Here is a 52,523-nt window from a genome sequence, read left to right as displayed (position 1 = left end):
CGGAAGGTTTCCGTCGGAACCCGCGCCCGTCCAGCCGGCCGCGGTGCGCGGACCCTGTGCTTATCCGCCAAGTGCAGCCTCCAGCGTGGTTCTGCCAGTGGTTTGGAAAGACAGACTTGGATCTAGGGAAGAAAAAAATAAGAGGATTCACTTGGAATTTTTCCCCCCAAAAAAGCTCAAGTCAGCGTAAAGAGATCCCTGCTATCTCCTGCCCGAGCTCTGCCACCAGGCTCAGGAACCAGCACAACAAACGCAGCCGTCGGTGAACGGCAAGGTCCCGGTTAGCGCACGGGTTACAGCAAGTCCATCACAGTCTGCGTGGTTCTGGACATGGTGGTGATGGTGGAGGTCAGGACGGCTGCCTACTACATCTCTGCTCAAAACACATTTGCAAAAACAGAATTTTCATTTCACTTCCTCGAGCGCTAAACGCCCTCGAGAGGGTCGGATGCTCCACACGGGCCAAGGCCACAAACAAGCTTCCCACCCATAGACTGGTCTGTGCTGGAAACCAGAGCCGGCCACAGCCACGTTCAAAGGCAGCTACCATCAAAGAGAATTGCCTGGAATCCATCTGGAGCAGGATGACAGTGACATTTCATGTTGAAACCTGCTCAGTGTTGGTGCTTGCTGAGGACAGCAGCAGTGGAAGAGCTGAGTGCCCACCCACAGAGGAACCACATTCCCCATCACTAACGACTTCGAGTTTTCAAAAACAACTGCATAACTTCATTTTGCATGGACACAGTCTTTGCTCAGACGTTTAAAAGCAACTGCCTGTCCTTTCCATGCTTACAAAATCCAATTTGACAGAGGATTCAATTACCACTAATCACACTTCACAGGTAAAAGCCTGAAGAGAAGTGAAAAGCATCTTAACCCAGTGTCCAAGGTATATAATTCTATTTTGTCTGCACTGCAGCATTTCCTTCTGTGTCAAATGCCTACATCCTTGTTGTGGAAGCTACTCATAATTACTGCCATCATTTAAAAGAAAATGGAAATCAAAAGTCATTTGTTTTTAAAAAAATAGTAATGGTTTTGATAAACAGAGTTAAGGGAAAAAACACCCAACTGTTCCTTTAGGGTGTAATGTGTAGTTTGGAAATAAATGCACAAACACTATGGCAATACCTCCTGCTTCTCCTTTGGGAAAGCAAATATAAGTGATTTAAGTAGTGGAATATGAACATGGTCGGTATCATCTTTAAAGGCGCAGAAATCCAGGTAAATACGCAATGTACCAATTCAGCAAAATTATTTCAGTAAGTGACAGTTTTCACCTCTCCTTTCATAGAGAAAGAAATACACCTCTGTAATTAATAGATGTGGGGGTTTTTCCTGAAGAGCTAGCCAAGCAAATTAGTTAACAAACAAATAAAATCCGTATACTTCTACCTATGCATTGTTAGGGATGAAATACCTCTGCACAGATGCCAGAAATCCACAGTCATTGTTTGTGCAACTATAAAGACTCTTCTGAAAACACACGTATCCAGAAATAGCTTAACAGTAGTCTTGGATGACCCAAGAGATTTTTTTTTAAAGACCTTCCCTCCCCTACATGACCTCAGCAATTCGTAGGTTTCAAGCTGCACCCGAGGAATCCCATCTTTCCAGCCTAACGACCTACACAGATCCTCACATCCTGCCAGCCACAACTCTCTTCAAATTCCTACTATTAATTAGTTCTTGAGCTTCGTGTCACGTTTTGCTTACCTCATTAGTGCCTTTATGAATTTCATAAAATTCAGTAAGTATAGCCGCTTTTCTCCCGCTGCCTTTGAACAGACTCATAGTGCACAATACACCTGGCTACATGGAAGCTGAAAGGTTCATCTTTTTGGCAAGACTCTTCTCCCTCTGAATGAGGGACACTTGCATTGGTTATACGCACAGACGCAACAATTCCGATCTGTTCTGTATGGCGCAGCCCAAGTGCCACTTAAGGACAAGGCTTCCAGGCTACGGCCGTTCTGGAACACAGCTCCTAAAAATTCCTCTGCGCTTCCTATCTCAGACCACACATCTCGCGTAGGTGTCAAGAAAATGACATTGTAAAAACCAGTCCTAATAAAAGTGTGTCAGCCATCGGATAAAGCGAGGCCCGCACTTGAATCTCACACCCTTCAGCATCAAAAGCAGCAGCGCAGGCCGGTGTTAATTGCCTTTGATGAAGGGTATGGCTTTCACAGGCTGCTCTTCACTCTGCCTGCTGTTAAATCAAGTCATTCACTGATGCTTTAAAACCAGTTCATTTTCCTGTAGACTTCTGAGGCTGCATCTTCTACACAAAATGAATCACGATGAGTTTTAGGAGTTTTTTGGCACTTAAAGTCAGTTGGGACTGTTGGAAAACATCCTGTGGAGCCTGCAGGTTTAACCACACAAATCAGCAAGCGTTACTCTCCAGTTTCACCTGTTGCCTCTGTCCCTTTTGCTATAGAAACAGATTGCACTGCTGAAAATGGAAGGGTGATAATCATCTTAAAGAAAAAAAAGAAAAACAAAGAAAAAAAAAGCTGGGAATGCAGTTAGGATCATTTTAAAAGCACCCTCTGAGCATTTTGGTATTATATCCCTTTATATAAGAGAGGTACCCAGGAGGTATCAACAGAAGAGGAAACAATCCTTCACATTTCAGGAGAAACCAGCTTCAAACAGCATTTGCCCTTACTTATCCTTTGGAGTTTTGCAGTATCTATATGGGGAGAACAAACTACAACGCAACAGTTTCTGATCACTGGAAGTAGTGAAGTCCCGTTTTCCAGCCCGAAGTTTCATGGCCGAGTGCCCTTGTGACTGAACTGCACTCAGAGTTTCTCTCGTCTTTGCCTACAGTCACTTTCTGGGCTTCTGCGTTTCATTTGCAACAGGACCAGCAGGTAGTGGGAAAGATCCAGTGGATGCCCGAGCCACAGCCTGTCCTATCCCATCCCATATTTTCACATTGTTTGGCACTGGCCAACTGCTAGAAATGTTATTTCCACAGGTGCTTGATGCCGCCACAGTCCGGGCTGCACGGGGCTCCAGGACAGCGAGGGGGACAACTGCCAGCCACCAACGGCAAAGAGGCACCCACCGACCGCTTCGAGTGTTTTGTGACATGACATCCCCTCTCTCGTTCAGGTTGGCTTTAAAAGCTCTTCCGTGGCGAACGTGGCATTCACAAGGGTCAGGTTGTCTTCACTTAACTTTTCCTTTCTGTCAAATAGCCCTCTCTTTCATCTTAGTTGTTTTAAAAAAATGTAGTAAAAAGGGCACACCTCCACATTCAAACCTTTGGCGTGCTTATTGAAGCTGTTCCATCTGTTTCGGAAAAAAACCCAAATGTATGTCTATTTTTAAGCAGAGAACTGTGGCTGTGCTGCTTCATTTGCGAAAGCAGGGGAGCTGTTGGTGAAGAGAATGGCAGGTGGAGATCCTCTGGCACCTTTTCTGAAAGGACAGCTGTACTATGAAGAGGTTGTGGTTTCCTTTAAGTAAATATTATAAAGCTGACAATTTTCAATACCATTTCAGAGGAAAAAGAGACACCTTAAAAAAACTACAAGAGATGCCTGTGCCTGTTTTTTCCCATGAAAATCACCAGTGTTCCCCTTAAATACCTTTTTTCTACACTTTCCCCAAGCCTCTAGTGGCATCTCCAGGTCCCTCCCCAGCATCCAAAGCACCAGGTAAGTAAGCAGCAGCCCATCCCTACAGCTAATTTCCAAGCCGAGTTGTTTTTTGGCCAGCTGACTGGCCAAACACAACACACTGTTCTCAGTTATGCGGTACTGCTCCCCGCCCCAAGGCACAGCTTTCGATCTTTGTTCACTTCTCAACCACCAGTTTTGATGAAGTTGTTGTAACATGTTATGTTTGAGACTTCTGTCCCTGCCCACTTCGGTCACCCATGCATTTGAAAGTAAATGCTCGGGGAACAGCGTAGGACTGTCTGGCAGGTGGACTTAAAACCTGAATTTCTTTTGAAAATTAAGAGTAACTCAGTTCAGGAAGATGGAGAAGAATGTAGCGTAAGTACTGATTCAGATATTTTCAAATGTGACATCCATGGACTCAGTACTCTCTATAACGCAGCTAGAGGCACAGTGTAAATCAGTCTCAGGGTCTGCAGCAGGAGCAGAATTACCTCACTCAAGGTTTCTGCTTTCTGGGCCCTGTCCTTCTGAATGTTTTTGTTAATGAATTACCTGATTTTGGCATGATCAAGACTGAATCCATGAAGCAGAAGACCTGTCTGTTTCTTGATGAGCTGGGTTGGATGTCCATGTTATATATTGCTTTCCATCCCTAAATTTATTCTTTGAGCAGGTTTTAATGTCCAGATTTTTTGACATATGTCTGCATTGCCTAACAATGCATGTTCTCATAGTACTACAATTTCAGATGTTAGAAAAAATCACTGCCTGACCAGTGCCCCGACTCCTTCTTACAGCACTAAATCCACAGGAAAGGTGAGTACAGGTGCCTCCTGTACTTCTTTTTCCGATACTCATGTCAGCTGGTTGTAAAAAAGCACTGTTTTTTTCCCAGAGTTCTTTAAAGAAACAAAGTCCACACAGTCATAATGGCTGAGCTCCTGAGACAATTAGTAGTTTAGACAATTAATAGTTTAGATAGCATTAACAAGGGCCAGTTTGTCATTGTGAGGATGTTTGGCTGTCAAACCACACGTCAGTTCTAAGCTTTCGCAGTCGGGTATTGTTTTACCGAAACATACAGAAAATGTGAAGGAAAAGTAAACAGAAGAACATTTTAATCTCAATATTGCTTTTACTTCCTATGCTTGTATGCACGCACAAAAATATTTTAGTAAGGACACCAGGCTCAGTTAACTGTTACATTACAGCTGTTTAACTGTGCATTTTCAAATATAGTTTCTTCTTTGACTTAATGCAGAAGCAAATACTCTCCAAAATTCTTTCTCAGAAGTGAAAGTATTTCTGCTGCTGCAGGTGATGTCTTCATAAGAGATGTGGAGCAAACAGCTGAGTTTAGTCTTTGTGAAACCAACTCTTACCTGAGATGTAAAAGCAGACTCTTAAACCCTCGAGGTATAAAAACAGCTCACCTAAGTTAAGGGTTGTCAGATAGACAGGACAGAGCCTCTGAATTAGACTCCTATCTCCTTAAATTAAAAATATGGCATTTTGAGGGAGGGGAAGAAAGGCTCTCAGAACATCTTTTGGCTTCAGAGATGATGTTTGTATAGCACCACTTTATATATAGGGGGTTTTTATATATACAAAAACAATGAAAACTTGTTTGAAAGTCCCAAGTGCTTCCATCCCGTCCAGTCTTCTTGTGGTTGTTGACTTTATTTCTGTTTTCTGCCACTTCTATGGCTACTATTTTTTGTTCTTTCTTCGTGAGGGAAATGCTCCAGGTTGAAAAACTGTAAGAGAGTATATACTAGAGAATTAGGCTGCCGCACACACTCTTTGTTCTGTGTACTTGATTGATTATTCTGTCTTTCCCAGGGGTTGTATGAAGAAGCATTAATACAATTTGAAAAAATCAAGGATACAGATTTTCAAGCAACGTATCAGCTTGGTGTAATGCGTTATGATGGACTGGGCACCCTCTGAGTGATCTAGCTGTATGCTTTTTACTTTTAATATTAGCTGGTAATTACAAAGAACTTCTTAGTAAGCTTGATTATTTAGTTGAAAATAAACAGGTCTTTGATTTAGAATTAGTTTCACAAAGTACAGATATTTACAAAGCATCATTAAAGAGAGGGTTCTCAGCTGAAGTTGTTCTCAAAAATAGCTATAGGAAAATAGGTTTATCTGAAAAATACAGTAATTTGGATTTAAAAATATAACTTCTAAGGGTTTGGTTGTGCTTTGTGCAGAAGCTATGTTTAAAAATTGCTATTAATTTGTTACTTTCTAATAAGTGTATATAAATGAAAATAAAATGGGTAAAGATGGAAATCAAACAACTATATTTTAAAGTGCAAAACATTTGTTGCACAAAGATTTTTTTAAGGTACTTTCTATTCTCTTAACGGATGGATGCTAAAGAAGTGTGCTTCTGCTAGTGGTTGGCAGTAATATTTTTAAATTAGACAAATGAAGAATTACATTTGCTAGAATTTGAATTGAAGCATTACATTACAAAAAAGAAGATAAAGGAATGAACTGCTACAATAGGAAGAGATTTACTTTATTGGAGAACATGATCATAAAGAGTGGTATGAGGAAACAATACAAATAGGAGTCTAGTACAATGCTTAGAGGATTGTCAGCAGAGCAGAAAATATTGTGCTGTTTTTTAGAGACTGTTTGTTTGTTCTGTATGCTGCATGCCTATAGAATTACCACATTGGTTTACTTGCAAAAACCCTCCATTTTAGTAAAGTTTCTTTCTTTTTTGTGTATCAAAATGAGGTTAATAGAAGAGGATCTTTTATAAAGGATTATTTTTAGTGTATTTAAACGTGGTGTCCATGCTAAATCCTAACAGTGCAAATCTTGTTTCCAAAATACTTCTGAGGTCCTTTGATGACACACCATACAGCTGCTCATACGCAGTGTTCTCCATTTGCTTATTTAACAGTATCATTTGTTGGTCTATTATGAATGTAAGGTATTTTTAATGGAAGGACTTCAGAGTGTACTATTGTATCACTTTGCCTTCTGTTAAGGTTGGTTTATGATTTCAGATACATTATGCAATATGAAAATGTTTACAGAAGTCTAAAATTGAAAATGTAGCAAGTTTAGGATGTGACATTTTTGAGAAATTTTTTATCAGTGAAGAAGAGTAATATAATATCAGATGAACATTTATAAGGAAAATGTTTCACATTAAAAATATGTTGGAGTCAAAAATCTAGGGGCTGTCTAGTAACCAAAGTTCAGTTCTGCTTTGACAGGACACTGTTGTCCAGACTGTCCTACCAGTATGCCTCAGTCTTTCTTTGAAGTGGAAAAATGACCTGCCTTGCAGAAGTTAGTGGATTCTCAGGTTCTTTATTTTATCGTCCTTCTAGTCTGAATGTAATAATTAAAATCCCTCCATTTTAGGAAAAGGGAGTGGAATACATTATGAAAATATTCTACTTTGATTCCCCAAAGCAAGAGACTTTAAATTTGCAGCTGCATATAATCTTGGCAGAGGTATGAGGAATGTAGGTATGAAGGACACAGTGCTAAGCAGTCACCTACAGAGGCTGAAAGGTAATGGCAGTCGGTAATTTTCCTGACAAATGTAAGACATTGTGTTACTTCCAACTTTCTTTGTCCCCATTTTCTTAGATTGTGGCTTACTGCTGCGTATCATGGAAATCCAAAAGCAAGCATAAAGGCTCAGAGTACTTTAGGAATGCTTTATTCTGTGCCAGTTCTCAAAGACCTGAAGAAGTAAAGCCCACTTGCACCTTTTGAGTTTCAAGAGCCCTAATTAATTCCGAATTTCACAGAATGATTGCAGTGACACATTTGACTCTGAAAGCTGTATTTTAAGTACTGCTAGGCATTACCATCCCTTTAAGCCCATACAAACAGATGGCCAGAATCCCTCATTTTGACTCACTTGACACTGGTACCAAAGATTTTTTTTATTATTTATTTATTTATTTATTTTTTTAGTGGGAGTATCAGGGAGAACAATAGAATGGATTTAAGTTTTGTAAGCTTTGGTAACCTTCAGAAATCAAGCAGGTGTCACTTATTGACAGCTCTGACAGAAAATCAAACAGGTTTAAAAGCTTTACAATGATTCTGCTTTTTTTTTTATGTCTAAGCACTTCTTAACAGGATGGTTGATGTAAAAGCTTTTCTGGAAACAGTATGCAAGAAAAGCAGCCAAAGTGAATATAAACTCCAACTTTGTGCCTCATTTCAGCCTTTTTCTGGCATTCAGAAGCACATGGCAATGGAAATCTGGAGTCACCAGGTGCGCTTGGTGTTATGTATCTCTATGGACAAGGTATATGTCAAAACACTAAAGCTGCTTTGGAGTGTTTGAGAGAAGCAGCAGAACATGGAAACATCTATACTCAAGGCCATCTTGTGGAATATTATTACAATATAAAATTTTACTGAACAGCTGCTGCAGAAGCCAAAAGCTGAAGTTAATTTTACTTTATTTTTATTATGGCTTTTTATGTAAGACCATGTAACTCAGATGAAGATGACTGAAAGTTTATGCTCTCATCTCTCAAACTCAAGTGGTGTTTGAGGTAATGAATTGCAAGATCTCATCTTTAAAGAGGGAATAGCAAACCACAGACAAAATTAGTACTATAAGATTCTCAATTACTTGACACAGTTCAACTTTTCTTCCTGATCCTGTGAAGCAAAGCAGCCTGGAACTAGAATCTCAAGTAGACCAAGTAAAAGCCCACACTCAACTCTGCCTTCCTGTCTCCTCAGTCCACAGTCTGCTCTAGGCTCCTGCCTTCACCATTCCCTTTTAAACCCCAACAAGTATTCTTCCGCTCTCCACATCCCCCATCTTAATGTCATTTCTACCTACTGTCTTCCATTCCATCATTTCCTTGCTCTGCAGCTCAACATGCTTTGGTCCGGTTCCTGTGTCATTTACAGGAAACACAAGCACTGATACTGGTGGGACCCTGCAGTAAGCACTCTGAGCAGCACAGCCCTACCTAGAAGTAGCTGCTGCACACAGTGTCAAGTTATTGCCCTTCAGCTTTTCATCAGTTGCTGCTTACAGGGATGCATACTGCATAGGCATTTTTAAGCCTGGACCACATAATAGGCACCAGTGGTTTCTGGTGATGATCTGCTTGGGTAGAGGTACTGGTCTGAACCACAGTTAGATGAGACTTGCTGCTCTACCTACACACTCTAGAGTGGTTTGTGTATTGCAGAATTAGCAACTTCTGATATAGGCTGCAATATTTAAATCTGTAACAAATTTCTGTATCTTGAACTCTAGTCATGGAGAGGAAAAGCAATGTCAGTGCCAATTCTATAGCTGATAAACAGCACATTTCTGTGACAAACTTCCAGAGCTGGCCAGTATATGTTAGAAGTTCAATCAGACAATCAGATTATTAATTTGCTGGAAATAGGATACAGATAGACTGACTACTTAATAAACATGTCACAACTTACCACCCTACAGAAGCTGCTCCCTGTTTATGCCACTGCATAGCAGCAGCTCTGGTAATTCAGCAGTTCAGCAATGAATGCTGTTTGCTATTCTCGTTGCTGAAAAGGATCTCTCTGAACTGCTGCTTTTCTTTCTCTTGCCCTGTAGGCAGACTGATAGCTACTCAGTCTAGTCTAGCACATCTCACATGATATGCATTCCCTCCAGGCAATGCAGCATGGTAGATTATTCACACAAGTAAACAGTGCACTTCAGCTGCAATTGTGATTGCAGAAAACAGCAATGTAATCCCATACTCCCAGCTCTGAAGAGAAGGACTTGGGAGTGGTGGTGAATGAGAAGCTGAACACAGCTGGCAATGTGGGCTTGCAGCCCAGAAGGCCAATAACCATATCCTGGGCTGCATCAAGAGAAGCGTGGCCAGCAGGTCGAGGGAGGTGATTCTCCCCCTCTACTCCACTCTTGTAAGGCCCCACCTGGAGTGCTGTGTCCAGTTCTGGAGCCCCCAACACAAGAGAGACCTAGAGCAGCTAGAACAAGTCCAGAGGAGGGCTATGAGGATGATCCGAGGGCTGGAGCACCTCTCCTATGAAGACAGGCTGAAAGAGTTGGGGCTGTTCAGCCTGAAAAAGAGAAGGCTCCGGGGAGATCTTATAGCAGGCTTCCAATACCTGAAGGGGCCAACGAGAAAGCTGGGGAGGGACTTTTTACAAGGGCAGGTAGTGATAGAACAAGGGGTAATGGCTTTAAGCTGAAAGAAGGCAGGTTTAGATTAGATATTAGGAAGAAGTTTTTCAATGTGAGGGTGGTCAGACACTGGAACAGGTTGCCCAAGGAAGCTGTACATTCCCCCTCCCTGGAAGTGTTCAAGACCAGGCTGGATGAGGCTTTGAGCAACCTGATCTAGTGGAAGGTGTCCCTGCTGACGGCAGGGGGGTTGGAACTGGATGATCTTTAAGGTCCCTTCCAATCCAAACCATTCTATGATTCTATACTGCAGCCAGAAATTACAATTTCTGAACCAAAAGATACTGTCACCATAATTGAAACAGTTCCACTCAACTGGGATTGCAGTTGGCTTTGAGGCAAAAAAAAAATCTCATAGTGGATCAACCAGTTTTACCAATACCTTTTCTGCTAAAATTTTTCTTTATGTTCACACCAACTATGCAGTTTGTTACATTGTGTACAAACATACAAACCTTGTGTGATTATGTACAGTATAACCTTGTCTAATATTTGGAGTCTAGATTAGTCTGATGCTTCACTTCAAATAACAAGTTTGCTATCCTATACAATTCTACTTACCCATTGCTACAGCATGTTCTTAAGTCAACTGTGCTGAACTAGAATTTTTGCCTGGCTTGACTGGGTATCGTTATTTGCATCAGCATCCTGTTGTGTTATCTTTTGGAAAGGAAGGCAAAAATGCTGTATCAGGAAAGACAAAAGATGCACTGTTGTTATATTTGAGTGTTCTTGGTAACAAGTCTTTGGGATTTTTTCTGTTGTGTTATGTATTTGTTAATGGGATCAAATTAGGTGGGAGAACACTGCTCTCAACACATTCAAGTGATTTAGCAGGCACTGACTTGCAGAGGGTTACTTCAGAACAATCTTTCATAACCACTGATTTATAGGGAGTAGCTATAAACTGAAATGACTTGCACTTTTCTTTCTTTTTTCTGTCAAGTCGGCAACTATTTGACACAAAAAAACCTAAAATGATGTGTGAAGAAGGATATATAATTACTCTTTGGTATCTGGAAAGGATATGGGGCTTGAGGGTTTCTGTCTTAAGGTAACGGTTAGGAAAAAATAAATTCCCACTTAGAAAATGTTGTACCTAATATTATAGTGACAGTACTAGGTAATTACAGCCTGATAGTTAAAAAAATGTTCACTTTGTCCCTCTGATTCTTAAAATGGTTCTTAGTAAAAACATGCTGAAAATAAGGTGACAGCAAGCAGACAGAGGCAGGCAGAAGACAGACAATAATTGTGCTGGAACTGTTGTAAGTGGTCATAAGTGGGTCTTACAACCTGAGGCTCTCAAGTATGTCCAAGATCTTCAGATTACTATGGTTTGCCAATACCCTAGTGAGACCCTGGAACTTTAGAACCACAGAATCATGGAATGGTTTGGGTTGGCCCTTTCAAGATCACCTACTTCCAACCCCCCTGCTGTGGGCAAGGACATCTTCCGCTAGATGAGATTGCTCAATTACATGAAATAAGAGCTTTGACTTTCTTCCACATATATATTAATTTCTATGAAATGTTTTAATATGAACCATTAGCATAAAATATGCTGCCTTTCCTAACTAGTGTAAATATAGTGAAAGTGACTGCAAAAGTTACATATTTGTTTGCTTTTTAATATCACAATATTCGAGTAAGACCAACTTCAAATCAAATACCGTACAGAAGAATCCTTATCAGGCTGTTGAATACATGTAAATTTCAGCTCATTTGGATAATTATGTAAATGGAAAGAAGGCATTGTCAAGTCATATATGGTCACCTTAAATTATTGCTTGCAATATCATTATTTAACTTAATGCTGTAAATTCCATAACAGGATTACAGAAAACGTCGACACTGATATGCTAGAAAAGATAACATTGTCTTTCCACGTATGTAGCCAAGGGGGTTGCTATGGCTGCCTTCTACTTTGGCCAGGTGCCTCCCGCTTGGCCTACCTGTGTACAGCAAGATCAAGCTGCTGCTAAAATATATTATCCTCAGGAAAGCTGGGAACGTCTTACAGACTAGTTTATATTTCATTAAATTGAGAGATGCCTTGGATTTGAGTCTTTAAACTTGCTGTTTGGTTAAAGACACCAACATTATTTGTTTAAAAAGAAGTATCGGCAATAAAATGAACAGTGACGAAAGCATACTGAACACTACTAAAAATAATCTTGAAAGGATACTATCTACCCACTTGCTGAAGCAAACAACACATTCTGTCAAACAACAATAAAGGAAAAAATCTGTGATAATCACCACAGCAAAGAGCTTGGTAATCTGTGAAACAAATTAGCTAAATGATTTGAATAATTTTATCCTCAACTGATTTGCTGTCTGTCATTCTCTTAAACTGAAAAAAAAAAAAACCCCAACTTTTCCTCTACTTTAGACTCTCTAACAATTACAGCCTTCATTAACGATACTTATTTCAGCCATAACTGCTTGTCATGCTTATTTTTATGTTTACATTTTAGCGATAACTAAGGATCTACTATCAGCAATACATGGGGGAAAAAAACAGGTCACATTGTTTGAATATTCTAAAGCTGAAGTAAGATTTATTGCTTAAGGAAAAAAATCAATAATGGCTTCTAGAAGATGAATCTGCTAAATAATATCAGTGAAGCCTAAAGGTATAGTCAAGGCAAAATGATTACGCCAACTGAAAGGAGTGTAGCAAGACTGGATCTGTGCTTCAGAGAGATGATGATTTCTGTGCACGTAGAGACCATTTGTTTCTGCAAGCACAATACTCTGATGTTCAGCTTGGTGCGATCCAAATAAATGAAAAGTTATGTAAGTGACAAATTATCAAATAACAATTTTTGCACCTCCTTACTTGGGGAAGCCACTGATACAAGAGGCCTAGCAGAGCAGGTGATACTCTGGATGAATACATACATTTTAAACATTCTGTTGTCCTGCTGTGCAGACTCTTATGGTGGATAGGATGAGAAGATCAGGAAAGGAATGTAAGCTGGGGTGTTACAAACACTGTAGCCAGTAGTCCTAGAGAAATGTTAAGGCACGAAGAGGCCTGATGGGATTGCATTGCTGCATGGCTTTGTGTGAGTATAGCCCTTCCCACTGTCTTCCATCAGGTCTAGTGTAACCACTGAACCACTGAAATAAAATTACACCTTTCACTCATCATTCACTAGCTGTACATCTGAGACTGATCTAGGCATGTCACTAGCTTCTTAGTATAAAAAGAGATGATTTCTATTGACTGGTGCCATGGATCTCTACATCAACAGGAAAAGAGGAGTGACAGAAAATAAACAAGGAAACAATCAGAACACAGCAACTTCAGAATAAGTAAAAGACAAGAGCTGTGAGTGCGTTCGCTTTCTTTTGTACCTGGAAAATAATTCCGCTGTTAACTGTACAGCTATAGCCACTTAAAATTAAAATCATGCTTGCATTTTTAATCAACTGTTCAGCTGTGGTTTTGCCCTACCCTTCTTAGACCCAGTCAGTATTGAAAGAGGCAAGGAAGAGAAGATGGGTGTCCCAGAAGGAACTGAAATAGATTATGGAAGTGAATGAAACCAATCCAATCCGTAAGGAGATTTCTGTTTCTGTCTGTTGATACCAGCACATGTCATACCAACAAACAGAATAAAAAAATAAAACCAAGCCTAACACTATAGTCAAGTATGCTTATTTTGAATATTGAATTTTTCTTGCATGACATCAGAAACAGGGATATAAAGCTGAATATATTAACTCTTTAATATTTTAACAAGACTATTATCTCAGATAACATCAACAAAACTTAAAGACCTTATTAATGTTATATTGACAACATACAATTTTATTTTAGCTATAAGCTAGAATGCCCTATTCTTTGTTTTCAAAGGCATGCCTTCTGAATCCTGATGTTGCTTCTGACCTTGAACTGGCCACTAATCTTGGGAGAATTTAGTGTTTCCTTTAGCTGTGACTGGTATAGAAATGTATTTCCTACAATAAACCAACTTTAATCTCCAGCAATTACAGACTGCTCATCACTTACTGCTTGCTTTTCAACTTTCTATAAATTATTAAAGTGATTTACTGATTCTTTTTTATATAAAAAAACAGAAAGCAAAAAGCTCACTCTGTGAGATGAGGCAAAGGCAGACTTTAAAATGGTATTGAAGACTTATGGTTTATAAAGGACATTTTACTGGGACAGATGTCCTGTGTTTTCTTAATGTTCATGTGCTATAGCACATGAATCAAACCAAACTGCAAATAAAAATGGCTGTTTCGTTTTCTGCATTTTTAGTATTTAAACTTTAACATTCTGAAAAGCTTGAACTCAAACTTGTCTAGTTTTCACATACAACCCAATCACAGGTCACGACCATTCTTAAATCTTACCTTTGCTAGTGGTGTGGGTACTTTCTTTCACAGGCTTCTCTAATGCATCTAGATCTACTTACGTGTCTTAACACATTTTACTCTTAGACAGCAGAGATTCAAAGCTGGAAACTGGCCTGTATGAAATTGAGCTTTACAGTTCAAACCATGTCGACTTCTAAAACTAGAAAATACTACCTACAGAGTATGGAAACATTCAATACACATGTGAGCCCCGTTCGTTTATATTTGCTCCTCCCCTTACCACAGGAGGGTGGGGCGGGCAGCCACCCTTCCTGGTTAAACCACGTCACATATCTTCTGCATGAGGTCTGTTCTCCTCAATCCTTCTTCATGTTGCGTTTACAGCACCTGTTTGTATTAGAAACAGTTGAAAACCTTTTGGCTAGGAGTGTGTATGCCTCAGTAACGTTATGCTGAATGTTTTACCAAAAGATCCTTTGATTAACCACTAGGAAATTTTACTGATTGCTATGGTGAGCTTGCACATTTCGAAATACAGATTTACTTACAAAGCTTCAAATGTGCAGAATTTGGCTTGCTTCGTAGGACTGTGCCGTGACTTGAAAACTTTTTTGAAACTGTTGGAGCAGGCATCTAGATGTTACTAAAAACACTGATTTAAATATAGCATACAGGTTTTGTGTACCTTAAGCTACAGCCAGTCTTAACTGCAAGCAGTTTTTCTAAGAGCACAATTGTACTGAATTTAAAATAATGAGTGTCACCTAGGGATTTTTGATGATGTTTAATTATTTAGATGTGCATTAAGACCATATTTACATATTTTTACATAAATTAAAAAAACACTGAAGACATCATTTTCTTTCCATGTATAAAATAAGGGAAAGATCTGAAGGTTGTTTGAAATTGGGGTATTTGAATAAAACAGCCCTGAGTAATATCAGGGAAGTTATTAGTGTGGTTTAATTAAATGTCTATTTAATCATTCATAGAAGCAATTCATAAGCACTAAACTCTGAACTAACACTTAACACGGGCATTCTGTTAGGACATACCAGTTTACAATACATATTTTCGACACAGACTTCAAAGTAACGTAAATATTCCTTACGAAACCAGTGCTGTCAAACTCATTCATTCGTTGCCAGTACAGCCACATTATCAAGTACTGCAATCCAGTTGTGTTATTTATTGCTTACAAATGCTTCAAACTACGGGAAATCTTTGGTAAAAACAAAATTGATAAAATTTTCACAATAGCTTTACGTGTAGTATTGCACGACAAGGCTTTTTCAATACACAAGAAAAAAGGAATGCTCAAATCCTCAGTGAGGAAATTAGAACTGTACAACATTCATTAGTTTACCACTATAAGCAAAATTTCTTTTCATAAATGTTTAAAATATTTTCTGGTTTCTTTCAGCTTATATGAACATTTATTTTTCAATCTATATTTGAAACAGAAGAGTAGTCAAATAGAACCATTTAAATAAAAATTGGCAACTATACAGCATTGTTTTGTCTACCCTACTACAGCATCAGATCTTTTCAAGTCTGTTTACTTCACAAAAAACTCAAGAGGAAAGAAAAACGCTAAAAATAATCATAGTCCTCAGCCCTCTATGGAAAAGAGGAAAATAAGTTTCATGTCTATTACTGGACATAGACATTTCTCTAGTGGTCCAATTGTGCAGATTCAAACCTAAGTGGCATTAAGCTGCTCTAAATGAGCTCTTAGCTCAGGACACAGTTCAGTTAGCAGCAGTTCCAGCAAAACCTGAAAAAGAGAAAAGAGTTACGATGAGCTCAGGCGCCAAATGAGAGTTTCTTCTTCCTTTCTGACATATTCAGAGCATCACAGATAACAGAAGCAAGCAGGGTCATTCTACTCATCATTCATATAACTACTTTTCTTTCACCCTACAGATAGCATGCACCCTACAGACAATATGGGAAATATCTTAAGGCTGAAAGAAGGCAAGGGCCACAGGCAGCTGCTTTCAGGTGGGCATTTCCCACCTGGTATAACCTGATGCTGTTCTGTCAAAGCCAGAGTATCTACATCAGCAAGCACCAGGGCACGGACCCCCTGAGCAGGCCGTGTCCGCTTCTCTGCTGAGGCTGTGTTACGCGACTGCTGAAGGAAATGAGCCAGAGGAGACCGACAGTGAAGGTATTATACTTGAATCCAGCTGTACACTCCAATCAGTCCCAACCAACAGTAGGGGAGTGGGACTTCTGGAGAGCTGTAATGTCCTTACTGTGAGCCAGTCCTGGAGCTCTCCTTCTCTAGGATTCTCCAAGGTATGTTTATTTTTCTCAGCTACATGAAGAAATTAGTTTGCAACTTATGAAGTCGGGCAAGTTGGATGTCACAGAGGACCTCTTTTAGACAAAAGCAATACTGTTTTCAAACTTAAAACAGCTTTTTGTTATTCAAAATTAGTCAAATGATGGAACCAAGTACATTTTTGCTGACACTTTAATAACAAAAAAGTTCCTTGCACACAGAAAAACAGTCCAACATAAATCTCTGCAAAAACAAACATCCCGGGCTTTACTACTGAGTGACTCTAGCTCAGCAGTTAATGGGATTACAAAGTTAAAAGGGTATTCTTCTGGTTACTCACATAGAGTAGATGCTTGTTAGCCTTTCTTTCTTGCAACGCATTGAACACCTTCACTACGCCATGACGAGCATTTTGTTGTCCAACAAGACTCTGCAGCGTATCTGCAACAAACATTACCTCAGCTCATACTGTTTCACTCATGCTAGGCAAAGCCTCCAGCTAACCTACTACCCCATAAAGGAGGGGAAAAAAAACCACTGCACTTCATGGCCCTCAGTTACAAGATCCATGGTCCCCATTCACCAGCCTTTCAAAAACACACAGGCAACTTGGGTCACAGGTTGATACCCTTATTCTCAAGTTACCCAAGTTAAATAATAGTGTATGCATCTCAGTGACAACATTTTAAGTGTTTTAAGATGATATACAGTATGCCTTTTACGTAGTTCACCTTGCAGAAACAAGTCCAATCTCATACATTATTAAACCATTTACTTAAATGCATCTTCAGACACAAAGATAGAATTCCTGCAACAGTTAAAACAGATTTAACACGTCAATTGCCTCTCAATCTTCACAGAAATCACTTCCCACAAGTAAGCAGGTAGGAGAATTCTAAGTCAATTATTTACATTTTGGATTAAATTTGAGAATAAATAATGATTCAACACTTCATCATTAATTTAAAATGCATTCAGCTATGTCCTGACATATCTCTCCAAACTCAAAAGCAAACAAAACCACAAACCAACTAAGGAAGGGTATTCTAGGTAAGTAGGTGAGTATATAACATAGAGAGTAAGTGGAGGATTGTTTACACATCAAGTAATGAGTATTTTGTATGCATACTTCCTGCTATTTTTGCAGTAAAAGTTGATTAAACAAACAACCTAATGCAAGGGGGTATATGAGATAACTCAGTGAAGCCACAAAAGAGCTCATTAAAGTACATTCTGTTCCGATGGAGGGGAGAGAAAAAGCGTTCGAGCTATGTTTAAATGCATTTCCAATAACTGAAGGGAATTAATGTATTTTGTTTCTTCCCAGTTAGGTGCCTTTGGGTTTACATGATCTTTGAAGAGTCAGAACTATGTAACTGGACTCCCTGTCCTGTGAAGGGGACAGGATGGAGCATCTCAGAACAGTGCCCTAGAAGCATGCATACTGAAGAGGAAGCTGCCTGGGCCTGGGAGGCAAGGTTAGGCAAAGGAAACCACTGGAAACTCCACTCAATCTAGGATGTATTCTACCCAGGCTGCAGGTCCCTCTAATATTCAGTGCCCTGAAACCTCCTACAAGAAGCAGACAGCAACACGCAACATTGACAGCGTGGGTAGACCTCCCTCTTCAATTTTGAAATATAAGAGGAAGAAGTAATTGGGGTAGTGTCATTCTCCCTATTTGTCAAATAGTTCCAGGTAGTAGAACTACCTGGTATTTGCTCAGAGAGAACCAGCAGAGTCTTGAGTTTGAGGAAATGAAGGTTACCAGGAGTGTAACCTGGATTCACCAGGCAGAAATCATGCTTGACCAATCTTATAGCCTGCTATGATGGCATGACTGGCTGGGTAGATGGGGGGAGAGCAGTAGATGTTGTCTACTTGACTTCAGCAAGGCTTTAGACAGTGTCTCCCATAATATCCTCATAGATAAGATTAGGAAGTGTGGGTTAGATGAGGTGACAGTGAGGTGGATTGAGAACTGGCTCAATGGCAGAGCTCAGAGGGTTGTCATCAGCAACACAGTCTAGCTGTAAGCCCGTAGCTAGCGGTGTCACCCAGGGGTCAGTACTGGGTTCAACACATCCATCAGTGAATTCATCAATGAACACATTATTGTTCAACATATTCATTGATGACCTGGATGACAGGACAGAGTGTACCCTCAGCAGGTTTGCCAGCTATACAAAACTGGGAGGAGTGGCTGATGCACTGGAAGGTTGTGTTGCCATTCAGTGACATCTGGATAGGCTGGAGAGCTGGGCAGAAAGGAACCTAGTGTAGAGTCCCACACGTACGAAGGAGTAACCCCAGGCACCAGTATAGATTGGGGGTTGACCTGCTGGAAAGCAGCTCTGTTGAGAAGGACCTGGGAGTCCTAGTGGACAGCAAGTTGACCATGAGCCAGCAATGCATCTTTGTGGCCAAGAAGGCATGGTATCCTGGGGTGCATTAAGAATAGTGTGGTCAGTAGGTCAAGAGAGCTTATCCTCCCTCTCTACTGTGCCCTAGGGAGGCCACATCTGGAGTGCTGTGTCCAGTTCTGGGCTCCCCAGTTCAAGAAAGACAAGGAGCTACTGGAGTGAGTCCAGTGGAGGGCTACAAAGATGTGTAGGGGACTAGAGCATCTCTCTTATGAGGAAAGATTGAGAGAGCTGGATCAGTTTAGCCTGGAGAAGAGAAGACTGAGAGGGGATCTTACCAATGCTTATAAATACCTAAAGGGCAGGTGTCGAGAGGATGGGGCCAGACTCTTTCCAGTGGTGCTCAGTGATGGTACATGGGGCAGTGGGCACAAATTGGAATATAGGAAGTTCCATCTGAAGATGAGGGAAACACTTCTTTACTGTGAGGGTGACAAAGCACTGGAACAGGCTGCACAGAGAGGTTGTAGAGTCCCTTTCTCTGGAGATGTTCAAACCCCACCTGGATGCAGTCCTGTGCAACCTGCTCTAGATGTACCTGCTTTGGCAGTGGGGTTGGACTAGATGATCTCCAGAAGTCCCTTCCAACCCCTACCATTCTGTGATTCTGTGACTTAACTTAGGTTCCTTGATGAACATTACATATAGACAAGAAGTACAATATTATTGATGGGCGCAAACTTCAGTACTCGAATCCATGCTCCTTACCAGACAGACAGGAGAGGCAAAGAATAAGGCCAAAATTATCCTTATTTATGCAAATAACCATAACTTATATCTCTACAGGAAAAATCTAAAATCCAGTAGAACAGTATTTGATTAACCAGTTTCCTTACTAGTTATTACATCCACGATTAAGCAGAATGAAAGTGATCTCACCTGGAATGTTTTCAAGTAGTTTTTGCTGTGCTCTCTGTTTTGTCTCTTGCTTTTGTTCATCGCTCTTGGCTCTCGGCGGTGGTGCTAACTTTCCATTTGGCCAAAAAGCATCTCGAAACACACCAATGTAGTAAACAAGCATTGGTTCACTGAACATCCAGTGTATAGTGTCACGGATTTGCCTGTAAAGAAGTGTAGGAGGGAGCACATCAGAGCTGGTCTTTCACATTTTATGCAGATTTATTCTTTTTACTCCTGAAAATAGTGGAAGCAATGCTCATTTTCACATAATTATCCCAATTAATATGAGCTGATTTCATCAGCATCACAGCAAGTCGTATTCAGCTCTGGGTGCTCTAGGATCTAGATCACTCCAGATACCTGACTGAGATGTGGAGAAGGCTACATTTCAATGTAATCCACAAACATTACGAATGTATTATGAATTACAAGTACTACACTGAAATGTGTATATATATTTCAAGGATGGGCAGAACAAAGCCTCCACTGGGTAAAGACATAAAAATAGCTCACTAATTGCAGGGCACTCCAAACTAGTTGCATGCACAGCCGTGCCTGGTGCAATTAAAACAGCAAGTTCCCTCACAGATACCAACAGCACATTAGCGAAGGGATTACAGATGGAGAGAGCAGCCTCCTCCTGTGGCTGCAGGCACTCAGTGTAGCCTTCAGCACAAAGAGTCTGAGGTAGACAGCAGGCTCCAGGCAACACTGCTTCACTGTGCCACAGTACAGCCAAAAACCTTAAGATCAAGAAATGTAAAAATTCAACAAACAGGTAAAAAGCTCTGTAGCAACTTTGCGTGTATGCTGTGCTCACGCACAGACTCTCTTTGTCGTGCCCCTGGTGTCTTTCACGCTAGTTATCAGTAGTGTGTGAACAAATGAACTGATTGATTTAAAACGCAGCAAACAGATACTGTCAGAGACCATCAGTTCACCAGGAGTCAACTGCGTGACTTCCCATCGCTTCTCGTCCAATTTACTGCTACAGAACATACGTGGGAGGTTTGAAAAGCCACGCTGGCAGGTGCAAATTTAGTCACTGACTGGACTAAGGAACAGCCTGTTCTGCTGGTACCTTTCTGGGCTGTGACACCTACCTGGGTAATAGTCCCACTGCTACACCAACGCAAAACAATGCATTTCATCAGATTCCTGGTGGCCCTTTGCCTATGTGAATGTGCTACAGAAATCACAGATTCATAGCCTCCCATCAGCAAAACTTCATCATGCTTGAGAGCATCAGTACTGATCGAAGAGTCATGAGAAATGTGTTTGTATCAATCATCTGCTCTATTGAATCAAGTTTTACTGTAAGTCTTTGTATCTGACAAGAAACGGAACACTTCTCTAAAATTTTTCTGAGCAATGATGCAGCTTTCCACATGAAAGGTGTGTACAGACACACACTTACTTCACAGCCTTATCCAGGCCTCACTTGGCAGGTGTGTCTTCAAATGATACAGAAAAACACCTTTATAAAAACACATCACTGTTACACAGGTACAGGTTTCACATTACAAGTTAATGATTCTCATCGTGTATAAACATTTCAGTTACTTCAGAGAAATATGTATTCGATTTGAAAGAAATTACTTAAAACAGAAACTCAGTTTCAGATCTGGCAAAAATTTTCATGGGGCTCTAAGACAAAGCACAAGCTAATAAAAGCCATTCAGAGCCAGGCTGTTCAGAAAAACAGCATAGCAAGTAATATTTTATGTATGTACATAAATAAATCTATACAAGTATTAAAAAGAATATCCCATTAAATACTGTGTTCTTCCAAAAGCAAAGTCCTGTGTAGGGGAAAAAATAAGGAAAAAGGTAATTCGCATATCTGTGCCTTCTCCAATCAACATAACATATTTCTAAATTGAGCTGTAGGAATCAAATGCATATTATCATATACAACAGAATGTCCAGATTTTTTTTTTAACAGTTCTGCTCTCAGCCTTTTTTTCAACAGAACAATGATGCAGGTTCAGTTAAAGTAACAGATACTTACTTGTTGATAGTTCTTCCAAAAGTGACCTGTACTAGTGCAATTAATGTTTTCCTGACCCACTTGAACACTGGAAAATGACAGAAAATAAAGATCAGGAGGCTAATAGCATTAGGGAACCCATGGTCACGTCCAAAACCTTCCCCCCTGCCCCCCTCCCATAAAAGCAGCCCACCCCTACAGTAAACACATCACTTATAATGCTTTGTAAGATTCCACTAACTGTACATGGATCTTATTTTTCTTGACTGCCTTCCCTGGACTGTTTGCTATACTGTTTTCAAGTCCTGCAGATTACATAAACATATCTGTAATATGCACTTGTAGTTTAAACTGTAAACTTTTACGTTGAAGAATATTTCAAGTTTATTGAGCCATACAACTACCTAAAACCCTTTATCTACTAGAAAAAAAGAAAGCCCCTCAATATTCACACCCTTTTCATACCTACTAGTATAATGGTATACACACAGCAGCATCACTAAAATTCTGAAAACATTTTCACTCAAATAAACTAAGCAGTTAGCTTTTTATTACAAATAAGGGAAACAAATGTGAGTGCTTCCTAGTAATTACTGGTTAATCTTTCTTTCATGCTGTTCACCATCAGCACAAGAAAGTCTGTATCTGGAAGATACATCTGCCATTTTTGGAAGGTGCTGCATTTTGTAATAGTTCCCCTGTAAATAATTTTATAGGGCATCAAGTGTGGCTGCACATTCAAATAGAAACAAAAGTAGTTTCTTTATTACCTTCATTCAGTTACATAAAGGAGGAAAAAAAAATCTGGTACTGAAAGATGTCACAATTCTAGCATCTTTTCCACTATACAAACTGTAGAAGTGGTAGGCATACATAATACACTTAAAATGGACATTAAAATTATGTTGCTTTGTCAGTGACATGTTCTGTAATAAAGACATTTTCCTTCCTCATGATTCATACATTGTAACATGCAGCCTATTTACAGAAAACTTACATTTGCACTTTTCTGGTTTTTCCAGGTTTGGTTTTTTTTAATGAAAAACTTAAGGATATTGAATGCAAATGCTCTCCCTGCCAGTTACATTTTCATTGCCATGGTATATCAGAATTTCACTTTTGAATGAAAGCACCGAAGTTATGAACTAGTAAAGAACAGCTCTGTTCCAAACAAACCAGCTATATAGATTGCAAAAAGAGCTCCACTTATTGAAACGGCAGAAAAATCTGAATTACAAAGTGCCCCAGATTTCTTGGCCAATAGATTCCACTAGCAAATAAGCAGGTTTACAGCTTACTTCCTCGCAGCTCAAAAATCTCTCCAATCAGCATGAAACATGGTTCAGCAAGAGAGTCCCTTTTCCCATCCACCTCCTCTCCATAGTCTGACAGGTCGCTATCATCTTCTGTTTCTTCCTAGGAAGAGAGACACAACATGGGTATGCACTGCAGTTCTCCATCCTTCCAGAACAGATTTAGTCACTGCCATGCTCTGCGGAAGGAGCACAGGCAGCCCTCTCAGGAAAGGGCATTAGAACCATCAACTCTGCTGCTGACAGTATCTGGTAAACAGGAACCTCACCAAGGAGTCTGAAAAGGGATTGCACTTCCATCAGACAAGAGTGATGAGGACACTCTGCACTGCTGTAGTCATCATCACTGCTAGATCTTCTGGTAGCCAAGTACTGCTAGGAAACAGTACTGTGAAAACTATAAGGAGATGGTACTCAAAGGTGTTTGTGATTGCAAAGCCTCCTCTGACACAACAACCCATGAAGGATATCCAGGACGGGGAGCGAGGCAGCTGGAGCTGTTTGCAACGCAAGCAGCTAGGAAGAAGGTGGGGGAATCTGGTTATTGCATAGGGTGAAGCAGGTAGCTGGTTCCCCCAGAAAGCAGACAGGGCCTTGCACAGCTGAAGCCACTCAGCAGAATCAGGTACCAGCAAGTTGTCCTTGCAATAAGCCAGGAACCAAACCCATCCACAGAAGAGGAACTGGACACTGCAAAGATGAGCACCATTAATAAGTACTAGTCCCAAGCAGAAGCATAATATGATGACACTTAGTGACCTGAGCCTGAGGATATGAGCTCAGGGTACCAAAGGGAGTAGAGTTATTCAGAATAGACTCACAGGAGAAGAATGGATTGAAACACCTCAGTTTTGGCAGTACCATTGGCGGTTGTTGCTCAGTATTGTGGAGATGTGCTTCAGCATCAGGACTACACCACGTGCCATTACTTGTGGCAGCCAGCACATCTCTCTGCTTTCCTGGATCTTCCCCTGCCCGCCTATGCTTAGAGCAAAGCCGTAGTGAGGTAGACCTGACCCCACTGAGGCTGGTGCAATGCCACAGCCCCTGGTTCAGGAATGGTCAGAATGGCACGCAGAGGCAAATTTTCTTTCTACAGCCCTGGTTTTCAAAGAAATCTATCATCTCTTCCTTTGTTTTCTGTTCTTCCCTACCATTCCATCATCTAATACTGCTTTTTCTCCCCGCCTCCCCTCATAAGCTGGTCTGGAAAACCTGCTTCATGGCTCTATTTCCCCTGCATTATTTTGGTGTCTTTCTTAGCCCTATTCTTATGGTCACAATCTTTCAGTCATCCCTTGTCTGTCTTTTGAACTCTGATATACATAGAGCATCCCACAGTGCCTCAGCTGTACATCAGCTTCTCTTACTCCTTTCTCACACCCTCCCAAATGTACCCACCATTGACTTCGGGTCCATTTCCAGTCCCTGAATCTTCTCCAGGCATGGCACTGCACAGTAGGCTATAAATAAGTAACTCCACAGTGTTGCACATTCCAACAATTACATATCCTGTACCCTTCACTCCCTGTGTCACATCTGGCATTTTCTCTAGCGCTGCTCAAGATGCTGCTTCTCTCCTCATAACCAGAAAAAGAAAAGAAAAAACCCCACAGCACTGAAGTGCCCTGTGAATGTCCACGTAGACTCCCCTGTTTACTGAATTTCATAGCTTGCTGAGTCCCCAGCTTTTAAAGCTTTCTGCTAATATTAGGCTAAGCTGTGGCTAAGGGCAGGGAACAAAAAGCCACAATATACTGACAAGAAATACCACATAAGGAAACCACAAATCATTATGCATCTTACCACACAAGCACACAAATTCACTGATGATGAACAACAGAGATTTCTCCAGGGACACAGTCTAAAGCAAACTCCAGTCCTGCTCACTATCTCCCTCTGGTCAACAGGCTTCTTGGCCCTTCATTATTTTAATTATTCAATACATTTTGTTTTATTTAATTTTTCTTAGTAGACATGATTCCATATTTTCATTAAGTACTTGGGCAACAGAACAGAAAATAAGTTTACTGAATCTGTAGTTGAGCCCACAGGGTGCAGTTTGGTAAAGACAGATGCAAAGCAGCAACAACTCATTGTGCAAATGCAGGAAACAAAACAATTACTGATAAGACTGCAGAGAAAGATCCCAGGGCCATACTGCTGTGGAAAAGCCAAGTGTAATACCAAGATGTTTAAGCATGAACATTGTTTGTATGACATACATACACATATAGATAGAAAAATGTGGGAATAGGAAAACCTAATGGGACCATTGTGTTTCAAATTTTAGTCACTACATTTCTGAGGAAAATACAGATAATTGTCCCAAGTAAAACCGTAAGAACTAAATAAAGCATAACCTAACAAAAACTAGGAGAAACTGGGGCTGCTCAGTCTAAGAAATAAAAGACAAAAGGAAAGTAGTAAACCCTGATAACCTAGATGATCCTAACCCAAACCATTCTGTTTGCTGCACGTAAGACGAGCTAGCTAAAGAAAGGAAACTTAAGTTAGACAGTAAGAAGAGGTTTCTGACCATGAAGATAGCTGAGAACTGGGATATGGTGCCTTGCTTGGCTAGGGAACACCAGTTAGAGGTTTGAAAACATGCTGGATGAACACTGACAAGAATTCTGCTGATACAGTTGAGTCTGCTTGGAGCAGGAGGGTAAACCCTGTGACCTCTCCAAGCTCCTTGCTCTATTTTTCAGGTGCTCAGTGAATCCCCTATCATTCAGAAAACACAATGAGAAGTGTAAACACATTTTCTATCCATCAACACTTCATAAACCTAAAAGCCCTTCCTCTAGATGATATCAACTGCATTTTCTCTCTGATTTGGTTTTGGTCTTGTGAGCTAAGAAATATGCTCTAAAGCCATCCCTGTCCAAGGAGCTGTATATATAAGAGACCTGAAATTGCTGCAGTATCTAATCCCGAAAACAGCACTTAAGAGGTAATATTGTTGCTCTAATGCATATTTGAAAAACGTAAGATGAGATGTAAAAGGCAAAGGGAGAGCTGTATGAAAGCATTCTCTTCTACAAAGTCCAAAATACAAACTAAACCACAAATTCTTAGTTACAAAGAGAACACAACTATAACAGGTTTGTAATGTGTGGTTTAACACAACTAACTTAATGAATAAACTCATACCAAATTATTTAACCCTAATTTAACTGCTTTAGTAACTACTGTCATCGGGCAAGACTGAGCTGATCTAAAGCTCACATTGAAAGACAAGGGTGTCCAAGAAAAATTAGAGCTGACCCCAGACCGCCTCACAATTCCCCTCCCTCCACTTAATTTTATCATTATTTTTTAACGAGGACAAACATTTGCCATACTGATTCAGAGGGTCTAACAGTTTCCTGTACTCCCTCCATCTGTATTCTGTTGTCTCATCTTATGTTTAAGCTTAGGGGAAGGAGAGGAGAGGGAAGCAGAGTTGGTCTTTGCAGTTGCACAGTGCTTGGCATAATATACTCTAGCCAAAATTAAGCTCCTAGGCCCACAAGTAACAAGTAATAGCATTAAATTTAAATGGAGTAAGAAGTTATGTTCCGACTCCTGTTGCTACATTCTCTGTGCATTTGTTGCTCTACTTCCCTCAGTTTTTCAGTACCAGCTGCTTCATTTCTGCTTTATTTCTTTGTTCTCTCTCCTCTTTCACGCACTCTCATTATAAACTCCCTTTCCTTCTCCCTTATTTCCTATCTCTACCTACACACTCACATAATACAATATACATGCAGTCTGGCTTTTTTCTTGAGGATGCTTTTCAATTAAATAGTGAAATACAAATAGCTTCATGCTCCTGTGCTTTTAACAGTTATTTCAGTGAACACACTTTTGTTTTTAGAACTGCAGTACTTCTACCAAAGTGTAAAATTAGTTTCTCAAACTTTCTTTATATTTATTACTCTGAAATGAGACATATGCATTCAGCATCTAGGCACAAATACAGTGCAATTTTGAAAAATGAAAAGATATAGGATTTTCTTACTCCTGAGAGATGCAAGACCAATTTTTTGCCTATTAATAGGACAGAACTGTACAAGTTCCCCATACCTCATTTATCCACTATCCATTAGAAGGCCCATCCACTGCAGACAACTACAGCATGTAACGAAAGAATTATTGCACATAACGTGCAACTAAAAGGGGGATCAGAAACAGCTCCTTGGAGGCTGCATATCTGCAGCATGAACCACACAGAACAGAGAGCCATGGAACTATGATCAGTTTTAGTCAATGAGCTATTTTAGTCACTAATCTATTCTTCATTGTGTTTTGAAAGACAGTGGTTTTTTATGGCTTAGTATCAAATTCTCCAACTGGTTTGCCCACATTGGCTCCTGCCTGTATTTGCAAATTCCCTCAGTAAGCCTGCACCACTTACCAAAATTCTTTACCAAAACCAGCTTTGCTTCAGAAGTTGTCCAGAGATTATTAAGGACACACACCCATTCCCTGCCAAGAGAAGCTTTCTAAGAGAGAACTATTTTTACCTGTCAAAAACCGTCTGAAATGCGCATGCCAAAAGCACAAAAAGTGGGAATTCTGCTATAAAAAATAAACAATTCCACATGGACCACAATTCACTTACTTGTGACAGGTTACATATTTGCCTATATATATTTATCAAAGGACAGGAAAGTACTTTTATTAATAAACACTTTTTAAATTCATAGACAGCTCTTATTTCTGACTCTTTGTTCACATATAGTAAATTAAAAGTGACCTCTGGAAATGCCTTCCAATATTACCTGCCACTTTGGATAAGTAATTAAATTTGTGCAGATTACTTTTCTGCCACTTACCTCCTGATGAGAAAACAAATCACCAGGAAGTCGTTCTAGAAATGAGGAGAGTGAAAAAGATGACTTCTTTCCTTGCACATCAATAACTTTGAGGTGCTCTGGGGAAGGGCTCAAGAAGGCATAAAGTGCTTCACTCTGGCAGAGTCTTTCATCAGAGAGTAATTTCTATGAAAGAAAAATAATGACAGAAACAATACATCAATTAAATATTTCTTGTTAAGGAACAAGATGTGACAGGTCATCCAATAAAACTGATTAAGACAGAGCTCAGAGGTAGAGTTAGAAAAAAAATCCATGTCTCTCACAAAGATACTTCAAAGATACTTTAAGAAGCTAGTTCTAAAGTATTAGAACTAGTAAGATTAAAGTTTTTAATCTTACAAATTTCTTTTAAAATAAAAAAAGTTCTAATTTGTAAGACATTTCTTGTGAAGTGTTGTAGTTAAAAGAGGCAATTACAGGATTCATTAATTATTATTTATTAATTAAAGTTTAAATTAACTTACCACTAGAGGAATTATTACTATCAGCCAAACTCATCTCAACTTCTGACATTTATAGCAGCAAATGTTACAGCTGACCTATGTGTTCTAGGCTCTCTCTTTAGTCAATAGAGAGACAACACCCACTCCAGAGGCATGATTCAATTCTCCTGTTTAGACATCTGTTGTTTTTGTCTTTTTTTTTTTTTACCTGCAGAAAGTTGTTAAGCTGGTTCTTGGATTTCTCCATGAATTTCTGATCTATGGATTTGAAGGGCAGCTTGCTGAGGGAAGGCAACTGAACTTTCTTTAATGATGGAAAACACTGTAGGAGAGAGGAGAGCTCACTTAACATATACATGCAGAAAGACACTGGTGGTTCAGAACAGAAATGAAAAGACTTCTTTGTACTCTCATGTCCCTTCCACACCCCCCTCAGCACTCTGAAAAACACCTTGCCTTACCCACTATGGGCTGACACATCTAAACCCTTTCCCTTCACGCCACCACCATCATCTGTTCCTTATCAGACAGAAAAGTTAAAGCACTGTAAAAGGAAACCTCCTCTGTCCCCAAAAGCCGTCTTTTCTAATACCTCCCTGGAAGACAGAGACAAAAATCTAGTCTTTAAAGCAGGCTTTTGCATGACAGAGCAGAGCATACACCATTTTGACATTGGGTTAGTCAAGTAAAACATTCATTACTAAGGAAAAAAAAAAAAAATTATAAACATCTGGCAGAGGCCAGAAATATGCAGATAGAAAACTAGCTCTAAAAGGCTAAAAGCCAAAAATGCTGGCATAAATACTGGCAATATTAAATTTTAATCTGGCTTTCCCCTCTCCAAGCATCATTCTCACAAATTTTAGCTATTTGCATCTTCTTCCTCCCCTAACCGAGATTCGTACCTCACTGAGTTTCCGGTGTAGGTTCTGAAACTCACTGAGCTTCCTGGGAACAGTCCAGTTCTTAGTTTCAGCTCCACCAACTTCTTGTAAACTCACCATGACAGAGTAACAGGGCACTTGTTCTCCATTCTCTTCTAAAACCTGTGGGGAAGAAACCAACAGATAAGGTATACTATACTTCTTTGAAAGCAAACAATGGAACATTTGGGCTGCCAGATAACTGACTTGCAAACTCAGTCATTATCACTGTCCCATGCTTCATGTGCAGTTTGAAGGCTACACATGTAGCAGTACCCTTAATGGACTAAACTTTACCCAAAATGCTACATCAGTCCTGGTTCAGTCCTCCAGCTAGCCACTGTTATACTGTATATACAGCTTTGCAATGCTGTCCATCAGCAATTAAATCTTCCAGACATGTCTTCTTCAAACAGCTGTGCGCATTATTTCAGTTTTTAAGGTACCTACCATGTAGCTTTCGGATTGCTGACCAATACTGCATCTCTCCTGTCTGCATGTTCCTGATTGTTCTCCCATTATTCCCACCCTTCTTTCCCAGTGCTCGTGCCAAGACTCACCCACACTCCAGGCACAGCAGCGCTGCAGCTGGGCCCTAAGGCAGCTTGTGCTGTCTCAAACCAACTCCTCTGCTCACTTGAGCTATTCTGCCTGCACAGAACACGTGGCATCCATGAGGTGTTTATTTCTGAGAGGCTCACAACTTTACAGAAATACTAATGAATTGAGCTGTACAACAGCCAGAGGAAGAAGTGATTGACCACAGTGTGCAAATGGGAAAACTACAGCTAAGAAGTTAAACGATTTTTCTTGAGACAACGGTAGCAGTGCAACCGTATTATTTCTTTATTTGATGAGACACCAGAATTTCACCTTCTTTCCTAATGTTAACAGAGTTTTGTTTACTTATTTTAAGGAGACAGCCAAATAGATTATGAAAAACAAATAAGAGAAATGCATTAAAATACATAGCTTTTTGTGGCCAAGCCAAGCTCTCAAATGCTTCTCTTAATGTACATGCAAATAACAGAAAGGTAATTATAAAATACCACTCTCACACAATCTTTTTGAGGAAAGTAATTATTTGAATGCTTTTTTTTTTTAAGAGTATTTAATTAATCCAATTAGGATAAGAATAAACTTTAAAATTCCTATAATTATGACACATTTTCTGAGAAGCCTGTAAAGGCCTGACAACACTTAATGCCAGTGACAGATAATTTGATGAGCAGCTACATCACCACTGTAAAAGACACACAGCTAAAATGTATCTTCATATTTTACAGCTGTTCAGAGCTGTACATGGAGAATATTCCCTGCAATGCACTCCTCCCAAAGCTGCACACAGACCACTGGTAAACCCAGTCTGAGGCCCAGGTTTTACATCTCTCAAAAAGGCTGCAGCAGCACCCGGACAGAACACAGAGCACCAGCTCCAAAGTCTGAAAATGTGCCTGGCTCCCAGCACAGCTATTTGGGGAACTGCCTTTCTCCTGACAGACTACTCCAGAAAGAGATGCTTGAATAGCCTCCAAAATGTAGGTCAGAGGAATCTGGCACAGAGGGACTGGGATCTCCTGGGGCAGTCCCTGCCTTGTCTGCCTCTGAGCTAGATTGGATTTGTGTTTGTAGGTGACTCACAAACACCTCTGAGCAGCTGCTCTTGAAAACTGGGAGATCAGTGTTGAAAATGCTGATTTGAGTAATGTGTAACATTCTCCATTACACATGAGTCCAGGGCAGGGATTTGCATGTGTGTAGGGTCATCTGAACTGTCAGGAGAGTCTCATCCCTCTGGAAGGACATTCTCAAAATGGAAGGACTTTTACTCCTTCAGCTTTCAACTTAGGATCCATATGCAAAATCATTTAAATTCTAATTACTAGATGGAGAACCATTACAACTTCCTTCAAACACTCTCATATGAATATCTGAAAGTCTTCAGGACCTTCTTAAGAAAGCAAAATTTTTAACCAACTTAAGTACTCGTGCATTTGTTTTTCCAAATTAATGAGTCAACTGGAAAATACATAGAAAAATGGGATGTTATGGGGTCTTCTGAACCAGGAAATCTAGTCCTTTGCTGTAACAGGTGCCATCTCATACAACTGCTATCATGAATGAACTCAAACTTGTGAAATTTATTTTTTTTCCATCCCCATACATTAAAAGTCTGTTCTGGACCCTCACTCTAGTTACTGGAAGTTTCCTTTCAATATCCAAACTCATTTCCCATTTGTTCCAACAACTCTTCACCCCTCCCTTATGTTTACCCTTATTGATGTTTTAGAGATGGCCTCAATCCTCTGAGTATCCCTTCTGCTAAGCTAAGCCAAAGGAAGTGCTTTTGCAATCACTTCTCATGGGAGAAGTTCCTCATTCAATCCATTCAACTCTATCTTTTTCAAACACAACAGCCCAGCACCTGCAGAGTAACTGTCACACTTCGTCTCAAATGGAAACTCCTCTCCTGATGTATTCAAGGGCCACATTTGCCTTTTTCACACCTGCAACCCAATAAAGACAAACTGCACATCTGACAAGTCACCAGCACATCTACTGCTTTCAGCCAAAAGGTGCTCTAATGGGCCAGAGCCAAAGCCCAGAGGTCCTGCTAAATGCTAAACCTTGCATGCCATGCTGTGAGATTTCACCACACTTCTATCACTCCCATCCTAAAAATCATCCATTTTTTTTTTGAGAACCATCCTAACCCTCTTCCAACTCTGATTTTTCAGGAGCATAAGCTTAACATTTGTGCTCTGGTTTGGCTTCACAAGTTCAAAGGTCCTGTGATAGTCTCAGCCCTGATCATTCCACAGCACTGGCAAGTGCTCTCAGAATTAGCCCCTACAAAGGCATTTCCACAAGTCTCCTCCTCAGCCCCTTTCCTCAATTTACAAGTGAATCTTTCAGGTTAGTCACTGCTATTTAGCTAGGAAGGACAGAATCAGCTCTCAAGTACCCAAAGCAGCTTCAGGCTATTAGTTTTTTGGTTTTTGTTTTGTTTTGCATTGGCAGCAACTCCATAGCCTCAAGACCATATAAAGATTATTTCACAATTTACTGTCTACCAGCATGCCACAGATACCCAGTCCACAAAGGGTAAAGGTTTGTAACTTTCTCCCTATAAGGGAAAAAGTCCCAAAGTGGATAGAGAGAGATACAAACAGGGATGCTGACACACCTGCATCTATTAATAAAAACACCAGAGGTGAGCATCTCCTACTGAGATGTGTGGTGTGGTAACAGTAAGAAATTAAATATTGCAAAAACAACCGAGGAACAAATATTATTAAAAGCTTTCCAAGAGAAGCTATAGCTATTGGCTGCAGTAGGTAAAATGTACACTTAACAGCAAAAGTGGTAATAATAATTTAGTAAAGTAACAAGCTGTCAAGGAAAGCCGTTGAATCACCTGTCAGAAGCACTAAGGGCTGATCTGGACATCCATCAAGAATGATCAAACTTTAACAAAAATTAGCCCAGTCTTAATCCAGTGAAGAACTCTATGACTCACCAGAAACTTCCTTCAGTCACAGCAGTTCTCTGAAACTGCCACCCAAGTGGTGCAGCAGTGAAACAGGGGCTAACCAGACTGCTGTTAAAAAAAACAGTCCCTTAAAAGTCCCTTTTAAACATGGAAAGACCAAGCAGAAGGCGTTTCAGGCACACCGTTTTTCTCAATTAACAAGAAGCTAATTTTCTTAACTGAGCATAAACATCCTGAATTCCAAGATATTTAAATGAGTAAGACAAGCTATTTTTTCACCTTACTCAAATCAAAAAATTCAATTCCTTAAGAAAGCAATAGATTTTTACAAAGGTGTTATGCAGTCTCCTTTCTTTGGACAGAGGAGGCAGAAAGTCTGCTACAACATGAAATGTTACAAGGCCAAAACCATTAAAGCAAGTAGAGCAGGTTAGGTTATGTAGCCGTTAGGTTTTGTACCTGCTGGTATGGAAGGGAATATACCTGTCATGGAGAAGTGACTCACAGAACTAGATGAGCTGTTATCATGGGTCCCCGCATTCTGCATGTTCCTACTCTCTTTTTTTCCAACCTATACCAACTAGCCAAAACACTGAGTCTCCAAAAATGGTTTTATCAGAAATATCAGTTACCAAAACACACCTGTAGGTTACACCATTTACACTGATATTTTATGTATTTCACACACACACACAGCTAGTGTATTTATATGACTCAAGAAAGATTCAAGCGAAGAGAGTAAAAACAACAGTTTGGACACATAGTTTTTTCCCCAAGTCTTAAGTAATTCTGTTTTTTTATGTATAATCTATTAACTGGTTCAGTAAATCAGTTTAAAAGTTCAATGACAGGCTATTACACTTTCAGCTCAAATTCTACAGCAAAATTTACTTTTACTGAGTTTTTCTGCAAAAATCATAGGGCCACCAAGTTTTTATCTCTCTAAAAATCAACGGGGCTACATGCTAGAATTAGCAACAGCGTATCTTCCAGTTAGGAAGACAATGTCACCTACTCATACCCCTTGAAATTATCAACTGCAGACAGAACATTCCTGAGCAATTAATTAACTTGGATAACAACATTAATGTTTTCTCCAGCCTACTCTTCAAAGCACAGAGCTGCAAACAGCACAATTAATGCAAGCCTACATTTAATTACCTAATCCAGTACTACTTGTAAGTTATAGTTAAAGCAGCAAGTAATTAGAAGCCTTTCTCAGCCACCCTCTTATTTAGCTGAACCACCTTCTGATCTGATAATAAGGAAGACACTGGGCAGTTTGTTCTGTACGGTGCCCCTTACCAGAAAGCTGCCATTCTGCAGTTTTGCTGCACACAGTGTTGCTGTTTTTTAAAACCAGACTTCAAAAGCTACAGCTACTTCAAAATCTCTTAAAAACAACTTAAGAGCTTCACTGTTCTCAACTGTGTCACTTGCAAATAGCATTAAAACAAACCCAGATGTTTACACAAAATGGCACCTTGTGCTTTTAACCTGTTGGATCTTCTTCATTTACAGAAAATTAGTTTAATTGTTGACAGACCTATCAATAGTTTGCAAGAGCTCAAGGCCCAACCAAATAAACTCAGCAACACACAATTTTTTCTTCCAAGAAAAATTACCAGCAGAAAACTACTTATACTTATTTAAGGAACATTCTCCTAATAACACAAGGTGACAAGCCAGTAGACATCCAACAAATCTTTAATTACCTAAAGTGATACTGTCAAGAAGATTGCTTATGAACAGTGTGAGCCTACAATTACTACATAACAAGCAGTTATTGGGTTCCTTTCATGGTCAGTGTTACTAGAAAGTGATAAGATGGTAATACAACAGTCAAAAGATAAAATACAGGACAAAAAAAACCCCAAAAACCCCATCAAAAAAAAACCCCAAAACTAACAAAACCCAACCTTCTCCTTAACTTATTAATAGATTTAAAGCACTTTATTTCTGGTTGTTCTAGTCTCTTGAAACTGCACTGCTATTAAATATAATAATATGAAACACAAAGTGTAAGAACTGCATCTTTGAGACGCTACAGAGAGACAACTGCACCCAAGTGTGATAGCATGGTAATAGAACAAGAGACAGTTCTCGTGAAAAACAATGCCCCCAAGACAGCAAATTACTTTACCCAATGCCAAAACCAGTTCACATACATGCAGGTATTTTTATAAGCCCATTACAACAGTGCCTGAGGACTGGAAGTTCTGTATATGCATCACAGTCACTGAGGAAACAGAGGAGTTCAAAAACAGTTAATATTTTCCCCAGCCCAAGTAAATACGAAGTATTCATAGTGTACACAAAGGTACAAGGAAAGCATACACAGGTTTTTATTCTTCTCAACATGCGAGTTTGAACTGACCCAGAAGGTAAAAAGCCATAAACACCCCATACCTCGCCTGAGACAATGAAGGCTTTCCACAGGCCAAGATTCTCACACCACCAGTCTGTTCTTGCAATGTGTAGCTGAAGGTCACTGTGCTCTCTCTCCATCAGAGTAATTTCATCCTTCAGCTTAGAAACAATCTGCAGAGGAAAGTTTATTGATTACAACTGGTAGGAAAAAGTTTGTGCAGTATGCCCAGTTGTGTCTTTAGGAACACAATTCAACAAAGCGAGAAGGTACAAAAGCAGGGACAGACAGAACAATTTACATGGGAAAAAAAAAATCTTAAGTGAGAGAATCTATGATACCTCTTAGAAATTTGTTACTAAACAAATAACTGCAGTTATAACTACTGTTACTAAAATAAAAAACAAGTTAGAAGGACATGTTACTATCACACTATCAGCGTAAAAGGCACTTGAGATAGGAGTATGTATTACACACACATACTACACATTATATGTTTTCTACAAACTTGAAATTGCAGTTACTGAAATATTCATTACTGAAGACACCTTCCTTACCATTTTCAGATATATGTCATGCGGTCGAAGAACTTGGGAATAGACTTAATTTCTAGGAACTCAGCTATGTTAGCAGTCACTCAGGAAGTTACCACTTAATTTATTTTAGTTTTGGAAAGGGAAGGATTTATTATTCTGGAAAGCACACATTTAAAAAGATGTTCTGTTCAAGACGTAACTCACTATCATAATATCATATAGGAAAAATAGTGTATTTCATCACATCAGCAAAAAAATAAGTAACCATGCAAACTACCAGGAAACAGTATGACAAGAAAAGGTGGAATTATACAGAAGAGATGACATTAGAAACACAGCAAAAGAAGCTGACTCTTTTTTTTTTAAGCACACACACAGTCATATTTATGAGTCTTAGTTGTATGACTTGCACCACAAGTGGTACATTCTACAGAGCTACAGTAATTCTGCCTTTTTCAGATTTTTTGTCTCCTGTAAGATGTGAAATATTACCTACATAATGGCTACATAACAACCTTCTAGCATATACCTAACCTTCAGAATAATTTTGCATTTTATTTACTATCGACATACAGACTGCTCTGCAGTCACCTCACACACACACCTTGTAAGTGGCATCGAGGAGCAATCGAGAAATACAGAAGAACTGGTAAGGTTTCATCATAAGTAAGTAGCTGCTACACTTAAAATACTGGATCCATTTTATTATTGTTTTGTCTTGGTTTTGCTAGGATAGAGTTAACTTTCTTCGTAGTAGTTAGAATAGCTGTGTTTTAGTTTCAGTATGGGATTTGTTATGAGAAGAATGTTAAGGTACTAAAGTTATTAGTTGCTGCTGGAGCCCAAGGCCATCATATCTGGGAAGTTTGCAGGTGGAAAGGACAGGAAGGGGAGAAGCAATTGGCATTCGGATATGCCAATGAGATATTCCATATCATATCCATATCATGTCATGTTCAGTATATTAACCAGCATTGACCAAAAAACGGGGGTATTTTGGGAATCACTCAGGCTCACTCCTCCAGGATTGCGGTTTTGATTTCAGGACTGTCTCTGCTCTGGGATGGCTATGTGGGAACAGGTGGGTGGTGAACAACTGCACTGTGCATAAATCATTTGCATATTCTATTATTACTATTATTAAATTATTATTGTATTTCAATTAGTAAATTGTTTTAATCTCAACCTGTGAGTCTCCTTGCCCTTATCCTTCCAATTCTCTCCCCTACTCCCTGGCAGGTGGGGAAAGTGAGAGAGCAACTGTGTTTGGCTGCAAGCCAAAGGAGTGAAACCACCACAGGTTTCAAAGTTTCAAAGATGTATATATTTTCAAAGATAAAGAATATTTTAGGAGAAAAAAAATACAGGATAAAACTCACTACTTCTGAAGGGATACAATCCCCACCTCCCCAACCACTTAGGTATAGAAAGAATATAGCTATTATTTCTCAAGAATGCAAAAGGAACATACAAGTGATACATCCACATGAATGCAACAATATATAAAGGTTTAGTTATATAGTACTTTTCATATCAAAGAATAAAAAATTAAAAGTACAATGCTACAGAAACAAATGGTATGGCCTAACACACATACACAAGAACATCCAGTTTTGTTTAGTACTTGTTTTGTACTTTTAACTCTTTTTGCCCGTGGTGTAAATTTTAATTTAAAACCTAGCTGGTTATAAAAGCACCTCTTACAATTTATCAAAGTGAGTTTTATGTTCACTCCTGGTACAGGTCCACGAAAGATCTGAACAAGTTAACATAAAAAACCTCAAATTTCCACATAATTCCTGATAGCCTGAGGCATTTTTCCCATTCAGTAAAGTCCCATTTAATTTCAATAATTGTGTCACAGTTTTGTTTGAAAAATAAGGCTTAGCAAGCACTAGAAAGTGCTCTGGGTTAGGAATGTTAACGTTTTGCTCTCCTACTGAGGATGACAAGATTGAACTCTAGAAAGAATGCAGTCCCTGTATATTTATTGGGGTTGCACAAGATGGTGTAAGACTGCACTGACAGACCCAAGGGAGACAGCCACTGAGCTTTGGGCATAAGACATGCACCGAAGGTGGCGCCACAGTCACAGATCTTCAAAGATCAGGCTGTCTTCTATAGCAGTGGGCCTTGTACATCAGAGACACTGCCTGAGACTGCTTGTCATGTTTTCATGTCATCTTTGGTACACCTTATATGCCACAGAAAGAAATGAAATAAGACTTCTCCCTACGGAGCATTTTCTCTTAATCATAGGATTGTTTGGTTGGAAAAGACCTTTGAGATCATCGAGTCCAACCATACCTGTCCACTACTAAACCATATCTCTGAACACCTCGTCTATCCATCATTTAAACACCTCCAGGGATGGTGACTCAACCACCTCCCTAGGCAGCCCATTCCAGTGCCTGAGAACCCTTTCAGTGAAGAAATTTTTCCTGATATCCAATCTGTACCTCCCTGGTGTAACTAGAGGCCATTTCCCCTTGTTCTGTCACTAGTTACCTGGGAGTAAAGACACACACCCACCTCACTATAACTTCCTTTCAGGTAGTTGTAGATACTGATAAGGTCTCCCCTCAGCCTCCTTTTCTCCAGACTAAATAGTCCCAGTTCCCTCAGCCACTCCTCATAAGACCTGTGCTCCAGACCCTTCACCAGCTCTGTTGCCCTTCTCTGGACAGGCTCCAGTGCCCTCAATGTCCTTCTTGTAGTGAGGGGCCCAAAACTGGACACAGTATTCAAGGTGTGGCGTCACCAATGCTGGGTACTAGCAGCGTTCCTTATGCAACTCAAATGAGCAGTCTTCTTCCTTGACTGACTGGCATCTGAGTTGCACAATGCTAGAAGCCACTTAAAGATGTACATACATGTCTTGTATGGGTCTCACAGCAAAGGCATTTCAAAAAGAGAAAATAAACAGCCCAGGAACAGTTTAAGGTTAAAAAATTTAGTACAAAATGTGCATGACGTTCCCCTTCATACAACACAAAACTGTGAAATTTTTAGAAACATTCTTTACTTCATGTGACCAAGAATCAAATTTTTACCTGCCACATTCAGAGGAGAAAAAATAAGGTCCCTGTGACAAGGTGCTTTCACACTGTCAATCCTAACTATCCACTTAAAAGGCCCCACAGGTAAATGCTACTGCAGTAATAGAGGCATTAAAAAAAAAAAAGGACACATCTGTGCTCTTACCACTCTGATTAGTAGTGGTTGGATGACAAATCAAAGGTATCTTCTGCCAGCTGAGGCCACACACAGAGCAGAGCAGCTGTGAGCAGGAGACCCCAGAACAGCTGCGGACACACTTCCAGTTGTCTGCAGTAACCTCTGGCAGAAGGGAGATGCAGAACAGACAGAGGGCATGAAGCTAACCAGGGTGGCCTCAAATGCTACCGTCCACATCTTTCTCTTGGAGGCAGCTATCCCCAGAGCTGGGGCAGCAGAGAATGAGTAGGGTGTCAACTTCTATCCAGACCAGCATCTTATCATTCACCCTGAGTGATGGAACAAATGTACAAAGAACCCAGGTCCTGAGCAATGACAAATGCTCAGGTACATTTTTGCCATCCCTACCAGAAGGCCATTTTAGGAAGACACCCTTGACTACTTGTTTCTCTCACCCATCATCTACCATTTGCAGTCAATCTCATTACACCTGAAAAGCTTGGCCCAGCTGCATCTGAAATACAGTCTTGTAATACCATCCTCCATAGTAATGCAAACACAAATCACTTGCTTCTGCCTGAATATGTTCGTAGATTGGTTAAATATTGCACTTGGCAAAGAGAAAGAGAGATATGTTTTTTGCCCAAGCCCAGAGAGCCGAAGTTTCATATTCCTCAGAATTTCCAGTCTGATGAAAGTGCACCCAACAGATTTCTACTAGCTCCTTATAAAGGCAACTAGTCACTTTTATAGGTTTGGGTTTTTTTTCCCCCTTCCTTTGAGCAAGCCAGTCACAACTGATTATGAAATTGTGCCGTGCTATTTCAAAGCCAGCAGAGGGAGCAGAAGTTAACCAGCACATCCCTCACTGCAGTGCTGCGGATGCGGCAGGGACACCAAACAAGCTGCCATAAGGAATTGCACAGATACAGGTGAGTAGAGATGTAAGGAAGAAACACTATTTGCCACCGACAAAGCAGCAAGACCACTGAGAGTGAGGTTGCTAATCTATGACAAACAAAGCAACATAAATAACATTTGCAATTTCAGTTACAAAAGCTTTAAAAAATTGAAAAAATAAACAATTAAAACTAAACTTTGATCTAACTTTCTGTAACAGCTTGATTGAAATACTAATCTGACCTGTCCAAAAAAAGCCTGAGACAAATGGATATTACACAAACACACACATAGTATAATAAAACAAACAAACCAACCAACACAAAACTGAAGACACTAGAAGTACTTACCTTTTTGTCGGGTTTTGGTGAATTACATATGGAATTTAGAGCCTGTTTCTTATACTCAAGCTTGTCATTTAGCTGGCGAAGTTTATTTACAGCATAACTGGCCTGTTCATTAACTCTCGAGCTGCATTCTTCAGTAACTTCTTCACAACCGTGGCTCTAGGAATAGAGGACGGGAGTAAATGCATCATTAATATGAAAAAGGAAAGAGTTACTGTTTGCTCTATAAGCATTTTATGTATAAGAACACTTCCTGATATAGTTGAAAAGGCAGGCATAACAGACTCTAACAGATATGCCAACCATCAGATCCAATATGAAACATAAGTCTGCAAAAACCCCTAAAAAACCAACAACAAACAAAGCATCATTATCACTTATACTACAGCTCTTTGGCAACTCTTGCCAACTGTGTAAAACGACCTTCAAGCGAAGGCTTTAGTGTAAATGAGAGGAAGAATCAAAGTTTACTTTAAAAGCGACAACAGCTTAGCAGTCATGGTCAATATTCAAAGCCAGATAGAAAAGCGAACACTTAGCTCTGAGTTGAAAGATAACGAGACCAAGGTGGGAAGGGGGAGACAAAACCAAAAACCTCACAGTTCTAACAAACAGTCCTGCCTCCCACAAACCTCCACAAAACAGATTTATCAGCCTGCAGAACAATCTAAACCAAGTCGTTTCTCTTCATAAACAGATTTTACTGCTGTTTTTAGAAGTGTTAATAGAAATGTGTTAAAAGCACATACGCATTACCCTAAACTCATAAATCATTTTCATACATGCATTCAGACAAACCAACAGATTTTTCCATCTTGTGTACTACAGGCATGCAAAAAAATAGAAAACTTCACACTTTCAGTGACGTTCTCTTTAACATCTTTTGGCATTTGCCTCAGCCTCCCCTTTCTTACTGTACTTCCCCAAATAGGCATGAAGACCTTAAGATCCAGCAAACACAGCACTGTGATGTTACCGTTACCCATGTTCGAAGATCTCTGAGGTCTGCTAGTGACTGAATATATTTAAATTTATCTATGGGAAGCTGTGAATCTAATCTCATGAATGAGAGTTCTGTGTTATTTAATGACACTCCCAGTAAGCTGTATCTTTATATAATATAACAAAAAGCTAACAGAAGGAAGTCTTCATACTCTACTAAATTCTGTGAGATTTAGAGGAGACAATCCTATCATGAATTCTGCAGTATTTTATATCTTAATAAAAAAAGTCTGAAAAGAGACACAGCAGCAACAACAATTAACCTCCTTAGTGTGATCCTCATAAGGGAGTGTAACCTAACACAGAAGTCAGAGATTCTAGGCTAAGAAATTCATGTCCTTTTCCAGCCCTGCATTTGCCTGCTATGTGGCTGAGTAAATATCATTAGCTCTATGCCCCATCCTTTCCTCTCTCTATTCTGCATGGACTGTAAACTCCTCAGGTCTGAGACTGCCTCCAAGCACGTGTACAGAGCTCACCTCATGGAAGCTTGTTGTCCTCTCCTGGTACTACAATAATACAAATAATAACAATTAACAACACTGAGTGTTATTCAAAATGCTATCAAACAGAACCATAAAATAAAAAACCTTTTACTTCTTAGAAGGCACAGAGGTCAAAAAGAATAAAAAATGCTATTTTCAACACTGAAGAATTAAAAGACTTTTCATGTGAAGTTTGGTTCTAGTAATGAAACAATTGCAGTAAATTACAAATCAGTAAGGCTCTGCTCCCAGAGGTGGGCTACACAATTTCTCTGTCATTAACATTACCACAAAAAACACTGCTGAATCACTAAGTTTATCACAAAAATGCTAAACTACACGATAACAAGCTATTTGAATTCCAATTATCAAATAAACAACCAACACACTCAAAGTTGAGATCATAAAGGATTGTGCAATTTTCCTGATTGCTAAAGTGCTAATGACTTCCATTTGTGTGAGTGCTGCAGAACACAGACTTTGGGCTTATTTTAGCAACCTGACACACGAAGCACTGACGCAACCACCAGACCCTCTTTCCTCAAAGTGGTGAATGCAGGCACTGCTTGCTTCTGTATTTTTATGTCTACCCACAACCTTTTAAAGGAGGTCTGACCAAGGAGCAAGAAGTGATGACTGATTGGAAGGAAGAAGAAAGAGCTTTGTCCACATGCAGCAGAACCAGCAGAGTCTGGCTTTGCCCCAATTCTTCTTTTCTCACATTTAATCAGGGCTCACCCTTTTGTCCTCCCCTCCATGAGGACACTAGATGGCTTTTTACCTATCCAGCTATAACAGTCAAATTTATGGAAAAGTAACATAGGTAACTCCCACAGTGCCCCAGGAAGTGAGGACATAAGACCTTCAATCCCAAACTAAAGAAAATAGTGTTTGGTAATAACATGGATCCCCCCCAGAAACATCAAATTTCTCATCTGTTGTTTCCTACACATGGGGAGGAAAAAAACCCCAAACCTACTAGCCAGTAGTGCATTTTCATCAACATTTGAAAGTCCACTAGAAGCTTCAGAAAAAAATAATTTCTTATAATTTATTTTCACCTCAAAGACCCTGAAGCATGGTACAGAGCCATTAGGATCGCTCTATTCAAGAGATGCTCTAACAGCATATGCAATTTCATACTTAATTTGCTGTTAAAATGAAAAAAACCTCAAACTTTAACCATATAAGCAAACTTGGCAATATATTAGTCTTTAAGGTTTCACAGCAGACACAGCCTTCAAATCTGGTGCATATATATTCAAGGACTCAGAGGAAGGACAGATGATGCTGATTTAAAAAAATCTAATTTTTCAGCAGCTATAGTAAATGTTACCTGACAGAGGACAGGTAGCCCTAAAGTGTTGTGTCAGTTTTCATAGAGAAACAGTTATCTCTGTTAGACTCTGATAAAGAGATTAAAAAGCACAATGTTTAATACTTAAAGTTCTGGACAAAACCAGTAACAGTCTTTTCTCAAAGTCCCTATGGTTGCAAACACAAGGACAGAGAGTCTTTGAAATACCTACCACCCTTAACACATAGCTGAGTTAGCACTAAAAAAAAACAGAAAACATGTCTTGAATCTTTTATCAAGGAAAAGAACACAGGGAGAAACAAACAATGAAAAATTCAGCAAGCTCTAAAAGTTCATATTGGAAATAATTTACTTGTAACAGCTCATCTCTGAAGATTTGCTGATATGCAGTCTAGCAGAGACTATCATAGCTCATCTACAGAAATGAAAGTAATATTTAGGTAGTAAATATAAAAGCCTTAGGTTCCAGAAAAATTGTTTCTGAATGGTAGAATGTAGATCAGTACCTCTGGATTCTGCTTTTTATTTGTCTGTTTAGATCCAGTTTTAGATGAAGTATTACACTTCACTGTGTTCTGATCAAGTTCACATGTAAAATGAAGATATTCATGCTGATCTGAAGCAGCAACCTGACTGAAAGATGCTCATTAGTCTGAGAGATGCTCTTGTCAAAATGTTCTTAGATAAACATAACACAAGTTCCCCTGACATGACCGATTTAGAGAACCCACTGAAAAAACCTCACCCAAGAGAGCTGATGTTGGGTTATTGCTTATGACTTTTTGAATGCTCTGGTTTATGATTTCCAATTCTAGTGCTATTTTAATCAGTTGTATCTTCCAATTTAGCCTATTAATTTAGTCAATAAATTAATAAAAAAGCACTAAGATTATATTTTTCATTACTTTTTCTCCACTTCTGTGCAACTTCTAATACCTATTTAGTACCTAGGAAATGCATGGGCAACAGGGACAGACAATGGCTAGACAGAAACCTGTTTAAGTTTCAGAGAGATTTCCTTCATTGAGAAGCAGAGCAGCTGAGTTTGTATGATGTATGTTTTGCATTCTCTGATAACAAAGAACATAAAGAAAGATACGGAATACAAAGGGCTTAGAAATCTGAAATACATACTTTAACTAGTTTAAAGTTTAAGTAGTTAGTCATCTGGTACCATTTTGTTTCAAAGAGATTGCAAAGTTACCAGATTTACCTGGTAAAACTACAAGAGTAATGACACTTATGAATACATCAGAAAAAAATAGTAGTCTAAAGCTCAAGGACAGAAGATCCTACCATATGCTTTACTTCGGATTGTCTTCAGATTAAATAACAGTGAAAGAAATTGCCCATGCGACTCACCACTTCATCTTTGTCCTCAAGAGGTAGCTGAGCGGAACTTTTTTCTTCTTCCTTCTTGACTGATCTCTCATATAAATCACTGACAATGAACGAGGGGTAGTATCTGTCCTTCAGAGTTTCGTAAACATCTGCTTGAATTCTGTAGAATACTTCGATGCCTTTATTTCCCACTAGACTCTGCTGTATTTCTTTATAAAGGGATTTTTCCACAGGTATTTCTCTATTTTCCACAAAAAAATTCTGATAAATTTCACTCACCAGTTGAGGTATTTCAGCCTAGGAAGCAAGGAGGGAGAGGGAGAGAGTAGAGAATGATGAAAAAGTGTTAAAAATATCAGGATGACTCAGGATCTAGGTGCATAATTTGAAGGATGATCAAGCTAATTTCACATTCAGATGCACGAGAACACATCTGTGAATCCCTTACTGAGCTCAAGCACTCCACCTGCACACCTATGCTAAGCAGTTAATTTCACAAGATACAAATATCGTTAAGTGTTAAATGAAGAAACAGCTGTGCTCTAAAATCACCATAGCTTGCACACCCACTGCTTTTAAAAGTATGCTCCAAAAAGTAGTATTAAAAGAAAAAAAAAAAAGGGGCTAGAACAACATTGTGGTCAATATTTTAAATTCAGATTGTAGAGTTCAGCTGTATCAGCTCCCCTGTCTTCTGCTGGATAGGATCAACTCACTTTATATGTGACTACAATTAATTTTTGAAAGGGAAAAGAAAAAAAAAAAAGAAAAGAAAAAGCGCACATCTGAAGAGACATTTACCAGTACACAAAGCTGGGTAATTCCACTGAGCACAGAACAGTACACAGCACTGAACTTCGCAGTACTGAGCAGGAAAGAGAGGAAGTAATGAAACACAGCCCATGAGCATCTCTCTAAACCTCTAAAAGGTTTCATCCACTCCATTAGTATGGCACAATGTGCTTGCCTGTCTCATGTGACATTACCACAGCCACACGGCTGCACAACACTACTCTTTTGTAAACAAAGCTGCCCCTGTAGTGGCAGACAACCTTTACATTCCATGGAGCAAGAAGTGCACAGTTAGAATCTCTTTAAAAAAAAAGGGGAAGGCTTGAACAAATGCACTATATGTCCTGTTTTGAAAGGAAGGACAGAAATCACAACTGAAAGGTCATAAATTAATTTATAGCACTTTTTTCAATCACAAGCAGTTTTCAAATCAACACTGATTTATACAACTCTCTTCACAGTGCCTGACAAACACTTTTTATGAACACATTCTAGACTGACTTGGTTGTTACCCATTTCTTCAGATTGTATTAATGGCTTACTACTCACACACCACAATTTGCCACTTTGGTTACAGGATGTTATTTGTGTCCTGGTGTTGCTAGGATAGAGTTAATTTTCTTCTCAGTAGCTGTGGTTTAGTTTCAGTGAGGATTTTCCTTCAGTCTATTTCCTTACAACTCACTGCTTACATAAAAATTCCCTGACCACTTTTTGCCTGTACTTGAGAAGCTTAGGCTTGTGAGCACATCTCACATCTTTCTGCCATTTTGATCTCTCCTCCATCCCCTTGCTAACTGAGTTTCTTGTAGAGCAGTACAAGCAAGGATTCAGTAATCCTTAGCACATACACTTTGAACATTAGAGTTCCTGTACACAAATAAAACAAATTTTACTCAGCTATCTCTAAGGTATGAACATAGATCTCTCTTGAATCAGACATTAATGCAGGATAAAATAATGCTGGGAGGAAGAGAGCTCTTCCTCAGCCAGCATCCATTCTGCACCTGTTCTGTGGGTGCTGGTGGTTTCTGGGGATGGAAGCAGGGTGTGTGTCCATGCACATGTGCATATCTCAACCCATGAGTTTCTTTGCCCTTTTCTTTCCAGTTCTCTCCCCTACTCCTGGGGGGGGCAGGGCATAGAGTGGGAGAGCAGGCTGTGTTTGACTGTAAGCCAATCCACCACACCAACTGACTAGAATGTTTTCACGTAGGAGAGTAAAAAGATTCCAGTGAATTAGAAGTTATTTGTATTTCATGCTACTGTGAATCCTGGAAGTTTAAACCAGTTTCCCCCTACTGCTCACAAACAGCAAATTCTCGCTCCGCACCATTGCTCCAGGACATGTCTTGCAACTTTAAGTGGTATTTCCTATCCCTGTTTCAGGGTTCTCATTCCTACTTTATTTTAGCACAAATTACAACATGGCATTGTTTCCTCCCTCTAGCAGCATGGCATACCTGGAGAAACTTAGCTGCTTATATAGCAACAGACCAGGGAGAGGAAGGGCTATTTTAAAGCAAAATCACTCTTTCAAAAGGATTTTAAAAACTTATATACACAAATTTTCATGCTTTTGGAGTGAATGGGCTATGTGCAATTGGCAAGGTAAGAAGTTTATGTATAGACTCAAACAATAATGTACTTTTAAGTTTCACATGAGTTGATACAACTAAAACCAATATATTACTGCAAGTTTTTTCTCTGCTGGATGAGGAAATAATTCTACTACTTTTGCATATCAAGTATCCTTTTTATAGGTCACGTTGCTATACAAGACAACAGTAAACAATCAAAACAGTCCACACTTTAATTGACATATCCTCAAACCTTGACATGAAGAAGTTAGAAAAAACTAAATTGCTTAGCACCTATTGCTATTTCAAAAACACAAATACAAAGACATTTCCTAACATCAAGGTCACAACAAGCAGAGATTCCCGTTAATGCACAAGCTGCATGGACTTGCAATTTCTTCCACCTTGTTAGCGTTCTTCAGACACTCCACAGACTCCCAAAGACCGATTAAAGCCATCTTGTCCATCCTTTCCATGTAGATTCGGAAGTGCTCTCGGTATGAGGGGTTGGCCAAAATTTCTTCAAATTGAAGAATCTGAAGAAACAAAAACTAAGAGTAAAGCCTGGGAAAATACCTAACTCTAGCTTCTCTGCATCCCTTCTGGGGAAAAATCTTTTCACTTGATGTGCCCACAGAACACCATATATCCCACAAACGTGTAATAGATTCAGCAACTGCACAGACATGCTACATATTAGTTTTCCTTCTTTTTCTTTTCTTTTTTTTTTTTTTTAAGAGTTGTAAATATTTTGAAGATAAATTCATCTACATTCCTACCAGATAAAAAAATGTTTCCACATGTTTTTTGTCTAGGAGGTAAAACTACATTTCAAAGGACTAAGATGGCATTTCAAGTCATTCATGAAATGCTACTGCCAAAAGTTTAACTTCCAATGTTCCTGCAAGACAGAGGAGCCAAGCTGAAAGCTAAATGATTTATTCTTTGCTTGATTCAAACAAAGAGTAACAACAGCAGTTTCCATGCCACAGGCCACAGAGCTTGAGATGCAACTCAATTACTCCCAGGGACACAGAGAAAGATGGAGTGTAGTTCTTTACCCTGGCAGCTAGGGCATTTGGTGGCCAGTTCCCATTAACTGAGTGTTATTGAAAAGCATGTATCAGAAATGCAGCCAGGAAAGAGCGCAGGCTGTGATACAATGCTCAGGACTCTCCCTGAGATGAGAGGAGGGTATACGTGAAGCAGAAAAGGAAACAAAACACAGACCTCCCACAGCCAAGCAGATGCTGCAGCCATTAAGCTGTCGAATTAAAAAGCCATTATTGCTTCCTCATCCCCTACTATTTTTGTGAACCCAAGCCCTTTCTTTGAGACAAACACCTGAAAAAATGAACAGATCCTCCCATGTTGAACTAAATGAACAACTCTGGCTTTGTCTGGGGGGAGAAAAAAAAAGAAAAGAAAAAAAAAAGGGACTAATTTTCAAAACACCCTATCAGAACCAAACACCCCTTCCCCTCCAACTTTTCAGTCTTGCAGATGAACCAGTTTTCATGTAGATCATTTACTGCCATTACTTATGTCACCAGGAATCTGAATACACTGGAGTGGTCTTGGTCTCTTGCTTTGTACCTCACAGACACCAACCAACCCACAACTTTTTCTTTGAAAAGAAAAGCAGGTCCTTAAGCACTGAGGCTAATGAATTTTAGCTTCCCGTGACTTCACATTTTACAGCGAAGATAATTTGTTACAGAGTAAAACGTGAATTCCAAACGTGACTTGAGGCATTAATAATTTCTCTAATATGGTTTTTCCAATATTTAATAGTAATACAGCTTGGGTCATGTATCAGCATCTCTCTCTCTCTCTCTCTCTCTGGGAAGGTGACTTATTTTCCTAAACTTAGTACCCATGGGACTCTACCACCAAGTCACATTTAGGAAAAATGGTTTGCTGGACTCAAGCCGTATGGAAGGAAGCCACATACACATGTATGTACACAATTACTATCACAAGCCACTTCCTTAACAAACCAAGCTAAAGGAGGTTCTTTAAAAGCTGTAGCCAGCTATGTTTTGTCTGAAACAGCTCCCCCAGATTTTGGGCAGTGCTTAAGTAAATTGCGTTTGTCTCAGCTGAAATGCTCATTTTAATCTTCAAAGCTCCTCAGTGACAGTCATGTGCCATTCCTCTCTTCACCCTTTACCATACCACTGTGTTCTGGACATGGCTCGCTCTTAGCTTCAGAGCTATTCAGGTATATGAATATAAACTCCTGCCTTTCAGAACTCACTCTATAATCCTCACTGAACAGCAGGCTTTCTGAAGCTCGGCTTATTATAGAAATAGTGATCAGACAGTCAAAGAGAACAACAGAGAGATGACAATTCAAAGGCCAGTCTGTGGTTTAGTCTCATTGCTGTGCATCATCATACTTTCTATTCAATCATCTTATCAAGGACAATGATTTAAAATACAAGTGGAAGAGGGTCTTACAGCCTCTTGAACAGAGATCTTCACACCTCTGGGACTGTCAGCTCTGTAAATGACAGCAAAGGTAATAAATTACAATGTGGAGCATGTGCCATCACTTCTTGAGTGAGAGGTGGTCTCTCTTGGTCTCTCTGCCTCTATTATCTAAGGTTTCTCCACCCAGGCTGCCAGCAAGGAGGGTAATGAACAAACATCCCCTCTCAAAAGTAATTGTGGGTATGTGTTGCTGCAGAGAGCAAGGCAAGTGCAACCATCCCTCTCACCTAACGAAGGGCCCCTCACACAGGTGCCCCATGGTAACTAAAGTGGTGGTGCCTAATATTGCTGCTGCTCAAACCTCCTAATAGTTACCTTGCAAACTGAAATACTTTAACAAAATAAATTAATGGAGAGAGAAGCATATTTAAACTTCGCTTGCAGAAATGAGACCTCACAAACTTTTTTAAAGTTTTTGTTTTTTTAAGGCTTAACTATCTATCCTGAAATTATTTAATACATTACAAACACTGTACTATAAACATTATTAAGACTTCAAGGACAACAATGATGGAAAAAAGAAGTTTTTAGATTTGAGGTGATAAGTTATAATAAAATGCATGCAATCTGGGAAGTACTCTATGGAGGATCCGTCCCTCTCTGATTTAAAGAACAGGATTCTGCAGTAATTTGTAATCCTCAGCAAAAGATCATTTAATGACTCAGTATCGCCACGGATTAGAGTACAAAGCTCTCAGCCACGCTGGCACATACACACACATTAAGGCATGTGTACACCCTGAAATCTAATCCAGCTAGCAGATATCATTTTAGAATTACCAGCCTCAACAACAACCCTTCAAGTCCTTTTAACTCAAGAGCAGCTTCTGGGTTTGGAAACCAGCAGCTTTACTGCTGCTAAATCAACTCCATACTTCAACAGGAAAGTAACTAATTACCACAGCTGGTCATAGGCTCTGCCAAAGACTAGGGAGGGATTAGATTTTTAATTTTTTTCCAAGCAGGTTGCTTTAACAAGCACCCCGGCATATTGTCCTGGTTTTGGCTGGGACAGAGTTAATTTTCTTCTTAGTAGCTAGAATAGCGCTGTGTTTTGGATTTAGGATGGGATTTGTTATGAGAAGAATGTTGATAATATACTGATGTTTTTAGTTGTTGCTAAGAAAAAATCAAATTTTCAGTTTTCAACTTCTTAAGTTTTGCTAGTGTGGGACTACCTAGAAGGGCTTGTGTAAGCTGGATAGGAGCAAAGCAAAAGCAATGGACCCCAACTGGCCAATGGGATATTCCACATCATATAACATCATGCTCAGTATATAAATAAGGGTTGGCTGGAAAGCTGAGCTCTTGCTCTTACGGGACTGCGGTTTTGGGGTGTCTCTTCTCCTCCAGGATTGCTAGCTGGGCCTTGGTCAGCGAGCAATTGGACTGTGCATCATTTGTTTGTATATGCTATCATTACTATTATTATTATCATTACTATTATTATTATTTTAGTTAGTATTATCATTATTATTTAGTTTTATTTCAATTATTAAATTGTTTTTATCTCAACCTTTGAGCCTCCTTACCCTTACCCCTCCAATTCTCTCCCCATTCCCTGGGGGTGGGGGGCAGGCTGAGCAAGCGGCTGTGTGGTTTTTAGTGGCCCGCCAGGTTAAACCATGACACCCATGCACATAGAATTGCCTTGTTCCTGGCCCTACAAAGCAGAGACCTGGTCTTTGTAAGTCTCTAAAGACAGTCACAACCTCTCACTGGAGAGGAACATCAAACAGCTACTTAATTTGGAAGGGCTCATTTAGGCACCAGACGCAGCATAGATGCACTGTACTCTATTTCTTTGCAACACACCAGGTTCCCGTTCACTACAGCCACATTGGCCTATAATGAATAACCACCTTACAGCTGGTAATGGCACCACAGATCATGGCTGGGGTGAACAGGATTTGGGTCAGTAGGGGAGGTTTTCTGCTGGGATGATGGCACGCAGTCAGACTGCAGGACTTCTGTTTTCATTTGAATTTTTTTTTCTTTTTTTGTAGAAGACAGGAATAAGAGGAATGTAAAAAATAATACTGGGAAAAATATGTGTCTCTTTCCAAGACACATTTTAAAAACCATTAACTAATGCCTTGTCTGAACACTGAATAAAATTAAAGTATATATTCTTATTAATTTTTAAAAGAGACAAGCCACCAGGAGGCTTTTTCATACACAGCAGTAGCTAAACCAAATGCAACGATTAGTTACTTATCAGGAAGTATATTCTACATAAGGTACCTGGCTATTTTACTACGTATACACTAATAGAAAAATCCCTGCCTCGAGACTCACATATTCATAAGACACCCCATCTTCAGGCAACAGGGGAACAACAACTTGCTTTTTTTATATCCCCAAATTCTGTACCATGAGGTATCCTGATGTAATGTAGTCTCACAACCTGAAGCTTGGAAATCACAGTGAAAATTTGATCAGTCACCAGTTAAATGAGCATCTATCCGTGGATGAGGTGGAAGCAAGGCCTTCTGCAGGAGTTTCAACTTAGTCCTCATCAGTAGGATTATGAACATGAACTGCCTGTGCCTCAAAATACACTCAGGTGGTTTCCTTGCTATGTCACAGCTAGTCAAGGATCAGATCCCCAGAGCTCCTCCTACCACCTGTGGTTCAGAAAACAGCTCCACTAAGGAGATGATGTGGCTGCTGTGCTGAACCTAACAGATCAAATGAATGGTTTGCTGAATAAACACAGACCACAAGAACTCAATTACTGCAGTATTGTGCAGGTACAGTTTCTAAGAAAAAGGATTAAAACTGCACTGACCATAAATAGATTAGAAGAGATGTTTTCTATATTACACTAATTCAAACCACATTTTCTCTGAAAGCAAATCTAACACCCAGGGCAGAGTATAAATCAGTATCAGAGCTAATGACAGAATTCAGGTTCAGAGAGTAGCTGGGCTTTGTCTGTTTGTTTGCTTATAAACATCTGACTATAATTCACAGATAAATAAACTATGCAGCAATTAATTTGTACATGACACCTGGGGGAAGGGAGGCATTAGTGACAGTGAGGCTGATATGATCCAGTGCTAACACGTTTAGAATGACCTTCAGACAATTCACAGATTCAGGATTTCCCTAGAGAACCCAGATTCAGGAGAAGGAGCTGACTGAAGCATGTGCAAAGTCTATACAGTGTCCCGACTTATGTATTTATAAAATGTAAAACTGACACTGTTACTGTTCTATAATTAGCTTGTGCTGTTGTCCTGGCATTGCTAGGATAGAGTTAGTTTTCTTCTTAGTAGCTACAATAGCTGTGTTTTCGTTTCAGTGTAAGAGTTGTTATGAGAAGAATGTTGATAAAGTACTAACGTTATTAGT

General features: G+C 39.6%; 1 protein-coding gene across 1 annotated transcript; it reads right to left on the bottom strand.

Moving 5' to 3' along the window:
• Positions 1–15,080: 15,080 nt before the first annotated feature.
• On the bottom strand, positions 15,081–47,206 carry SNX25 (sorting nexin 25; the record flags this gene model as incomplete). The annotated part of the gene is made up of 12 exons (XM_010170815.2): positions 15,081–15,958; positions 16,812–16,912; positions 19,774–19,955; positions 21,806–21,872; positions 23,083–23,200; positions 27,924–28,088; positions 28,617–28,730; positions 29,314–29,454; positions 35,234–35,365; positions 40,156–40,311; positions 44,320–44,595; positions 47,075–47,206. Coding segments are annotated over 12 exons (1,659 nt in total), but the record flags the coding sequence as incomplete, so codon positions are not given.
• Between the last annotated feature and the right edge of the window lie 5,317 nt (positions 47,207–52,523).

This window comes from Antrostomus carolinensis, unplaced genomic scaffold (assembly GCF_000700745.2).
Source record: "Antrostomus carolinensis isolate BGI_N321 unplaced genomic scaffold, ASM70074v2 scaffold15766, whole genome shotgun sequence".
NCBI classification, from domain to species: domain Eukaryota; kingdom Metazoa; phylum Chordata; class Aves; order Caprimulgiformes; family Caprimulgidae; genus Antrostomus; species Antrostomus carolinensis.
The sequence above is the reverse complement of the archived record's forward strand: the minus strand, read 5'-3'. Positions and strand labels throughout refer to the sequence as shown.